Genomic DNA, 62,244 nt, shown 5'->3' with positions numbered 1-62,244 from the left:
TTGAATTATTCTTTTTACTTTGGGGCATACTTTTGCACTCCATTTTGAAGTTGTGGTGCATTTCATTGACGCAGAGCAATTTGAAGTGCAGTTTCAGACAATCAACACATAAACTCAGTACAATGTGGTATCACACACAATTTTGCACCACACTTTTAAAATTGTATCGTAACAGACAAATTTTAGGGTGCAAATTGCACTGCGATAGTGCATATTTTTGAACACTGGCAGCAAATCACACAGGCAAACTTAATCAAATGCATGGGGAGGGGGTTCTTAGGGGAAAGGCGGATTGGGGTTTTGGCTGAGAAGGTTAGTATTTATAGGCCTTATAGCAATAAAGCTTCCAACTATCTCCCTATCTCTAATGTTCACTAATCACTATCTTTAAGGTTGGCTATCTCTAAGGTTTTCTATCTCTAATTTAAAAAAGCTTATATATCTAAGGGTCGATATCACTAATCTAGAGTAAGGTCTTCAGTACTAAGGATTGATATACCGAAAACGTTCGCCTAATGGTGCTATGGGCTCCATTGACATGAATGGAATTTTAGACACAAACTAAAGTGCCCTCCCATAAAAATCCCACCGGCACCAGCAAATAAGGGCATGTACCCTTATTAATTCTTGTTGAGATTTTTAGAGGAGGGAGCTCTCTTTCTGTACATGCAATTTACAGGCATGGGACTACGCATTTATGAAAAAGTCTGGAAAAGCTGGAAAAGCGGACAAAAACACCTGAAAATAGGCTGAAAATAAATAAAACTGCGGGAATTTTGACATCAAAAAAGACTGGTTCCAGTGTTTCCACTGGAAAATCCCATGCCTGAATTTACCCTAAGGCAAAGGAGCCCAGGTGCGCCATTAGGCGAACATTTACGGTAGTACTGTATAATTGGTTACTTTCACATATATATTTTGGTGATTTCAACACAGAAGATATTTTTGAGAAAATAAAACTATCACAAAATTGCCACTTATACAGTAAGGTTATTCTTGGTTGATTTTTGTCTTCTTTAGAAGCTATCTTTTTTTAACAATCCTCATGATCCCAGAACCTACCTCTTCATCCAGGATACTCCTCTTGATCTTCTTGGACGGTGTTACCGATGACTTTGGACGGGGATTCTTCTGTTCTTTCTCTATCTCCTTCTCCAGTTTAACGAGACCAGGAGGCTCAATACCATAACGACCTGCTATTCTGGCTAACTCATAGATGCACACTAATACATTCTTGGGGTCTTTCTTTAAAACTGTACAATGAGAGACAAAAAAATTCTATTAGATGACAGAAAAAAACCAGCATGTTCAATGGTTGGACACTGGACACAGGGGCGGATCCAGGAATTTTCAAGGGTATAGCCCAAATTTGTTTGGCGGCTCGGTGCCCACACAAAGTCAGGCGCCGCTCTGCAAAAATTAGGGGGGCACAACGCCACTCTGCAAAAAATTAGGGGCACCCCCCAATCTGCCCCTGCATGCACCCCCAATCTGCCCCTGCATGGTTTTAATTTTTTTAATTCGTAAATATCTGACATGACCTTAAAAAATCACTAGCCATGCTTTGCTTAGTCTGTGCTACAGACCGTGTACCTATATTACCCATAGGGAGATAATTAAACTACTGGGAACTACACTCTTGGAAACCATAGTCTCTCTGCTCACTGCTCGTTTGTGGCGGGACGAAATTTTGATAGATCTTTTAAATTGTAGCTCTGTGACTGTTTATTTTATGGATTCTTCATGTTCTTAATATAAACAAGTAAGTTACAGACTACATTAACACGCAAAAAAAATAGTCCAAAGAATCAACATGTTGCCACGGTAACACAAATTCATCGATGTGGCGGGACGGAATGATAAACTTCATGTATTTGTGAACACAGTACATCTGTTGAATTTTTATCAAAAGTACTGGGATAAAACATTTGTTTCTAACATTGGTAATTAACTTCAACTATCCTTCTTTTTGTTATGAAAGGAATTATAAAATTCACCCCCTCTTTATAGCACGCTCATTAATTTTTTAAATCATGTCATTGTGGCGGGGACGGAATGTGGCGGGACGGAATTTTGTCCACCATGTCAAAATCAAGAAAAAAAGCAATTGATTCACTTTAAAACTGACAAAATTATCTTTTCTTTCACTTCCAATGAAAAATTATTGCAAAATATAAACTGAGAAAGAAAATTTTCATCCCTTCCTGAACTTAAAAAAATCATCTCAAAATGTGGCAGGGCCATGTTTTACACCACAGACCCTGAAAATAGCCTTATTGCTGGCATCCTACCACAAAAGGCCTGAAAAAGACAAAGTTAAAATGGCTCTGAGTCTAGCAAAGTTGATGAATTCAATTTTTGTGTACTCAGGAATGTTTATTACCATAATAGTTGATATTTTGGAAAGTTTTGACTAAAATTTTTTTTTTCGTCCCTTCCGGAAACGTAAAAAAATCACCTAAAAATGTGGCGGGACGGAATTTTACACATATTTTAATTTATTTCTTTATTTTTGCAAAGTCCACTGACATTTTTTTTAGTGCTGAAATTGTCTATACAGAAGACCTTTATAATACCATAAACAAAAAAATCCTATCTTTTTAAAAAAAATATGTAGTAACATCAAATTTAACAATTCCGTCCCGCCACACCGAGAGGGCGCTACATGTGTATTTAATTGCTTGCAGTCCGAAATTGACGGGCAAATTTTACTTTTTTTTGCTGATTCATAATCTTTGGTTAATAGTCTATCAAACCAGAGGAGAAATTCACTCCTGTGACAATTTCTAAATTTTAGGTTGAGTGATGACCATTTTTGGCTCTGGCCCTACACTCTTGGAAACCATAGTCTCTCTGCTCACTGCTCGCTATTTGTGGGGCATCACCATTTGCGACTCGTAGCCCGCGTCCCCCTCAATTGGAGTTCAGTCTTTGACAAAGACTATACTTTGCTAGTCCTTAAATTTATATGGGTCAGTCCTTCCTGATGTTTTTATGCTTACACAGAAATACTGTATGTCAAGTTTGTAAACCTATTAATAATAATGTAATAATTTCCTTATGTAACTGTTTCCTACTCAACCTTCCTGAATACCTTTAATTGCTTCCTGTTTCAATCAAACAAAATTAATTTCAGAATGTGAAACAAAAATTGTCACAAATCACTGTTCAAATTCTGATTTGCTTCGTACTAAATTTGTAGCATACATGATATAAATCCTGAAGGTCGGAGGGAAATCTCAAGCTGTCATCAGGTTTAAGGAAATTTTTAAGCAAATACTGAAAGATTTCCATCCTTCCAAGGAGCTTGTGGTTGATTTGATCCATCAAATTTGGGCTATTCTAATTGAAATCCATACACCCCAATGGAAGACATGACCTTAATTACCTGCACATGGAGTGTGAATTTGAAATTAACTTGAATGCACCCCCTGTTTGGGAGATTAAGGTCATATCTTCTATAGATAGGTGTATAGCCAAAGTTTATTATAATATCAGTTCCATGATAAGACCTACTTTCATAAATCAGAACTGGAGATCCCTACCTAGCCCAGCACATGCAAATCCAAAAGAAAGCCCGTAAGTTTAGGAGGAGGTGGGGTGAATTCATACACTTCAATTTCAAATAAAAAAACAAAAACAAAACAAAAACAAAACTGAAAATCATTTATTTTTTATTAGTACATGTTTCAGATTGAATTCTCTATGTTCATATCTTGTAGGATTTTTACACTTATAGAATGTTCAATGATGTATAATATCAATAAATAAAAATGTCAGGCAGCCCACTCAAATTGAAAGGGCAGCCAATCCATGGGAATTTGACAAAAATTGAAAAGGGCATCAAGGCAATTACATGCTTTTCAATTGCTTGAAAGCAGAAAAAAATTTAGGGCACCAAGGCAACACTATATAGGGCATCAAAGGCAATTGCATTTCGGGCTCTTCAAATCATATGCAGAATTAGCCCACATGTAGTGTCAAAACTTCATTCAGGGATTATAATATGTACAGCTTTATTCCAAAAGCTCTATAATCCCTCAGAAAGTTGTGGCACTAGAATTACATGAGGATCTACTCTATTTTGCCTTAAATTTAATACACAGGGGACCCGGGGGTGCCAGTTGAACCGTCAATGAAGTCATCACCGACCAAAATTTAGCGGTAAAAGGGTATCTTTTAAAGCACTGGGCACGTCCAGAGCGAGACGCGAAAAGTGTCTCAATTTTGGTGTTTTCTGGAAAAAAGGGTACCTTTTTACAATAGATATGTCGGCGTTTTGGGTTCATGAAAATCAAAGTCCAGCATTTGACGTCAGCCGCTGTTTTCGTTCCTGATTGTAAACAACTTCTTACTTCCGGGTCTGTAAGTGTAATATATTAGTCTTGTGCCCGGTCTTGTACCATGATTAAAACTCGGTGATGTTTGTGCATGCTGCCGAAGCGGGCTGCGAGAGACGGGCGAGAGACTACGAATTTTGTACAAGGTACAGATACTGTGTAATCGGAATGGATTACGGCATACGTTTGACTGCTGAACCAACAGGAACCATGCCTTTTGGAAATCGTGAAGTGACATTTGCCATCGCTGTTTGTCACCCGCAAAACCGGTTAAACGGGGAAAAAAGTGCTTTATATTTCAGATTTCAGAGCTTAGCGCGGATCATGGATTCGCCGGATTCAGCACTGAAATCAAAGGTAAATAGCTACGCTTATTAAGAAAATGCAATCACGTTTTTCATCGCTTTTGCTGATGTTTCTTGCTTTCTACTCCCGGTTTCTACTTCCGATTGTGTGCATGGGTTGTGTACCATTCAAAAACACACCAGTCCAGAGGGTGCAAAATTCGCACACACATGACCAATTGATAAGCTTAAAGTTGGTAAGCTTCACTGCTTAGACGATGCATTTCTCACACCAACTAAGTCATGACATGGTGAAATAAATATTACATTTTACATGAATCTGTATTAATTTATTGGATAATTTATGACCTTAGAAAGTGCAGACAGAATAGGAAATAAAACTTTTCCACTACAAATAACCTGTTGGTGTATGATCTTCCCAGGATGTACTTGTACTAATTGGATACCAATGAAATGATTGCAGCTTGTTTGTTGTGTATGACCACAATTTTGTGTTAAGGATGATATTCCAGGCTATTTCATATTATAACAGAAATTGTATGTAAAGGGATTGGAAATACACTAGGTAAATATTGCTTTCTACCTTCGTCAGTGAAAAGGGTCATTGGGACATGTAAGGTCAGTGATATGGGTACCTTTGTTTGCACCATGGCTGTGGTCAGTGATTTGGGTATCCTTTTTTCATAGCAGGTCAGTGGTAAGGGTTACCTTTCAGCCCTTGGGCATGTCAGTGTTTTGGGTGAAAAATAAAAGTGTCTGGTCAGTGATGACAACATGCAATGGTATATGAGTGGCACCCCCGGGACAGGGGAAGTTAAATGCAGCAGTTTGTATCATAAAGAGTTATTTAGTCCTCTTGTTCCACTTGAGTGAGTTGGTATCAATACACACACATTTACCATTATTTTATGAAGGCTAGTTTGCTGCAGCTGCAAGCAAACTACAATATTTTATTTGAGCAATGAAATAAAGGCAGCTCATAGCTCACTGCAATAGTATGATTTTTGTTTGCAAAATGGTCTGTATTGTGTCAAAACATCCATTTTATAAATTTATATAATTTCCATGATGCATGGAAGTAATGTTTCAAAGGTATTGCCATCTATAAAAATTAAATTTTTTGGTCAAAACTACACAAAAATCACCAATATAATGGCATTTTCACCCTTAAATGAAATGTATTGGGCCAAATGATGTATTCTGCACACCAAATATGATGTTTCTATGTATATAAAATTTGAAAGAGATATAGCTAAAATATGACCATTTTGGGTAAAAAATGACAAAAATTCTTTTAAAAGTAGCATGACTGTTGCCATGGAAATGGAATTGAACATGCAGGTGATAACATGGCAGGAAAGATACTCCAGATCTTTCTGAACATTTTGATATATGATTTGAAACACGTGTCAAATGAAACGAAAATTTCTTGGGGTTAGCCCCTCTACTGGCAGGTATTTAACCAGTAAGAGATTTCACTTTATAATGTTTTCTATATAAATAAAAGGAAGATTGCCCATCTTGTGCGCAAGTGTTCTCCGAATTGCCTTGACTTTCGACTTTGATTTAGTGGTTTATTGATCGGGTACATATTGCCATTATTTCATCGGACATTCGTTTTTGCACAAATTGATGGAAACTAAGAGAATAACATAAAAAATTGCTGTGTTGCTATGCAAAATCGCATACAGTGGCATTGTGGGTAATAAGGACAGTGTGAATCGCGTAGTATAAATATTTACGCAGAGCAACATTGCCCCGTTTTCTGCCAACTGCGAGGTGGCCAAGAAATGATTCAGGCTATCTAGATGCGCAACAACGCATAATTTATTAATGATCTTACGAGCTTTTCGCCCCTACGCAGAGCTACAAGCCCCATTTTCCGCCATTGCATCGAGGTTGGCAGCCAAGAGATTAAGGCTACGACGCGTGAATCAGGAGACCCGAGGTGGAGGCAGTCAGTGTACAATTTCATTATTTATTCTAGGCCTATGAAACGTCGTTTAGTTTTACAGCCAAATTCATACGGAGATTGAGGAATATATACGGAAATGCATTTGGTTGAAAACGGTCAAGAAATATGGTTAAAACCAGGTGTGTTTTTTTCCCGGGCTTTTTTATTGTCGAAACTCAGTGGTAGCACGTACCGTAACTGGCAGTGCGTTGGCATTAGCGCGTTGGCGTACAAGGGATGTGACGCGCACGCACGCAACTTTCCGTGCCAGAGAAAAATAATTCATGAAAAAAGGAAGCTAAAATAATGAAAACATAATTAAATGCAAATGGGAAATCACACGCTAAGCAGGAAATATGAAAACTGGGAACAAAATATGTAGAAAAAAAGCCAAAGCTAAAAGGACAAACGTAAGAAAGGGTAGATTTATGAAATAATAAATAATAATAAATAACATCAATAAATAAATAACATGGAAACGGAAAATAACAGCATATATTTATTGGAACAATAAGGTTACAGTAACTAAATGAAACGGGAGCAAAATAAAGAAGGAAAGAAAGAAACTAATCAGCAAACGTAAGAAAAAAAAAGCTAAAATTAGATTAAAATTAATCAGGAAACATAAGAAAAAAGAAGCTAAAATAATGAGAACAGAATTAAATAAATAACATGGAAACGGGAAATCACAAGCTAATCAGCATAAAAAAAGAAGCTAAAAGGGAAACGTAAGAAAGGACAGATTTGGAACATAATGGGAATGCGGTTAGGCCTAAATAAATAAATAACATGGAAACGGAAAATCACAAACTAAATAGCAATTTTTTAAATGGGAACAAACTAGGCCCATGTAGAAGAAACTGATAAGAAAGAAAGAAGCTAAATGCAACTGCCAGAAGGGACAGGTTTAGAAAATAATCAATAATTCTACTTTTCAGTAATTCCTCCTGTTTTAGTGATCGCTCCCATTTACTCATCTAGCGGGGACCCGCGCGAAGCGCGGGTATCCCGCTAGTTTAAAAAAAAGCAAGAAAAAGAAAAGCTAATCAACCGACCGACCTTTTTAAGCTGATTAAAAGTTCTATCATTCAAAGATCTGAAAATAAAATGATAAGACTTACCTAATCCTTCTGTTTCAAATAGACATGTGTCTTCTAAGCCTATAGTGCGACACCATTGTAGGAAGTTAGCTACATTATCTCTGGCAAAGAAAGACTCTGCTGATGCATTCTCTTTACATCGGATCTTTCTCTGAGGAAGTTCCTGCAATGACAAACAAATAAATTGATTGAATGGATGGATTGAATGGATGGATGTAGAAAGAAGAAGAAGCAAGTAAGCAAGCAAGCAAGCCCAAAGACGAGCAAGAAAATGAAAGAAAGCTAGGAAGAAAGACAACAAGCAAAAGACAAAAGATAGAATGAATGAATAAATGAACAAAAGAAAGACATGGACTCATGGAAACAAATTTATTTCAGTTGAGTTTTTCCTATTGACTTTTTTTTTGTTTTTTTTGCATGTCATAGCAAATTACATTTTCAGTGACAAAATGGGGTTTATAGGCGAATAGACCTTTCTCAAGTAGGGTCGGTCAGTTTATTTGTTTTTTTTAAAAATAACTTTTCAAAGCAGGTTCAAGTTAAACATTTTAATTACTGTTGCTTCTATTGACCAACCAGGGACACATTGAATTAGTATGCATTGCTAGCTGTTAAATAGAAGCATAGTAATTAAAATGTATAACTTACCCAGCTTGGACAAAAACTTTCTCCGCTTTCCAACATTGAATAGCAATAATAGTTTAGGGTAGACCTAACTTCTTAATTTTTTAAAATATTGGATCAGATCGGATATCTGCCGATATGTAGGAAAATCATCGGATATCGGATCGGTAGACAAAAGTCATTTCACTTCAGCTCTACTTCAAAAGGCACCAAACTAAGAGGGCGGTCAAAAAGTTTGTAGAACAAGGTGTGCTACTTTGTCACACAGTATTGAATTTGGTCTCATTTGAAAGCTTGTTCCTTCAAAACATTAACGCCAAAATATTAGATTTTTGCATCATTGTTTATGGACAGGACACTCTTCAGAGGAAGCCTACCTCCTTGAATTCACAGGTATGCAGTGACTATGTTCAAGAGTGAGATAGAAAGAATTTAGCTAGTTGTCTTCCGGGGTACTCAAGTTTGGTTTTGGTAGGGACGTGCCGCTGAGATTTTGGAAGTGGACCCATATACCAATTTTTTTTTTTTTTTGGACCCATTTATATACCAAAAGTCAAAATTTTCGGCCAAATTTAACCAAAATTGTCATAGTTTTTACACATTTTCCCAAAATTTTGGGAAATTTTGGCTAGATTATGGAAAAATTGGGCTGTTTTCCGAAAAAATTGAGAAAATGTTGAAAAAAGGACCCATTCATATACCAAAATAGGCTTTGAAAAAGGGGTCATTGATATACCAGAAGGCTGAAAATGCTACCATGTTTTCGGCACGTCCCCATATGGTCATTTGTACTGAGTACCCCCCCGGGGTTGTCTTTCAAGTACTTTGTTTTATGAACTTATTATACAGCCAAAAAAAAAATCAGCAAAATGAAAATCTGTGAGTCACTTGGGTCAGGTAGACTAGAACAGGTTATTCTAGATCTGAGAATAATAAAATTATATAAGGCCCTTCACAATTAATTCTTAGTTTCCTGTTTCATGGTTGAACACCAGGGATGAGGCGACTTTTAATTATTAATTATTAATTATCTTTTATTTTCTTTAAAAAATAAGTGGTCGCAACCTACATCAAGCCATTTTGACAAGGAGCATGCATTTAATTATTTTACTTCTATGTTTGATTTTATACATAAGTAATGGTACAATTAAGTTCTATGTTTATTCATCATTATAGATGATATGATCAAAGTCAGAAAGTAGCAAATGGTAGTCATTAAAAGTTATTTTTAAAGAGAAAATCCAAAATATAAATAAAATAATTAAATATTTTGCAATTCTCTACTTTGGACGCGGGCGGTAAACAGGAAACTAAGAATCAATTGTAATTGGCCTAAAGGTGCTTATCTGGAATACTATCTCAGTCAGTATCCACAAAATAGACTATTCTAGTTGAAATCCATACACCCCCTGTGGATGATATGACCTTAATCTTCCACACAGGAGCTGTATAGATTTCAATGGAATCGAACATTCAGATAACACCAAATTCACTGGAAGATTAAGGCCCGGGGATTAAGGCCATGTCTTCCATAGTGGGTGTATGGATTTCAACCAGAATAGCCAAATACATCCTGCCTTGCAATACTGTAAAAGTGCAAATTTTCGTGGTACATTAATTTTCACGCTTTTCAAGTGCAACACAGCTAGGACCACGAAAATAAAAACACGAATATGTTCTTTTAATGTATAGGTCTATGTAAGAAAACTCAAAATCGCGAAATTAAAAACGAGCAATGTAGTTCAAAAATCGGCAAAGCGCGAATTACTACTTTTACAGTACCATTCATGTGGTAGTACAAGGCCCGGGGGGGGCACTCACATGTTAAGGTGGTACGGGTATGTGCGGCGCTCAAGGGTCCCTTTTTCAGGCTCTCCGGCAGTTCCTTAAGCCCCACATTTGGATCTGCTCCAGTTCTTTGAGCCTCAAACTCTGCCAATTGTAGCTCTTTAAGCTCAAATTTGGAAATAATTTAGAAATTTTAGCTCAACAGCCTATAATTTGGCCCTAATTTCAGTTCTTCAAGCTCCTATTTTGCCCGAAAATCAGTTCTTAGTTCCCAAAGTTCGGCGCTCCGCGCCGCACACCCCTACCAAAATTTAAGTTGAGTGCCCCCCCGGGGTACAAGGATTACATGGATCTGAAACTGATGGAATTAAATTCATCCATGGCAAACCAAGCCTTACAATACATGACCTTGCATAGATCATCAAAATCATCAAAATTCTAGTATTAGATTTAATATTTGTCTAGACAAAACAGCGATAAAATTCTGGTAAAAATGACAAATTTAATTCAAGAAATTTATCTGGGTGTAGTATTTGTGCTATGTTTCTCTCTCAATAGTAATGATTAGAATATTACGGTACTTGAACTTTTTCAATGAAATGCAAAATAATGTGGTACCTAATTCCCTGCAAACTTATGAAACATTTAAAAAATGGGTCTATATTTTTGGTTTTGGTAAAAACAAAAATACCAAAATACACTACAACAACATTTTTAAAAATTTGTCAAAATTTTATTGTTAAATATTTTTTGCAAACATTTTTTGCAAACATTTTTTGCCAAATATTTTTCAATACTTTTAACCTTATGTTAGAGTATTTTGTGGTAAGTTTAAAGGTATGAAAATATTTTACACCCTTTATATAAAACATAACATAAAATATTTTATGGCAACCTTTTCTAACCTTTTGCGAACAATGTTGAAAAGTTAAGACCCCTCACTGGAAACGACTTACTTAATTCTTCAAAGCACTAAATACAGTAATTTTTCATGTATAAAATACAGATGAGTTGAACAAAAAAGGTTTAGGAAAAAAGAAAAAGGTTTGTCTCAGATAATGCAATTTACATGTACTTTGTTGAAGTGGGCAGATATTTGAAGACACTTACCGTGACAGCTGTGCCAGCTCTTTGGCACTCCACCGCTTTGTCTTGTATAAGTTGAGCTAATTTGCATGCTAACACACCATTGGCTAGGGAATCTATGAATTTTTCGGCAGGAATTTTGACATCTGCAAATTAAGTATGAATGATTACAATTAGTTGGCATTTTTTTGAAATTTTATATCTTTAAAAAATCCACTGTCCCAGCAAACACAAAAGTATTTTGAAAACATTTTAAAAATGTTTATAAAAAAACAACAACATTTTAAGAACAATGTTAAACCATAGACTTCCTTTCTAGGGTCTATGGTTAAACAAGGCGGTTCTCGAACCACGAGTCTCACCTGCTTTCCCGACAGCTTGCTTTTGTAATTGCCTGCTTATGCGATGAACCTTGTAATGGAAGTGTTATTGGCAATATGGAAAAAAGTGAATGTTAATTATAATTATTTGGAATTCCTGCATCAAGTGCCCATACAACAGTTTTTACTAATTTGATCTCAGATGACCTCTGGTGACCCTGAAATGACCTTCTAAAAATTTGGCTTTAGATGTTGATTGTACCCACCAAGTTTCATGGCCATACAACAGTTTTTACTAATTTGACCTCAGATGACCTCTGGTGACCTTAAAATGACCTTCAAAAAAATTGGCTTTAAAATGTTGACTGTACCCTCCCAAGTTTCATGCCCATACGAGTTTTTACTAATTTGACCTCAGATGACCCCTGGTGACCTTGAAATGACCTTCCAAAAATTTGGCTTTAAATCTTGACTGCACCCACCAAGTTTCATGGCCATACGACAGTTTTTACTAATTTGACCTCAGATGACCCCTAGATGAGCTCAGTGACCTTGACCCACTAACCAATATAAACCGGTTCTGTCACGGGTCAAGATGCACCCACCCACCAAGTTTGAGGAACGTGCGACTCCTAATCTCCGAGAAAATAGGCGGAAGGCAAACTTCAACCAAAACTTTAACCAAATTTGTCACATACATTGTACACACACCCCCCCCCACATACGGAAAAGTGATTATATAGTCTCCTGCCTTATCAGGCGAGACAAAAATGTTGAGGGGTGGCCAAGTCTAAGGGCCAACGGAGGCCATTTAGAGCCTCTGTGAATTTCAAGGTCTGTCTAAATGAGTAAAATCATCTCCAGATAATAATGTGTTATGTGGCCCAATTCCGGAGGGGGCACTCAACTTAAATTTTGGTAGGGGGCACCAAACTTTGGGAACTAAAAACTGATTTTCAGGAAAAACAGAGGCTTGATGAAGTGAAATTGCTAAATTACGGGAGCACGGTGGCCGAGCGCCACGGGCTAGGACTCATAATGTGAAGGTTGCAGGTTTGAGCCCGGCGACGCCATCGTGTTGTGCCCTTGAGTAAGGCACTTTATCTCGATTACTCCTCTCCACCCAGGTGTGAAATGGGGAGCTGTTATGAATACTGTCCATTGAGCGCCGCCCAAAGGTATGAGCATGCCTTGGGCATTGTATGGCAGCTGACATATTCTAATGACGGCGGAATAAATGTAAAGCGCTTTGGTACATGTTCACATGTGAAAGGCGCTGTATAAATACCAACATTTATTTAAATTGGGGCCAAATTATAGGCTGTGGAGCTAAAAAAAAATCCAAATTTCTTTCCAAATTTGAGCTTAGAGCTATGTAATTATCAGAATTTGAGACTCAGCAGATCCAAATCAGGCGGCGGATGACATGATCGAGCCGGCAACTCGTGAAACCGCCCGGCCGTATGGCATTTTCCATATACTCGGTTAGTTTTGTGGGGTTCATTATCGAACCCCAACGGTTTTAGCTTGTATTTATATTATTTATCAACATAGGCCTATTTGTTCAAGTGATATTTCAAGCGTTTTAAAATTTCAAAATAATCCCATTCAATTACACGGTTGACGATGAAAATTAACTGAATTTAGGGACTGCACGTCATACACCACCTGATCCAAATGTGAGTCTTATGAAACTGCCGGAGAGCCTGAAAAGGACTCTTAACCAGTGTTCGAATTTAGGAAAAATAAATGGTTGTCCCACGGACAACCAGATTACAATTTCTGGTTGTCCGTCTAAGTTTTTGGTTGTCCGTAGGCCTACAAATGTGACTTTTGGCTAGATTTATGGTTGTCCGGCGGACAACCGAATCAGTATTTTTGGTTGTCCTGCGACTTTTTTAGTTGTCCCGGGCAACCGGACAACCAAAATTTCGAACGCTGCTCTTAACCGCTGCACATACCTGTACCAGGTACCACCTTATGTGTGAGTGCCCCTGGCCCCAATACCTACCTAAAACTCTACTAATCCAATCTGCTAAGTCTTCTTGCAATGGGTTGAGACTGGCTTCTGCTGACCGTGAGATTTCTTGAGAGAATTCTAGCGATTCATCCCTCACAGCACTACCGATCTTGGCCATATTGTAACCATTTGAAGGTCACCCTGAAACAGAGAAAGTACACTCTAGTTGTAACTTGCTTTTGGCTATTCATCAATTACCATCTTGCTGAGTAGAGTCCAGTAGCTTGTAGTTGAGTCATCAACATCCGAGTCCAAGTCATCAGCTTCCGAGTGAGTCTGAGTCGTCAGCTTTCCGAGTTTGACAGCTTTTTGAGTCCGAGACCCTGTTTCTTTAGTTTGAATCAGTAAATTTTAAACATGGTAGTGCAATTTCACCAATCATAACATATAAACTTTCCAGTGCCTACATTACCAACCTCTTTATTCAGTTAATTTACGCTTCCAATGCTTTTTCATGATAAAAATAAATCACCACCACATTTACTCTAGACCTGAATATTCCCACATATTTTATCAGTTGGCCAGCCACACAAGCTCTGACTTTTGACTCCTTTTTGGCTGTTCATTTTTATACTACAAGTTTTCAAGCTTTAAAATAAGCAGGCACCCAGGAGCCATTTACCCACTGGTCATAACATTTTGGCTCCTGCATGGTCCACACCAAAATCTTATGAACCAGGCTCTACATTTTCTTTTTCAAATAGAGCCCAGAAGTTAAAGCTGGTTTTGTATTTAATGTGTACAATTGAAATTTAAATGACTCAAAGCCCTTTAAAAATGGCTCCTGGTCAGGATTGTAGCTAGGATAGTTTTTGTGGTGGGCGGCATTTAATGAAAATCTTGCACATTTGGCAATTTTATGGACCAAATTCTTGGCTAATCCAATAAAATTGTGCAATTTTGGCCTCTGAGTGGTGGGCTCCAGTGCTAAAATTGCATTTAAGTGGTGGGCTCCAAAACCGAGTGGTGGGCTATTTTGCCCACCATCGCCCACTGTAGCTACATCCCTGCTCCTGGTTCACTAGATAATCACAGGACCAGGAGCTGTTTTTCCCAAATGTAGCTCCTGGTCCAGATCTGCTTATTTGAGGCTTGACTACACTACAGTAACACTGTATGACATGTCAACTTGGAACTGCTTGCATGCATAGAATAGATTCTCAATTTAACCTGCATTTTAATGTATACCATCACTTTTATTGGAAAGTTTCTGCATTTCTGTCTAGAGGTAAACTGTTGTAAGTATAGTAGTACTGGGTTATACAACCATGTTTCAGATTCCTTAGGGCTCCAGCTTATTTGATGCAGCTGCAGGATGATCCTGAGCATTTCGACACCTTTTTTTATTGTATTCGGCCAAAAAATGAGAAGTTGCCACTTGCCAGCCTAAAACTTATTCGGACAGGATGGTCTGAAAATTGTCATTTTGTAAATTGCATCAAAAATATATTCTATATGCCTTATTCTTGGTGTTGTTTTCCTGCATCCCTAAAGAATCTGAAACATCACCCCATTTTTACCCCTCTATCCGACCCCTTGTTGTAAGCAACTCGCACCCCTTACAATAATTTAAATTGTGCCTGATGTTTCTTTCCCTTCGATGTTGTGAATAATCTGTGGTTCATGTAGGCCTACCGGTACGCAAATTGTATCACCCCTGATGGCCGATATTAGGTGCCTATTATTGTTCAAATATACAGATTTTTAATATTTAGGGCAAAATGATCTAGATAAAATAACAAACAATAGGGATTGTCCAGATGATGATAGTATTTTATAGCTGATCAGGGGCTATTTTAACATGCCTCCTAACCACAAAATTAAAGCAGTTCCCCAGCAAACACTGTACACAAAACACAAAGCCACTCTGCGAGTCTGCCCCAGCCACTGTATTTATGCGCACCCTTGGATTATGCACCCTCAGTTGAGTTGTTTTTAGACATTTGTGATGCCACCAGAATCTGGATGTCGATACCAATTGGTCCTGTCCAGTATTTCTTTAGATGAAATGAAAAAAATTTCATGTTTTACGGAAAGGGCAGGTTATAAAGCAGGTATAAAACATTCTAATAACATTCATAAAACATTTTTGAAAACATGATGCAAAACATTCTAATTACCGGTACCGTAATATAAATTATAATGTTATTAAAGGAGTCTTTTCATGGCATTTTTCAATATCCACGAAAAAAGTTTTTAAATTCCTAAAATTTCAGTTGATTCCGATTTTGCGTAACGTGTTATCATGATTATGTGTATTACACTGCTCCATAGACAATGTGTTGTAATTTCGTTCATGTATACCTGAACAAAATTCAAATTTCACGATATCTTTGCTAAACGAATTAATCTGCAAGAGATTTTTTGTAAAACATTATGTAGCCAGAGGTTTCCAGTGATATAAAAATCTCAACTTTTTTTGAGACAAGTGGGAGGATGAGGCTGTGGATCACAAAATGCCCTTTTAAATGTCGACAAAATATTTACAAAAATGTTTGCTAAAATATATTTCACAGTAACATCACAACAACATTTTACTTGGCCTACAAAAAACACAAATGGCCTAACTAACTCGCAAAGCTTACAGTGGAATCAGTGGAAATTCGGAATCAACTGAAATTTTGGGAATCTAGCATTTTTTGTGGATCTGCTGAAAAATGTCATGAATATAATTGAACAGGATAGGGTCACGAAATATTCCTTTAACTATGTGCAAAGCTTTTGGTGTTTTGATATTTTGGGACATGTGAGGGTTCTGAAAGAATGGCCCATCAATGAATGCCTGTATTCAGCTAGGATTTTTTATGTTTAATTCCTTCAACAGATCATTGTACGGTAATGGCCTTTTATATGTTTGAAGGCCTATGGTTGGACAGATAGTAAGGGCAACGTACAAGGGGCTGTGCAATAATTATGAGCCCTGGGGAGGGTAAAATTGGGGGGGGCAAGAAATGTTGGCGAGCCGAAGGGGGGAGCAGGAATTTTGGCAAGCCAAGAGGGGGGGGGGGGCAAGCAATATTTGGCACACATTCTTGGGGCGCCTTTTAAATAAAAGGGCCAGAGCCAAAAATGGTCATCAGTCATCACTCAACCTAAAATTTAGAAATTGTCACAGGAGTGAATTTCTCTGCTCTGGTTTAATAGACTACTTACCAAAAGGCCTTAGGAAAACTGTACGGAAACGCTTAAATATGCAAATTTTCCTGCTCACTGCGCTCACAACATGTATTGACCATTTAATGTTTGGAAATTGGGATCCCAAAAATTTGGCATGTGCAAGGGGCAAAGATTTTTTTGGTGGGCCGAGGGGGCAAGCGATTTTTGGCGAGCCGTTTGGAAATTTTACCTTAGTACGAGGAACCCATACCGTACTTAGCTCTGCTAGTACGGTATGGGAAGATCTGTACGCAGAAAGCTAACGCAACGTAATTTCAATTAGAGCAATTACAAAAAAACATACAAGGCTCCAGAAGCTTAAAATATCTCCATGTTTGTCATAATATTAATATTAATTACACGGGTTGTTGTAAGTACTTCTTACCTAAACGTTCATGTTTGAAATTGTAATTAATAACTCCATTATGAATCCAGAAAAAAATAAGTTTTCCAGAGCACACAATTCCAATGCAACTTCAACTTTTAGTGCCGTAAATATGAAATATCACATGATCAGGTGTCACATGGTACATTCAGCTCTGTGGCAAAGCGATGGTCCGTCACTCTGTTTAGGCTGCTTTATGACTTTGATTTTTAGTGCCGTAAGCTTGCACGTACCAAATTTTTTAGATGCGTTTTTCATCTTTTTTGGTGATTGTACATACAATAGGTATGCCAGGTGAATTCAAATTTGCCATCAAACTGCATCATTTTATATATCAAATTAAAGCCCTTGAGTAAAGAAAGCCAACACTGAAAACCTTTTTGTCATAGCACTTTCCGTAGCAAAGTTACATCTTGTCAAAGATTGACTTTCATCAAAAAGATTCTGCTGGCAAAATTCCCCAAAACAGCATTACGGGGGTGTTTCTAGATCTTAGTCTCATGACGATAGCACCTTTTTTTAATGGAACTGCTATCAAAATCTCTCTGAAATTCCATGTGCGAGTAAAAAAAAAAAAAAAAAAATCATATATTTGGGTCAAGTGAAGTATAGACAACATATTTAGGAAGGTTTCCTTCTTTAAATAGCTTCTTTTAAATTTCAATGTAAATTTGTAAATTGTATTGCCGGTTTAGGCCATTTTGACTGACTAGCAAATGTGTTAACTGAGGTTTCCCTGTCATACCTACATACAATGCGGATTGCAGCATATGGTTCTTTTTATAAGGAACGCAGGATTAGTTTGATGAACAATTTAGAGTGAGTATATGTGCAATTTACTGACAATCGACGCACTAAAACTGAGATGCCTCTTCTGTGCAAACTTAAAATAGGGCAGCATCAATAACGAAAATGTCATACCGATAGTGTCTGTTTTGCCCGGTTTTTTAAGTTTGCCTTGCGAACTAATTTTACCCCCGGGGGGGGGGGGAGGGGCTCATAATTATTGCACAGTCTCTAAGTTCATACAAAATGTAGTTGTACTATAATGTGATATTCGAAGAAAAAAACTCACCTGTTTGACTAGTCCAAATTGTTGCGATTGGATTCATTTAGGAAGATCATCATCAGCAAACCATTTTATGAAGTGCAAACGATGCAGTATCCACGACACATGCACAACTAGGCTTCAGATCCGCCTAAATACGGTAGATTAGAGCAAGCTAAAGTTATTTATGAGGTAAAAAGACCCGTTTTGTTTTGACATTTACATGTCAGTTGTCACCCACAGCCCACACACACTACGTCGGAGTGACTTGTTGCCAAAATGCATCAGTCGTTGTTGCCTAATTTGACCAACAAATACCGTTCAATATATGTTCATTAACTTGTCAATCGCCGTGGACAAGTATAGATGTGATCTTCATCGAACGTGCGGTGCAATTTATTGATGCCAAAAGGTGTTTCTAGAAAGTAAGTTGCAATTAGCAAAGCTACCGTACGGGGTTGACATTCCCTAATATCAAGGCCAATAACGTTCAGGACTGATTAAAAACGTAAATACTAAGTAGTAGGCCTACAGGACGCTATGGGTTTGGGATTTTCCCCGGGGGATCACTCCCATTGTGACCTGTACACCATCCGCGATAATCAACGTTTGCAAAGCACCATAAACAAGGATTTAACCATTGGCTAAAACGATACCCTTTTCACACCCTAAACAGGGATTTTATTCCTTGTATCAAATTTCATACCCTAAATTTCATTTCCGCGTAGGCCTATTAGCAATTGCAATTTTGAGCTATTTTGCTACCATTTTTTTTCCAATTCTTCATGTTTTTGACACTGACCCTAAACCCTAAACCGATCCTCGGGGTGTGTGTGTATGTGTATCCTGCACGCCATGTACGTACTGTGCATCGACTAATATTTCCATCGTAATAATAAAACGCCGGTTCCATCGTTTTATTCAAAATCTCGGATTTTGACAAAACTACAGCACCCAACGTCTTGATTTTTGCAGAGTATCTTTATTGACTAAAGTACATTACAATCGTGTAAAAAAACAAAAAAAAAAAAATTTATGAGAGCGTTCTCCTCAGCAAATGTTATAATATGGCTTTAAGTTTAGCTTCAATATGACAGACTTTTGCGCGCGCTTCGAGCGCATTTGCACCATACCATTATTCTGTTGCCAAAAGGTGCTGGATTCACTCCTTTCAAGATTTTTTTTTTCCAAACTCATCTCCCCCCAATGTCAAAAAGAAATCTACGCCACTGCAATTTACTCTGTTTGTTAATAAATTTTATGACAATTGACAATGTCAATGAGAGGAACAAGGTATATACAACATGATAGAATAACTTTTATATTTTGGACCCCATTATGGCCTTTGATCCCTCGTTGGAAGCATAATAATAAAAAAAAAAAATTAAACAGACCCTAGTTTTATCATTTGAGGTGTAAGAATGCCAAAAATAATTGGTGCCACTAATGTAGCAAGAAAAATGCTAACTCAAATATCCTCACATAGCGATCTGTACTATAAGCTGTTGCCCTTATAGGATAAAATCCCCCAATATTTTGCCAGGGGGGTGGTCCATACAATCATCCCCCAATGTTGACGCCTGTATGTGGGTTTCTGACCAAATTAACCTCATATTTGGCCAGTTTAGCCCCAAAAGTGCACATTTTCGCGCTTCAAAATGGCAAAATCACGGAAATCGTCCAATTTGTAACACGGATTTTAAATTTTGTGACACGCACGCAGAAATCATGGCTTTAATGTAAACGTCACAAAAGTATCAGTTTATTCATTCAATTAGGCCTACCATGACAACAGCCATTTACAGACGTTTTGGGTATTTTAAATTGTATAGGAGTATAGGACTATCCATCAAATTCGAAAATTGGAAAAATTTAAAATGGAAAATAAATGCTATTTCACAGTAATTGGTATTGATGAAGAGCTATACTACTGCTGATATTGGTATTGATGAAGTAGCCACTGATCTACTGCTGATATTGGTATTGATGAAGTAGCCATCTACTGCTAATATTGGTATTGAAGAAGTAGCTATCTACTGCTAGTATTATATTATTGTCAATGGCGGCACCAGGAATTTTTTCGGGGGGCATGGGGGGGAAGTGAAAAAAAGTGGAAATTTACGTAATTTGGGGGGCTTGCCTCAAAAGTGTGGGGGCAGGGGGGGGCAAGAACAATATTGGGGGGAGGGGGGCAATGCCCCCCCTTAGGATCTCACACAAGATCCAGGCCCTTTCTCCGGCTTCTTGCTGTTGGTAGTGTGCATGTCGTTTGCCTATCTACTGCTGATATTGTTATTGATGAAGTAGCTATCTATTAGCAGTAGATGCACTTCCCCCCCCCCCCCATGCCCCCCGAAAAAATTCCTGGTGCCGCCATTGACAATTATATAGACTTCCAACAAAATTTAAAACAGCCCACAGCTTTAAAAGTACAAAACGTACAATATCAGCAGTAGATAGTTACTTCATCAAAACTGATATACCTCATTAATACCGATATCAGTAGTATATAGCTATTTCATCAATACCAATATCAGCAGTAGACAGCTACTTGATCAATATCAATATCAGCAGTAGATAGCTACTCATCAGCAGTATAGATAACTACTTCATCAATACTGATATCAGCAGTAGACAGCTACTTGATCAATATCAATATCAGCAGTATAGATAACTACTTCATCAATACTGATATCAGCAGTAGACAGCTACTTGATCAATATCAATATCAGCAGTAGATAGCTACTTCATCAATACCAATATCAGCAGTAGATAGCTACTTGATCAATACCAATATCAGCAGTAGATAGCTACTCATCAGCAGTATAGATAACTACTTCATCAATACTGATATCAGCAGTAGATAGCTACTTCATCAATACCAATATCAGCAGTAGATCAGTGGCTACTTCATCAACATGCTCAATACCAATATCAGCAGTAGATCAGTGGCTACTTCATCAACATGCTCAATATGATCAGTGGCTACTTTATCAATACCAATATCAGCAGTAGATAGCTACTTCAGCAATATCAATATCAGAAGTAGATAGCTACTTCATCAGCAGTATAGATAACTACTTCATCAATGCTAATATCCGCAGCAGTAGTTGGCTACTTCATCAATACCAATATCAGTGCCAGTAGATACGTCATCAATACCAATATCAGCAGTAGATAGCTACTCATCAGCAGTATAGATAACTACTTCATCAATACTGATATCAGCAGTAGATAGCTACTTGATCAATATCAATATCAGCAGTAGATAGCTACTCATCAGCAGTATATAGATAACTACTTCATCAATACTGATATCAGCAGTAGATAGCTACTTCATCAATACCAATATCAGCAGTAGATCAGTGGCTACTTCATCAACATGCTCAATACCAATATCAGCAGTAGATCAGTGGCTACTTCATCAACATGCTCAATATGATCAGTGGCTACTTTATCAATACCAATATCAGCAGTAGATAGCTACTTCAGCAATATCAATATCAGAAGTAGATAGCTACTTCATCAGCAGTATAGATAACTACTTCATCAATGCTGATATCAGCAGCAGTAGTTGGCTACTTCATCAATACCAATATCAGTGCCAGTAGATACGTCATCAATACCAATATCAGCAGTAGATAGCTACTCATCAGCAGTATAGATAACTACTTCATCAATACTGATATCAGCAGTAGATAGCTACTTCATCAATACCAATATCAGCAGTAGATCAGTGGCTACTTCATCAACATGCTCAATACCAATATCAGCAGTAGATCAGTGGCTACTTCTTCAACATGCTCAATATGATCAGTGGCTACTTTATCAATACCAATATCAGCAGTAGATAGCTACTTCAGCAATATCAATATCAGAAGTAGATAGCTACTTCATCAGCAGTATAGATAACTACTTCATCAATGCTGATATCAGCAGCAGTAGTTGGCTACTTCATCAATACCAATATCAGTGCCAGTAGATACGTCATCTGATATCAGCAGTAGATAGCTACTTGATCAATATCAATATCAGCAGTAGATAGCTACTCATCAGCAGTATATAGATAACTACTTCATCAATACTGATATCAGCAGTAGATAGCTACTTCATCAATACCAATATCAGCAGTAGATCAGTGGCTACTTCATCAACATGCTCAATACCAATATCAGCAGTAGATCAGTGGCTACTTCATCAACATGCTCAATATGATCAGTGGCTACTTTATCAATACCAATATCAGCAGTAGATAGCTACTTCAGCAATATCAATATCAGAAGTAGATAGCTACTTCATCAGCTGATATCAGCAGCAGTAGTTGGCTACTTCATCAATACCAATATCAGTGCCAGTAGATACGTCATCAATACCAATATCAGCAGTAGATAGCTACTTGATCAATATCAATATCAGCAGTAGATAGCTACTTCATCAATATCAATATCAGTAGTAGATAGCTACTTTATCAGCAGTATAGATAGCTACTTCATCAATATTGATATCAGCAGGTGATAACTACTTCATCAATACCAATATCAGCAGCAGATCAGTTGCTACGTCATCAATACCAATATCAGCAGTACTATAGCTACTTCATCAATACCAATATTAGCAGTAAATAGCTACTTCTTCAATACCAATATTAGCAGTAGATGGCTACTTCATCAATACCAATATCAGCAGTAGATCAGTGACTACTTCATCAATACCAATATCAGCAGTAGTATAGCTCTTCATCAATACCAATATTAGCAGTAGATGCATGCTTCCTCAGCAAACACAAAAACGTTTTTTAAAACGTTTTAAATAAGTTATATTTTGGGGTTTGGTTTAGGTAAAACGTTTTAATAACATTAAAATGTCGGGTTATATAAAAGTCATGAAATCGTTTTAAAACGTTTTGTATGAAAACAGACTACAACAATATTTTTAAAATGTTTTCGAAATGTCATTGTAAACTATTTTTGCAAACATTTTTGGCCAAATATTTTGTCAACACTTAAATAACATTATGTTAAAATATTTGCACCCAGCAAACACAGAAATGTTCTTAAAATGTTTTTTTACCAAAGGTTTTAATAACATTTAAATGTCGGGTTATATAAAGGTCGTGAAAACATTATAAAAACGTTATTGTAAATATTTTGGGCAAACAATGTTTTGCAAAATATTTTGTCAACACCAAAATAACATTCTGTTTAGAATGATTTGTACCAAGTTTTCAAAAATGTTTTTGTAATGTTATTTAAACGTTTTTATACCCTTTATATAACCCGACATTTAAATGTTTTCTGTAAAACATTTGTGTTTGCTGTGCAGTAAATTACCAACAAATGTTATTCAATGTTATGAAAACGTTTTATACCATTAATGTACACTTTATATAACCCGACATTTAAACCTTTTGCGAATGATGTCGAAAACGTTTTATGTTTGCTGGGTTCTTCATCAATACCAATATCAGCAGTAGATCAGTGGCTACTATATCAATACCAATATCAGCAGTAGATAGCTACTTCATCAATATCAATATCAGAAGTAGATAGCTACTTCATCAGCAGTATAGATAACTACTTCATCAATGCTGATATCAGCAGGAGTAGATAGCTACTTCATCAATACCAATATCAGCAGTAGATCAGTGGCTACTTCATCAATACCAATATCAGTGCCAGTAGATACGTCATCGATACCAATATAATTGAAAATACCTTCTCATTTGCCTCTGGCACTCTCCAGCACCTACTTAGCACAGTAACGGACTTCGCTCGTACCGGACAATCGCTCGATAAATGATAATTTGTTATGTCTACTCTCAGTTATACTATTGAAATTACTACAAAGTTCAAGAGTAGCCAATTTGGATTTAAACGAATGAGTAACCCTGGCAAAAGAAGAAATAAAACAAATAAACAACACATGTGTGAGATACTTTCTATGGAAAAAAAGGAGTCAAAAAGTCATGATTTTACTCATTTTTCACTCTAACAAGGTCGGAACTTGACAAAGAAATGGGGGTATTGACCCGGTTCGGCAATTCATCAATAACAATATCAGCACTAGATAGCTACTTCATCAATAACAATATCAGCAGTAGGCCTATAGCTACTTCATCAATTCCAATATCAGCATTAGATAGCTACTTCATCAAAACAATATCAGCAGTAGATAGCTATATATTCATCAATAACAATATCAGCAGTAGATGGCTACTTCATCAATAACAATATCAGCAGTATATAGCTACTTCATCAATAACAATATCAGCAGTAGATAGCTACTTCATCAATACCAATATCAGCATTAGATGGCTACTTCATCAATAACAATATCAGCAGTAGATTGCTTCTTCATCAATAACAATATCAGCAGTAGATAGCTACTTCATCAATACCAATATCAGCAATAGATAGCTTCTTCATCAATAACAATATCAGCAGTAGATTGCTTCTTCATCAATAACAATATCAGCAGTAGATAGCTACTTCATCAATACCAATATCAGCATTAGATAGCTACTTCATCAATAACAATATCAGCAGTAGATTGCTTCTTCATCAATAACAATATCAGCAGTAGATAGCTACTTCATCAATAACAATATCAGCAATAGATAGCTACTTCATCAATAACAATTAGCATTTATAGATAGCTACTTCATCAATAACAATATTAGCAGTAGATAGCTACTTCATCAATAACAATTAGCATTTATAGATAGCTACTTCATCAATAACAATATTAGCAGTAGATAGCTACTTCATCAATAACAATATCAGCAATAGATAGCTACTTCATCAATAACAATTAGCATTTATAGATAGCTACTTCATCAATAACAATATTAGCAGTAGATAGCTACTTCATCAATAACAATATCAGCAGTAGATAGCTACTTCATCAATACCAAATATCAGCAGTATAGATAGCTACTTCATCAATAACAATATCAGCAGTATAGATAGCTACTTCATCAATAACAATATCAGCAGTAGATTGCTTCTTCATCAATAACAATATCAGCAGTAGATAGCTACTTCATCAATACCAATATCAGCATTAGATAGCTACTTCATCAATAACAATATCAGCAGTAGATTGCTTCTTCATCAATAACAATATCAGCAGTAGATAGCTACTTCATCAATAACAATATCAGCAATAGATAGCTACTTCATCAATAACAATTAGCATTTATAGATAGCTACTTCATCAATAACAATATTAGCAGTAGATAGCTACTTCATCAACAACAATATCAGCAGTAGATAGCTACTTCATCAATAACAATATCAGCATTAGATAGCTACTTCATCAATACCAATATCAGCAGTATAGATAGCTACTTCATCAATAACAATATCAGCAGTAGATAGCTACTTCATCAATACCAATATCAGCATTAGATAGCTACTTCATCAATAACAATATCAGCAGTAGATTGCTTCTTCATCAATAACAATATCAGCAGTAGATAGCTACTTCATCAATAACAATATCAGCAATAGATAGCTACTTCATCAATAACAATAAGCATTAGATATAGCTACTTCATCAATAACAATTAGCATTTATAGATAGCTACTTCATCAATAACAATATTAGCAGTAGATAGCTACTTCATCAATAACAATATCAGCAGTAGATAGCTACTTCATCAATAACAATATCAGCAGTATATAGCTACTTCATCAATAACAATATGAGCAGTAGATAGCTACTTCATCAATACCAATATCAGCATTAGATAGCTACTTCATCAATAACAATATCAGCAGTAGATAGCTACTTCATCAATAACAATATCAGCATTAGATAGCTACTTCATCAATAACAATATCAGCAATAGATAGCTACTTCATCAATAACAATATCAGCAGTAGATGGCTACTTCATCAATAACAATATGAGCAGTAGATGGCTACTTCATCAATACCAATATCAGCATTAGATAGCTACTTCATCAATAACAATATCAGCAGTAGATTGCTTCTTCATCAATAACAATATCAGCATTAGATAGTTACTTCATCAATACCAATATCAGCATTAGATAGCTACTTCATCAATAATAATATCAGCAGTAGATAGCTACTTCATCAATAACAATATCAGCATTAGATAGCTACTTCATCAATAACAATATCAGCAACAGATAGCTACTTCATCAATAACAATATCAGCAGTAGATGGCTACTTCATCAATAACAATATGAGCAGTAGATAGCTACTTCATCAATACCAATATCAGCATTAGATAGCTACTTCATCAATAACAATATCAGCAGTAGATTGCTTCTTCATCAATAACAATATCAGCATTAGATAGTTACTTCATCAATACCAATATCAGCATTAGATAGCTACTTCATCAATACCAATATCAGCATTAGATAGCTACTTCATCAATAACAATATCAGCAGTATATAGCTACTTCATCAATAACAATAAGCATTAGATATAGCTACTTCATTAATAACAATTAGCATTTATAGATAGCTACTTCATCAATAACAAATATATTAGCAGTATAGACTAGCGATCGGATAGCGACGTTTGCACAGTATTTTTTGTAGGACCAAATTGCATTCTAGAATACGAGGAATGTTCAATGTTTTGAAGTTCGTGATGTATTAGGCCTAATACAAATTTTATGGCGGGGGTGGGGGCGTAGGGAGACGCCGCTAAAAATTCTAATAGATTGAAAAACATAAGTGCATCTTCTTTTTATCCCGAAAAGTATAATAAAATAGTGGAGCGCTCAATGGCACATAGAAAAACTCTTCTTCATTTTGGGCTAAAATAACCTTTTGCAAAATTAATGTTCCGAGCTCTCCTGGGACTATAGGCCTAAATATATGCTTGTCCCCATTGCTTCCGCCGCCGCCATGGATTTATTATAATTTATTGCAAAGTAACTTTTCTGACAAATATAATGTTTTGTGGTAGAAAAGTTTATTTCTTTTCATATTTTTATGGCAAATCATAGGTTGTCCCAAGCGCCTGAAGTAATGTTAACCTTCTGTAAGTGCTGTTATCGCAAGTAAAATATTAAATAAAATAAATTAAGGAATTTTCATCTCCATTAATTTTGTTGAATTTGCTGTACAAATGCATAAATAAGACTGCAACTTAATAATTACCTAAATAAATGTAACTTACAGTATTATTATCATTTTATATTATTTGCAAAGAAAGAATAGAGTAACTCATTTGGAGAGAAATTATAGGGAAATGTTTAGACATGCGCTACTAATCAATACCTATGTTTGATGTAACGTGTGGTACTGTATAATAATTGCTGCACAATTTTGATACCAGTGCGATACCGGAAATCCTTCTCTGTTCATCCTGAATCATCCATCCAGGCACTTTCAGGAAATTACGTCGAACTGCGTCGCTTGAAATCAGCATAAATAGTGTCAGCTGAACCGAAATACTCATTATGACCGAATCAAAGAAACTAAAAATGGCGTCAGCATTAGATCAGCTCAAAGAAGTAAGCACGGTAGTGGCTGACACGGGTGATTTTGAGGGTAAGTTGTCGATCAAACTTTTTAAGCTTACATTGGTTTTACACGTGGGGACAATGTGGGGACTGATCCGGGCCATTCATTGTTTGTGTGGAATTTTGGGTCACTTTTTATCGATCTCTCCGTGCTTTCCATTTCGGGGATTTAACTTCCGTGTTCTGGGCAACTCCCACTTCCATTGATGAAGTGTTTGCTGAGAGGCTAAATGTGGAGAGTACAAGACTAACAAGTGAGTTTTTAGTGACTGACTGGCAAACATGACAAAGCAGTTTCTTGTTTTTAAAAATCAAAATCTAACTTCCCATTTCATGATTTAATGGCAAACCAAATTGCAGTACATTGCAGATGTCAATAATCAATCAATTTCAATGACTTGTTCTGTTCCAAGACTTGTAGTGAGATTATTTTTATTTTTTAAAATAAAATTAATTTGCCAATCAATGATATATGAATTCTTGAGATAAATTGATTTTACCTCAAAATAGTTGAGCTCAGATCAGAAATGAAAGGGAATTGAAAATATTAAAGAAAATTCTCAAATAATTTTTGAGAATATGTTAAATGGGCATTTCGTGATCCACAGCCTCATCCCCCCACTTTTCCCAAAAAAAGTTGAGATTTTTACACCACTGGATACAGTGTCCGATTTACAATTTTTTTCCTACCTGCACTGGTGCATGTAGCCCAAAATTTCTACATGCACAGCAAAAAGTGTGCATGCACCAAAATTAAAGCAAACATAAAATCACATTGAATCACGATCATTGTCAGTTAAGCTTGTAATAATATTTCCGGCTCCCCTGTCAGTGTCATTTTTATGCCGATCACTCACCCCTTCACTCGCCGATTTCTCAGCCAAAACACTGGATGCTGTGGCTTCATCTGTTCTAGAACTAGTCGCCGACGAGGTGCACGATTTCCAGAATGATGCAAGTGTTTTTTGAGCTATTTCCTTTTTTGCTGGACATTATTATGATTATTTTCCGTACGTAGACAAATATTTCCCACGGTTTAAATTCGGTTCTTTTTTTTTTCAATGAAATGAAAATGACACTCTTCTACATGTCGAGAGTATTGGGAATTGGTGGCATATGATGTCACATTACGCTAGCCCCTCTAAGGGAAGTCATAGTCTTGGACCAGACTGTATGTGGCTATCGCGAATGTTCGTTAGGATGGACGAGTATCAGACCAATGCAAACTGGCTGTGTAGAAGACAAGGGAAGTCAATGAAAAAAGTGACAGTTCTCACGTGATAGGGGTATCGGGAATTGTCAATTGTGCGATTTGTGCCAGCCCTTCTCGTAAATGAAGTCAGAAGATGTTGCGCTAAAAATAGATTGGGTTTTTCCCAATCGGACTGACTGCTTGCTTACTTTTGTATATTGGCCTTGTCATATCGCTAGCGCTAAAATCGTACATGCACATGTGCAGGCAGGTAGTGAAAAGCTGCATGCACAGAGGGAATGTTACATGCACTGGTGCAGGTATGCAGGTGGTAAATCGAACACTGACTGGATACCTCTGGCTACTTTCCCCCAAATAGCATGAAATAGCTACTCTATTTGCGGTCCGCGCGGACCGTGACCATTGGACCGTGACTAGTCTATGCATGAAAAAAGTACCCTTTCCTGTGGATTTCTGCTCAGTGATGACAACATATGTATTGAGTGGCCAAGGCCTTCATTTTTGAAAATTGCAGGAGCTTTGTTAATCACTCATTCACTCTCCTGAGTTTACTCCTGAGTCAACAAGGAGCTCAATCTTTTAATATCTGTATTAAAAGCATGTAGGGATTCAAGTAGTGAGGAGCTCAGTAAATCATGCTCCTGAAATGTTGTTCAGGAGAGCTGTAGGAGCTCTGGTGCAATTGAGCTCCTCAAAAATGAAGGTCTGTGTGGCCCCCGGGCATTTTGCCAGTCTGTCATAAAGTACGGAACATTTTCACTGGTATGCTGATGATATGTTAGATATTAACTTGTGAGGTTTTAAGTTGACATTCATCTAATAAGAGATAATACTGTAGTGTATGTCAGTTTGTAAAATGACAGTGCGATAATTTTGTTGATATTAGATTAATATTTGATTAGACAATCTACATGATTGTAGAGGATGTGTGCTTTGACTGATGTCAGCTTATTTTTAATTTTAACTTTTTGTTGTTGTTAATATTATTATCTGTAGCCTTGCTCGAGAACTCTAGCCAAGAATTTGCTCACCGATAGCTTCACATTCTAGGCTAGAGACCTTTGCATTCAAAATCTAGTCGGATTTGCTGAAGCATGACACCGTGTAAAGCAATGGAAGTTCAGAAGTAAACACGGCCCGATCACGACAGGCGATTGCATCAAAAATGTTGCTAAAATTACACTTCAGCAAAATTTTAAACTGTCCAAAATACGCACATGTTGCTCAAAAGATACAGTTGACTCATCGAAATAACTTTCATCCAAATTTCAACATTAACAGAATAAATAACCTCCGGTGTCAAAAATTGCACCGCTGTCCGACCGAAAAACCATAGTAAAGTACTCTAGCATCGAATGCGTAACTATCGTGTGCAAATTCGAAGCTAGAGTTCTCGAGCAACTGTAGCCATGTATAAATTGGGTGTGGTTGGGTCATTAAAGCAGGGACCAAATAATTTTATTTGAAGGGGCAATAGAATTTGGATTGAACCCATAAAAAGAGGATGACACTTGCAATTTTTGTTAATGAAACCTGAGAAATTTGGTAGGGGGAGTTAACACATAGAACACTGGAGGAGGGAAACATTTTAATACCACCAATTATGAATTCCCTCCTTCAAATTGCCACATTTGTGTTGTACATGTTTGCAATTTTTGTTCTTGAGCTCATGATTCCTCGGTTCCATGCATGGTGTAAAACTTGCAAACGGTGCAGTAATTTGTCTTTTGTTGATTGATTTTCAGCCATCCAGAAGTACAAGCCAACCGATGCCACCACAAACCCTTCACTCATCCTGGCTGCGGCCAAGATGCCGCAGTATGCTCACCTTATAGATAAAGCACTGGAATATGGCAAAGCTAATGGAGGGTAAGTAACAGTGTGAAAATTGATACCATAGTATGCTCACCTTATAGATAAAGCACTGGAATATGGCAAAGCTAATGGAGGGTATGTAACAGAGTAAAAATGTGATTGTGATACCACAGTATGCACATCTTAGGCTATAGATAGGCCTATGTAAAGCACTGGATTATGGTAAAGCAAACGGAAGGTAGTAGACTAAATCCATTAGTCGTCTACACTATGCATGTACTTGTGTTATGCATCGTAATGACAACTGAATAACTTGACGGACTCATAAAAATATTCACTCACAACTTTTGATATGTGCCATAGCGCAACTGACTGCACATTTACCGTTCCATTGTGACAAGATTGCACTCTAAAGTTCTAAAAACAACAAACTTGGTCAAAAGTTCCAATTTGTATGCAAAGCGCAGTCTCAGTGCAACCAGAATCTGGTTGTAACTTGGGACTGATACTTTTTTTCCAACCAGTTTTCTCAGTCGTCAGCCAAGACAGTTGATGAATGAGGGGAGGGCAGCAGTCTAGATATGTAACAGTGTGAAAATGTGCATCCTGTTGATAAATAAATATTTGCAGATGTTCGCTGATGATTCATTTTTTAGACAGTTTTATATTTTATCTGTACTGTCTGGAGTTTAGAGATAACTACTTATGCATCCTTGTATACAGAAAATTAATGGGGCAATTAAATGAGAGAGTGGTAAAAATAATCAAGAGGGGTTTGGGTTTGATTCTCAGTCTTAAGAATATAGTGAGCAATTGTTTTATTCTTGGGAGTATGTGGGGGTGGGTGGGGGTGTGTGTGTGGGGGTGTTCTGACAACTGATGGCAAATGAAAAAGTACCTGTAGATTGTAATTAAATTTAATTTCTAACCATATTCTCGCTCTGTTTACATTGTACACAAATAATTTGCAGCTATATGTGTAGCAAAATTTTCTTAAAATTTTCTTATGTTCATTTCCTTGTGTAGGCCACTCAGTGAGCAAATTACAAGAACAATGGACAAGTTATTTGTATTGTTTGGTTGTGAAATTCTCAAGATTGTCCCAGGCAGGGTCTCTACAGAAGTCGATGCAAGGTAAGAAATCAATAGTTAATGTACCTGAATTTACTTACCAGCCGTGAGTAATGCGATGTAAGACGTTGATGGTGCTTGGCGTAAAAGTATGTACACGCACCAAGTAACGCTAAGCTAATGCAGAACATGCCTCAAAGCTAGTGCCTGTGGCTGGAGGTATATTATATACAGTTATGCCTATAATACTCAAAAATTTTAAATTGGCATATAACTAAACCATTTCATTGAGTCTTTCACATACGGGCATGCTCCATTAAAAAAAAAAAATGCAGGCTACATGACTTGGAAAACTTAACCTTAAAAGATTTGAGTCTAGCATGCAAGAAAGTTTCTTGTGGCAGTCTGACCTCACACAAGTTCTCCGCAAAGTGCATTTTTTACTCAGCATGGTCTTGTGCATTCAACTAATCTTGCTTAAAATTGCACTTTTTGTTTTAAAAATATTGTTTTTGTCGACAACCTGAAATAAGTGAATTTAAAATCAAATTAAATTAGTCAGCCTAGAGGGCACATTATGGATCTGGTTTAAATACCTTCTCTGTCTCTGACCCGAGGGAATGGAACAAACTCCCTAAAGCCATCAGGGAGTCTCCATCAATTCCAGTTTTCAGAAAGAAACTGAAAACTCACCTTTTCAGTTAGCTTCTTTCTTGTTCCTTCTGTGTTTCTTTTTTATTCCATCCTTTCTCTCCTTGTTCAGCGCTTTGATAAATTTTAAAGGCGCTTTATAAATATCTTTATGTATGTATGTATGTATGTATTGGCATGGAAGAAGAATAGAACACGAAGTGCGATGGAATTGCAACTCCGTTCGTCGATGTGAGGTCAGCGATCGTCACGCTTGCAACATGTGGACGTAGATGGCAGCAGCATTTTTCTTTAATTAGCACAAGTCTCCACAGCACTGCGCATTTTCCAATATGGCGCCGCCCATGAATCAATTTGGTGCCTGTTGGCGACGCCATCGGACGCCATTTAAGCGCAGAGTAATACATAGGGAAAGCCGACGCTATCGCCACCTTTTTGTATTGCGCTAGTATATGAGTTGCAACGGCCTGGTATTGGAAGTTAGACAAAACATATAAAATACTATGATTGATTATATTACATTTGATGTTTTTTCTAACATCTCTATAGGTTATCTTATGATTTGGATGGACAGATTGCCAAAGCCAAACAGTTAATTGCCTTGTATAAGGAAGCTGGTATTGACAAGGAACGCATTCTCATCAAACTCAGCTCTACCTGGGAAGGTATTCAAGCTGCAAAGTAAGTATTAGAGATAGGTGTGGGGTGGGGGAAATGAAGGAGAGGTCAAGTAAGTTTTCAACTTCAAGAGGAATGGGTACAGGTGGTTGGTATCAGCAAGGAATATCCTTGATCAAACTACCTAGGAAGAGTGCGGTTAGATTGTAGGGTTATGATTTGGTGCCTTGTATGAGGAAGCTGGTATTAGCAAGGAAGATATCCTGATCAAGCTCAGCTTTACCTGGAAGGCATTCAGGCGAGAAGTATATATTAGAAGTGGTGGGAGGGGAGGGTTGGTGGGTGGTATTAAATAAGGAATGATCAAAGTCAGTGTTCTAGCTGAGAAGACATTCAAGCAGCATAGTCAAAGAAAATGGTAGCTGAATCAGTTAATTGCCTCTTTCAGTATATTTTGTTTGTTTGTTTGTTTAGCCTTGTTAATGTTGGTCAGTGAGGGACACATGCTAATCCATGGGAAATCCATGGACCGTTCAAAGCTCATACTATAAAAATGCACAAGCCTGGATAGCCAGTGTAGGCTAATAAAGATGCATGCTGGCCCAGATAGCTTTAATAAACAAAGCAAAGAATTAAAGAAAATAGCAAGGAAAAGGAGGAAAGAGAAAAGGCCACTCCCAAATTGTACAATTTTACTCTCAGCCCTTACTTCATGAGAAAGGAACCTGGAATTCCAATCTAAAGCCCCGATGCAATTGAGAACTTATATATGTGAGAGGCATTTGCACAGTACACATAGAAGATATTGTACCCTTCCTCAACAAATGACACCCCTTACTTTATACAGGTTCCATTTGTTTTCATTTTGAGAATAGACTGGTTAAATATGGGTTGATAAGTCAAGAAATAAACAGTTTGCAAGATCTGGATGTGCTCTGTTTATACAAATGTAGCTGTCAATATCAACAATGTTGTACTATATAGCAGATCAGTACAAGAAATTGAAATGGGAGAACTGCATTATGGGAAGTGTGCTATATCTTCTTTGCACCTTGAATAGTACTCACTCAAGCATGAAATTTGTGTGATTATATTTTAAAACTGTAAGCAAGATAAAACACAAATATTGTATAATTCCAGCAAACATATTGAATACCTTGAAACCAAGCTAGACTAACCCATTCCTGGGCAAAGGTCATCTTTCAATTGATATATTTATGCATGGTTAATTATGAATAGAAATTAACAATTTCTGACCTTTTAAAAAGATTCTTCATTGGACCAAAATCCCTCAGTGCATAAGTAATGTGAAATTTTGTTTGGTTTGTGTAATAAGGAAGTTTGTAGATTGTAAATTGTGTTTTACAAGTCCAATAATTTACTCATATTTTAGATATTTCATCTTCCAATTGGAAGACTTCATCATTAATGCGATGAACCAGTAAATGTCCAACGTGAGTAAATTATTGGACTTGTAAAACATTATTTACCTATACTATGATATCTAACACAACAGACCTGATGAACTTATTCAAGGATTTTATTTTTATTTTGTTGGCTTGTTTGTTTGTTTATTTATTATCACTACAAATTTGATTTTAAAATGGAATAAAATTAAAAGGCAAAATTGATAAAAACATCAACACACTCGAAATAATGTTATGTGCAGCATGCAGGAAACAAACATGTAGGAGGTTACACTTTGTTTTACTCCTTGAAAAACATGGGTGGAAATGGATGGAGAATGTTGAAAAATAATAACATCAACATCATTAATTTTGTCAAATTTATTCAAATATACCGGTAATTATTGATCAGTGTTACTGACTTTGTGCATCATTTCAATGTGGTCAGGTACAAATTGGCTCTGTATAACAATAATTTACATGTGACGCAAGCTTGCTCTTAATTGCATGGTGTCTGACAGCTGTTTTGTTCAGTCATTTATAGTGTGAAATTAATGGACCAGATTTATTTTTAACCTGAACTTTTTGGCTTATATTAATTTTAATAATTAACTTGGGTTTTGACCTTTTCAGAAAAGTTCAGTTCAATTTACTTGTTCTCATTGCATATTCACTACAAAGTTTACAGTGAACGAATTACAAAAATAGATGATTAAAGCATATTAACAAAATTAACCTTGGAAATTGAAAATTTTGTCATCTGGAGACCTGTTTTTCAAGAAAGAGATTATGTGTCATGAAGTGGCACAAGTATCATTTGATGGTTATTCCTTTATCAAAGTTTAGGGACCTCAACTTCATTCATTTCTTCCTTTGGTTTCTGGAGTAAATTTGACTTTTGCTATAAGCTTGGCTGCAGTTTGTGTGTCAATATTATGGTGAAGGGAGCCATTTGTTCTTAAAAATATGGTCATGCCTACTTATGACATAGAGTAACTTTTTATGTCTTTTATTTTAACTTCCTCAGGAAATTGGAAGCAGAATTTGGCATCCATTGTAATCTCACTTTACTCTTCTCCTTTGCACAGGTTAGTATAATATGAATCTAATATAATCACAAAACTCTTCTGCAAAATGTTGATTATTATGGCACTAACACTGATGGTCATCAAGATTATGGTGTATTCAGTCCGGCCATCAACGCCTGTGGTGACTAGCGTTTTGCAGAAAAAGGCAAATCACTTGGAGTTGACGTCCAAGTTGCGACATCTGTCACAGGCCAGTGAGCAAAGAGCCATTGATTGCTTGGTGACTGCTGCTTGCAAAAAAATGCACCATTAAACGAATCTTTATGGTATGTGTACATCCAAATCTAAAGGATGCACTTGTCAGCTGCTACATGTGTCTCTTTTAACATAAAAGCTAGGAATAAATACCAGACTCCATCTCAAGTGATTTAGATCATGTTAAGTAACATGGTTTAGAAATACAGAGACCATTCCTAAACCATGTGACTTGGAATGATTTGAAATGACTTCTACTTGAGTATAAAAACACATGAAGCAGCCGATATAGCATCCATTTGATATGGAAATATTGGATATACACATATACAGTCATTTTGGCAGCAAAATAGATTGTTGCTTTTTGTACAAAAAGCTCAATAAGTTCAGTTCAAGGTGACTGGTGAACAGGTGTGATGGTAGCACTGTAGTGAATGCATGACAGAATAAACAGCACACATGTTATTTATTCAATCACTTTCTAGTTGAAGTCAGTTGCCCAGTCAGATTTTAAAATCATCATTTAACTTGGTTCAAACTTACCTATGCTCTATTGTGCTATAAATAGAATATGAAGAAAGTTTGACGTCAGATTCAGTTAGGTTTTTAAAATCAAAACTTTCACTTTCTGTCAAAAATAAAGATTTTAATCTTTATTTTTGACAGAAAGTGAAAGTTTAAAAACCCAAAATAACTACTCATTTGGATTTATTTCTATTATTTCTACATTTCAAAAAGCATTCAACAGAAAAGATTTGTTGGCGTGCATCATCAGCAGACTCATAGCATCAATGACACCGATTTCATACTTGTAGTTGACTTCATGCTTGAATGAGCACACATTAAATGAAATAAACTGAGCTCCAAAAGAAACTTATAATTTTTCACAAGGTTATATCTTAAAATCCTGTCCATCAAAATGAACCAAAATTACGCACAGGTTTACTTCAATACTCTACTCTAAACACATGTCAGTAACCAGGCAGTTATCCAACTGACACAACAGCAAAATGTACTGACATGGAATAGCTTTCTAGACTACATTCACAGCCCAATAATTGGCCCCCAGCACAAGAAATCTGTGAGAATGATTACAAGATCCTTGTACAGGTGATAATTCCCAAAGAGTAAGTGCAATAGTACGGAACAAGACCGGTTTCTGGAAGAAAGTGTGTGAAAAGCAGAACGCAGCACCTTTATATCATCTATGCAAGGATCTTGTATGCATTCTTACAGATTTCTTGTGCTGGGTGCCAAATATTGGGCTGTGAAAGGGGTCCAGCGAGCTGTTCCGTATCAGTGCATTTTGCTGTTGTGTCAGTTGGACAACTGTTGGACAACTGCTTGGTTACTGAATGTGTTTTGAGTGGAGTATTGAAGTAATCCTGTGTGTAATTTTCGTTTATTTTGATGGACAGGATTTTAAGATATGACCCTGTGATTCACAAGATGTGAAAAATTATAAGTTTCTTTTTGAGCTCAGTTTAGTTCACTAATTCAAAAGTTGCAAACAGTTAATATCAAGTACTCGATTATAATGCACGTTTTCCTGATACAGGGTGCTCAAGTGAACTTGCTAATAATGGTTGCCTGATTATAATGCAAGGTTTCCTGTAGTGCTCGATTGCAGTTGCTTAAGGATTAGGGTTTATAACTAAGTTACTGGATTTTCATATTAATGACCAAAACTTTGTCTCACCTGATATTACCTGTTTGCTGCTGATAGCAATCTGGACAGAATATCCCCTGTACTATATCCTGTATCCTTCAGTGGACAACCACAACCAGTATTTCTTGCCAACATTTGAGAAATGTAATTAAGGAGGTTTTTGGTGAGGGAGCGGAACGACCGAGCCTGCATCGGGTTGTGTCCAGGGCCCCCCGTGTGGTGTTAGTCAAGCCCCAAAGCGCTTGGATTTTAGCTTGTTAATGCTCTTTAGAGAGGCCCATTTGAGGTACTTGAATAGGCAGTAACAGTGTACTTAAAATCAGGACATTATAGGCATATATTGTGTAAGAAAAGTTAAAACACAAAATCAGATTTCTTGCCCCCTGTTTTCTCCCCATAAAAACTCAAAATTTCCCCACATTTTACCCCCCTCCCAAAACTCACTTCCCCCAATACCCCCCACACCCCCCAAAAAATCATGGCTATCATGTTTTTGCTCACAAGATCTAAACGGAACACATGTTGGGCCTCATATTATGGGATTGATAAGGCCTCAAGTGAATTGTCTCACCTTGTATTACCTATGTTTACGGCTGATAGGTATCTTGACATGTTACTATATCCTGTATTATTTCCTGTGCAGGCTGTGGCATGTGCGAGGCCAAAGTGACGCTTATCTCACCATTTGTTGGTCGTATCCTGGATTGGTACAAAGCTAGCACTGGTAAATCTGGCTACCCAGCAGAAGAAGACCCTGGTAAGTCTGCAATACCTAACATAGGACATTTCACTTGCCATTTCTAATGAGAATTGTTCATGACACTGCAATTTTGATTATTGCATAAGTTTGATATTGTTATGGGCTGATCCAAAAAGGCAGAAGTTGATAAAAATTCTTTTAGAAAGGATATCAACAGAGAATACATTGATCTTCTTGAAATATTGAGTGGCAATAACAAATTGACATTCCTCATGAAATAATCATGTGAATTAGACATTTGTTTTCATTGTTGAAAGGGATTCAATCATGTTTCACCGCTGTTCACCACCGTTTAACAACTCTTGTCCGGCGTGTCTGTGTGGTTTACTTTACCATGCAGACGACATGGATGTATTATGGTAGAACATGATTGAATTCCAAATTATAAACTACTCAACTCATAATCCAATGCTGTAAAATTCCAAGTCAGTTAATTAAAATTTATTATTTTTTGTGCAGGTGTACAGAGTGTGACTCGCATCTACAACTACTACAAGAAATTTGATTATAAAACAGTGGTGATGGGTGCATCATTCCGTAACATGGGAGAGATTACAGAGCTGGCTGGTGTAGATTTCATCACAATCAGGTAAGTATTCATGTAGTCCTCTTGGGCATTTTAAAAATAACTGCATTGTTTCTATAATAAATACCTCCATAATTTTCCCCATTGAAAAAGTGATTGAAATGCAGAAGTTTCCACGCCATATCATGTGAGTAAGCTTAATTGCATGGTAGGAGAATTTCACAAAGCAAATCACATTCGGTCATAAAAGTGCACTTATAGATGTAATTTCATGGTATTTACCAATAATAGGCTACTTGCATCGGCGCCACCATCTTGGATATGAGTCATACTTTGCGATTTCAACCAAACGTGAAAATTTGCTTCTAGTAAACACTCCCTTTTGAAAAACATGGTAAGATTTATCCTAATTTTTGTGTCATTCTCTTTACAGTCCAAAGCTGCTGGAGGAATTAGCCAACTCCCAAGTAGAAGTATCACAGAAGCTATCTGCGGCAACTGGTAAGTCAGATAACCCAATGAGAACTCCCTGCCGATTGGTCAAAAAGAAGTTTTCATTATCAATTGGACCAATCAGCAACATTGTTAGAATAATTTCACCATGCAAAAAAATTGGGGTGAATTATTTGCAAAGCTCCATTCTGATTGGTGATTAAACTAAAGATATCATGTAATTGACCAATTAGAGGCAATGTTAGATCAGCAGGTAGTGCTCAGGAGGTTATTGTGTACTAGGTATGGGCATATTTGTTAAGCTTATCTAAAGATGGGTGACCTGATTCACAGCCTCATCCCCTACTTTTTCCTATGAAAAAGCTCATATTCTTCTCATAATCCCGGTGAAATATTAGGCCTAAAATATATTCGGTTTAAATGCTATGAACGAAAAAGCAATAACCTCATCCCAAATTGTGGTATACCACGTACCATTCTATGGGCTGATGTGAAACACGTTTTTACTTCTAATATCAAAATGGCTAGTGCAATTTACCTCAAAAATTGGGAATTGGATAATTTGGGTTCAGTCCTCAATGTGAGGTACAAAACACATTACAAAAATATCTGACTACCTACCTTTAATATTACAATCTGGATCAGATTTATTTTGGATTGATTCCTACTTCGTTGCTGAAGGTACAATGTACAGTGTACATATAGGATCCATGTTGGCATACCTAATTCAATTGAAACTTTTCAACGACATACCCCGAAAGCCTCTGCGATATAATTCCAATATGTTACATTCTTAGTCAGTGGGAGTGGTCTAGTTCGTAGACACATTTCTGATTGGACAATCGCATGATTTTGGGTGCCATCTATCAGGCCGTAGACGACTCCACGTCATCATGCGTCTTGATAATCCGTAACACGCGTCAGAGGTGCGAGTATGTATCGCGCTGGATGCGTGAACTAGTGCGGAATCGCGAGCAGCGCTAGCAGTACGCGCAACAGAATACGTAAAGTTGTAAACAAGTTTCGTTCATTTTATAATGAGGGAGTTTTTATGACGGTAACTTAGAAAAAAAAAAAAAAAAATTGTTTACAGTTATTAAAATAATATTTAACTGACTAAGAATGAGAATAAGCGATAGGAATTTTTATTTTGCCTATCCTCTACCTATGATAGAGCGATAGGCAGGTCCAATATTTTTATCGTAGTGGATACCGGCTGCGCCGGCATCCACTACTCAAAATATTGGACCTGCCTAAATCTATCACACGGTAGAGGATAGGCAAAATAAAAATTCTATCGTTATTCTCGAACTGAATACACATTTTTAGCAATCATCATTACTGCGTATGTTTGACTTTGCAGTCAGCATGACATAGGCATAGGCTTTGCCAATTCTTGTAAATATCGCAGAGTAACTGAAAATTGACAAAGTACCGCGATACTCACAATATCTGCCTTCAAATTGCCCACCTCCCTGTCAAAACACTTGCTACCAGATGCCCCCGTGTAAAAACCCAAAATTACGAAAATTTCCAATAACTATTTGTTGCAAGTTTGTGCAACATTTTGTTGATTTTTGCACCCCCCAAATTCACATCCCCCCCCCCCCATTTCCCACCTAATATTCATTTGTGACACTTTTGATTGATGTTCTTTACAATTTCCAGCCAAGAAACAAGATTTTGAGCAAGTGTCCTTGGATGAGAAATCTTTCCGCTACCAACATAATCAAGACCAGATGGGTGTGGAGAAACTCTCAGATGGAATCAGGAAGTTTGCTGCAGATGCTATCAAATTGGAAAACATGATCAAAGAAAGATTGGCATAAACTGGACTCAAAAAGAATAAACAGTAAAAAGTTGAATGAACATGGTTGAGTGAAGATGGTTGCTTTGCAACAACATCCAGGTTGAGAAAGGTGGAAATGTTTTTGTCGGTGAAGTCAATGCGTACATTTCATTGAGGTGCAAGTTCAAGTTGCGAATGTTTTCTAATAGCGCTTGTGTTTTCTAATAGCGCTTGTGTGTACAAGTAGGTTCTGCATAGATGTGCGTGAAGCAGTTACCTCAACATGTTGATATCACTGACTGCATTAGGCAGTGGGCTATTCCAGTTAAAATGCATATTCCTTTAGGAAGACATGACCTTAAAACTTAAAAATACAGGGTGTGTGAATTTCAAATGGGGTTGCCTGAATGGTGACCCCATTTGAAATTCACTCTCTGTGTGGGAGATTAAGGTCATGTCTTCCATAAGGGTGTATGAATTTCACCTGGAACAGCCCAAGACAAGCACCATGATACTTAGTAAACAATAACCTGAACCTGAGATTGACGTGACATGTTGAACTCTGGCCTTCTCTACAGTACAAAATAAAGATTTTAACAATAAATTGACCCTGGTCAGCTTGACTGTGTCAAGTATCTACATAATTTTCTTGTAGACAGGCAAGGTTAAATCCTGTACCTCCAATGTTCGATTTCCAGTATTTGATTATATACCTATATATATTATATACCTATTCTAGTTGACATCCATACACCCCCTATGGAAGACATGACTGTAATCTCCCACACAGGGGGTATAGATTTCAAATGGAGTCGCCCATTCTGGTAATCCCATTTGAGCACACTCAGTGTGTGGAAGATTAAGGTCCTGTCTCCCACAGGGGGGTGTATGGATTTCAAAATAGGCCATTATTATCGTTTACTGGATGACTAATCTACAGTAAGATAATTTTCCAGTAGGTGTCCCATTATTTTGACATCCATGTGAATCAGTATTGTGGTGTTAGGACTATATGAAAATCCATGTAACTTACTTTTATGAATTATACAAAGTACTATAATCAAAAATATGCAACTATTGGCCAGTTTTGTGGACTAGATGAGGTCAAGATATTGGTTGAGGAGTTCAAGATATTGGTTGAGGAGTTCAAGATATTGGTTGAGGAGTTCAAGATATTGGTTTGAAAGTAAAATGTTGGGTAATAGAAGACTTGGTTTGGGGTTGCGATTGTGGGTAATTGGATAGCGCTGTTTTAAGTAAATCTTTGAAACAAATTGCTTTGATTTGCTGTGATCAATATAACCTGTGCTCAATTTGAGTTAACTGTGCATGTTCAATTCCACTTTGTATTTCCTGATGAGATATTAATCCAAATAATCCAGATCCATCAAATCACCTTTTTATGTATGCATCTGATACTTGATAATCAGTTAGATACTGCTGACGGTTTCTTATAATTATCATAAATTTGCGCTTTCTCTTGTATTGTGGCATTCATACTATTAGTATTGCATGTTACAGTGCCAGTTCAACAATGTTCATTATCTCCCAAGGATTATGACAATACCTGTTCTTGGGCAGTACTTGCCAGAATACAATAAGTAAAAGATCTTAGAAAAAGTTCAAGGAAAAATATAAGACAAATGGATGCATAAGACATGACTTCAAATCTTCAATTTTCAATCCAAGATATTTTATTAAAAGCAATAAATCTTCCAGTTTTTACATATCTTGTGCATTTCAACTCTGCATTACAAAAACACTGCCTTGTAACATATTCTACCAACTATCCATGTAAATTTTGTTTTAGATGGGGTATTGTAGTTGCGGTAAACAAATCTTACGACAATCACTGTGAAATTCAACTTCAACAACCACTACTCAAAAGAATTATAATTGAAGACCAAAATAAAAAGACTAGTTTGCGTATGACGTCCTGTCAACCAGACCAAAAATGCTGTACTGCTCAGGTCAGCAACCAATCACATTGCGTCCAATATCAGGCCAAAGGTGCAAACTAGTCTTTTTAATTCGGTCTTCAATTATATCATTTTTTTGCATATAATTATGCATAAATTCATATTCTCACACAAGTTACCGTATATATTTCTTTTTATTTTCAAAAACATTACGTTATATCTTCTTTTCAGTACATTTGAAAAAATTAATTATCAGTACCAATTATTTTTAAAACATGAGATGTTTATTTACTTAAGAGTTTAACAAAATAATGTGTTCTATATTGTGACAACATAACATGGTGTATTATGCAGAAAATAAAATACTTTTTTGATAAAATTACACAAGATATTGTATTGCTTTTCTATTTACTGTGTCCCGGGGGGACTACTCAAGTTTCATAGTGTACAATGGGTGACCAGAGACTTTCAAAACATACCCTAAACAAGATTTGCCCTTTTGACTAAAAAACACCCTTGAACACAAATGTAGTGTGGTTTCACAAATTTACCACCTAAACAGCATTGTATCTGAAATTTACAGGATTTATCTGAAAGGTACCACCTTTACTTTTATCAATTAAAACTGATGGGTACCAAGCATTTTGATACAGCTTTTACGTCGATGTACAAAAATAACCTCAAAATCACAAATTAAAAAACAACCTAGTTCATAATTGACAAGATGCAAACAAGTGCAACATTGACCGCTTTTACAGTACCACATTTATTCCATTTACCGTCCATGAGTAGAAATAATAAGCGCCCACCCAAGGACTTTCCTACATGTGATTCCCCCATGTGCAGCTACACATGAAACATGGAATCATCTAGCCATCTATACAATTAAAATCAATATTTTGGGACATTGTTACATTTGCAATTATGTAAACAATTGATGTCAAAAATAAGAGACCATCCAAAATGTTGTTAAGCACCCTGGGCAGTTAATGGAATGAATACAGTACTTCTTTTTTCTACAATGGACTATCCAGTTTAAATCCATACACCACCTATGGAAGACATGACCTTAATCTTCACACAGGAGGTGTGAATTTCAAATGGGGGTTACTTGTATGGGTGACTCCATTTGAAATCTACACCCTGTATGTGAGGTTACAGACATGTCTTCCACAGGGTGTACGGATTTCAACAGGAATAGCCCAATAAGATGTCACAATTGGCTGGTGTAGTAGTGTAGTACATGTTAGAATATGACCGTTACTAGGTCTACTGGCTCATGCTTTTTTTTGTTACGAACCACTGATTAAAATGATCACAACACAAAGCCTATGGCATATCAAAATTCAGAACATGTGTATGAGCCCAGTCTTGAACCAGTAACCAATGGTTACTAACATGCACTACAGAAGCGAATTGAGGTGGGTGTGTGGAGTGAAGTGTTATCATGCCCGTATCAAAGTGCAGTTGCTGTAATCCATATTTACAAGCAAGTTAATCCTAACTCCATAGTATCTACAGCAGCTGTATTCTGCACATGACATCCACTTTCAACTCCTCATAAACAAGTAGTGACCGGTAGTAATTCATACACTCTTAGATAGCGAGAACGAATACTGAGATGTTGATGCATCTATTGCACTAGCCCCGAAGGGGGAAGGGGGAGTGCATTAGACGCATCAACATCTCAGTACAATTGCATTATGTTGTACAATTTCTCGAGCAACAAGTGATACACATTTTATCAACCTATTTCATATAATGAAAAAAAATTTCATGATTTTTGCTATTTTTATAACAAAATTGCCACTAAAAGTGTTGGAAAATACAAGCAAATAAAAATGCATCAACCCGCAAGAAAAATGAATGCGTCCAAAAGCACTGCTCGTAGTATGCGGAATGCAGTCCTGTTTTCTCTTCTTTTTGGTATGCATTGCTTGTTGTTGTTTTAAGAACAAAGTTAAGAAATATTGTATTGGTGTGCAGACGTAGACGCAGTTACTTTAACAATCACCCGGGTCTTCCATCGGCCAAAACGTAACCCGCCATTGCCGCTCGGGGAGTTAGCAAACCCCGTTTTGCCAAAATACAATAAATGATAGCCCCTTGCAAAAGCTCAAGTTGGAAGTAAAATAATGCATGTAACTTTTCTATTAAATGACCAATCAGATATCAGAATACCACTCTGTGGGAAATATGGAATGCTTACAGGGATTGCATGGAAATGCAACTTGCTTTTTATTCATCAGCTAGCTTTCATAGACATTGTATGGTTGTGCCAATATCAGTATGCCCAAAACACTGAAAACAACAACTGATTTCATTGATATATATAGAGAACTAAGATATTTTATACTGTTCAGACAAAGGATCATAAGGATAAGGACAAGAGGATCAAGCAATTGAGAGAATAGGACTTAAAATTGGGTTGAATGCTATCCAATCCAACCCCTCTAACTCAATAATAATGAAATGTACTAGTGTTGTGAGACCCAATATATCTTGCCTTTCTCTGCGCTACACACCCAAAGACTAAGAAAAATCACGTGTTTGCAGTAACAGGTCTAGGTTATAATGACAAACTATTGGAATTTAACCCTTTGGTTTGCAATTTTTTAAAGAGAAAATCAAAGTGCGTTCCTGCACAAAGTTTCTTAGGCAAGTATGTCACATATGTGACCATCCTCCACAACTGAGCCCGGATGTCGCCAGTGCCCCTATTGAGATATGCTCCATTGAACTTAACAATAAACCATAGGAAACAAAGGATTTATTGACTGCTTTATTGCTTTTTCACTACTTAAATGTCAAGTACTATAGACATGATATACATCATTTTAAAGCTAATTTCAAGCAGAATATTTTAGTTGAATATCTCAAAAATGATAATTGGCGACTTCAGGGCTCAGTTGTGCTGAGGGGTCACATATAGGTCAGAGGAGTTGTGCATTAAAGTTGTCTGTGTGTGACTTGAATATCTTGAGAAATATATTCCTTGCAACCAAATGATAAACGACCGAGGTATCACAAAGCCATCAGCATTTGAACTTCGTAAAGGCAACCCTGCACTCCTAGGTGACAGGAAAACATTGACAGGAATGGCAGCCGATATAGTGAACAGTGATGGGTACAACTACATCAGAACCAAGTCCTGGTCAGCAAAATATGATAATCAAGTATCAGTGCCCAAGAGGCCCTGTCTGTCGACCCAGTTGCGCACTGAAAAGATAGAGGAATTGGAAGAAGATATGAAAGAATTGGAGTTACAAATTAGTTTTACTGACCTGCAGAGGGATAAGTATGTCAATGCTAAGGACTACGCTAAAGCAATTGAATCAACAAACTACTAACCATGGCTGGGTTAATTTGTGTGTGAGGTTTGTACAAAGAATGGAGAACAGTATTCAAAGTGCTCTTTGGAACAACTAGTGCATGGTTTACACAGAAAAATGAGGGACATGAATCCAGAAATGAACTTTCTTGAAAATCCAGGCTATAGTAACTTCCAAAAAATCTTAGATGACTGTTTGAAGCAACTGACATTTGGTGTTCACCAAAAACAAGCACAATCTATTTCGGAAGAGGATGAAGAAGAAGAAGAATTATGGTAAATAACTGAACATGTAAACTAAGTCTTGTGTTGAATGACAGCTCAAATCTACTTGGCTAATGGATGGAAACTTATTAACAAATACTTGTCATAAGAGCTTGCTTGCATCAGAGAGTGGATATGAGAAGAGGATCAAACAGCACAAAAAACAAAGGCAGCAAGAAAATCAGTTACCTAATGTGGTTCTGCCAAAATGACAAGTGCATAACGTCATGAACTTTAATATAGTGCATGCAAAATTATAACTGGTTTAGACTATAGTTTTTTTGTAGTATATAGTTAATGTACGACAAGAGTATAAATTAAAGTATAAAAAATGTTGGTTTCCAAAATTTTACGATTTAAAACCTGGGGCTATAGTGATCAGGCTACACAAGAAGACGGATCGTTGCTTTGCATGTGGCACAATGTGCCACTGAAGCAAAATCATGTAAACATGTTACTATAACACAAGATGCATATGTCAATTGGGTGAGGAAAAGAAAACCACTGAAGACGAATCTTCAAAACATGGTTGTCTTGGTTTCTTGGAGATAACAGTGTCATTTTAATGGATAGATACAGAAGAATGATACCAGGGGCTTACCGAAACCTGGCTATGCCACTGGAAGAAATTGCATGTTATATCATGGTAGGTATTATAGAAGGAGGTTCCACAGAAAAATCCTAATCCTCTCAATAGGGTTAAGCCGATTACGCTATTCAACGCGAGTCATCACTTGAATGGATTTAATCAGTGCAGTCCCTCAAACACGGCCTTTGATGTTTATGATCGTTATGCGACAATATCGATCATCTATTTTAAAATTTAATTTAAACAGACCCCCCAGGTGACCCGTACTGGAAATGGATGGTATTAGTGCCCTTTTGCATCGGTCACATGATCTTCGATTGCGTCATTGTGTTTCCGAGTTCAAGTTGATTTACTAGCAAAACCCTGATCGAATTCCCTCATTTCCTTCCAAAGTTACGATGAATTTATGTATTTTTTCTGATCATGATTAGTAATACTGGCGGGTGTCTGCGGGACTTTTAAACAAGTGGAAATGATTTGGAAATGTTTTCCAAGTTTGGCAATGTTGTTTCTATGATCCGCCAAGTTTGGCCATAAGAAATATTGGCGTTATAAAATTACCGGAAGTAATTTATTTTCCTTTGTTTATAGTCACGGCCACAATGCTTTGTGGGTAAAAATGACGTCATTCTGCTTAGAAGTCGCAATAACGGTGGTTCATAACCGGCCAAGCTCAATAGATAAGAAGCTTAGCAAATCGATAGTGCACCATTCATACCTGATTGCTCAGTAATTATCGACTCATAACGATCATAGTACAAAGGGAACTGGGTTCGTGAATTCTCCTTCTATAATACCTACCATGGTTATATGATGGTTCTCAGATAATCTGATTTTCCGCCACCAATCCATCAAGTTATTAGGTTTACCATGAAATTTGACAAAGAACTGTTGTTGATAGATTGCATCACCAGTGCCAATTGCATGCAAAGGTTGCATAAGTAAAGAAGCTTATGCTTCAACAATCTGGGTTAATATAGACAATGAGCCATTTGAAAATGGTGGCATGAGAGAGGCATTCAAGATGCATGTTGTGAAAGGAAGCGGGGACATAAAAAGTGGTGGTGCGTATGTTGCTAAGCGTTCCCTAGAAGGAATTGAGGGCAATGCCTATAATATAGATTATTGATTGTGTTGCAGCTTCATAGAAAAGGTAGACGCGTGGGTCTTATCAGGTCAAAGACAGTTGGCAGCAGTGGGATACCTCCATGAAAAGGAAGCAGTCTCTTTTAAATGCTTTTGACCAAACACAAAAAAGGAAAAAACAACAACGCAGAGTCTGCTAAGTAGAATAGAAGACCAACTGCTGGAAGATATGGCATCTGATTGGGATGGAAGTGTGCATTCCAGAATGTTATATGATTATTTAGTAATGGTTCTCAGATAATCTGATTTTCCGCCATCAATCCATCAAGTTATTAGGTTTACCATGAAATTTGACAAAGAACTGTTGTTGATAGATTGCATCACCAGTGCCAATTGCATGCAAAGGTTGCATAAGTAAGGAAGCATGACTTTGCCACCCGCAAAAGAGCATTGATGAGAATCCCAAAGCGGTGAACAAAGCTACAAAAGGACACTATTGCTCCATGCACCTGCAAGCACCTGCTCCCCCTGGAATATAATCTGGTCAATTACATATCACCTTCATTTTGACAATGACATCCATCTTTCCCAGAGTCAAAAATATAATTCCCGCTTGTAGTTCTGAGCATTTTACATGTTTTTTGTCATGTCCACTTTGTCAAGACATTGCAACTGGTACCCAACAAATGCAAGCTAGAGTACTGCTGAAGTGTAAGTATAATGACACTGACACAAAAAAAGCCCTCCTTTCTTTTCATCCAATCTCACCAAAATATTAAATGAGCCAGTACAGATGGAAACCCTGGAGAATTTGAACAAACAAATTGCTGTCAAGCTTCCGATATACTTCAGCTCTGGCATACATGACAACATTCCTTCCAATATCACAGTGAAAAGACCTGCTCAACCATAGACATTGAAAACCTGTTCTTCATGTGTAACATAACTTCAGCTTTTTCATATTGATTAGTGTTCACAGTTGTAAAATGTCAAAGTGCATAATGTAGCTTTTTTTATACACGTATAAAACATGTATATAAATTATAATGTACTCAGACATTACTGTTACTTTTATTGATAATATAACCAATAATGTTCTTGTTAAAAGCGTTCTTTATATTTACTTGATTTAGCACAGCAGCCTACATTACTGATTTAGTTCAAGTGTGAGTGTAATGACACAGAAAAATTCATGACTTTTTTTGGTTCAAACTTGCCGAGATATTAAATGAGCCAGTACAGATGGAAACCCAGGAGAAGTTAAACAAACAAATTGCTCTTAAGGGATGGGGTATGAACGTTTGGACAGTATTTATTGTGGGACATTAAAGCACATCAGACATATTGAATTGCATTCTGAATACGAAGAATGTCCTTCTGATATCAAATAATTTTGATTTTTGAAATTAGCAATGTAATACACATTTTATGGCAAATGATTAAAATTGATATTTTTGATATTTAACAGTACTTACTCGAAGTAAACTTTATAAATCTGATGATATGTACTTAAAGTGTATGTAGGTGGGATGAAAAGCCGACGATCAATTGAAAATTTTGACCTTTCGTATTGAAGATATGGATTTTTTTCCCAAAACCCCCCAAAATTAGGTCTTTTGGAGGGAAAAATCCATATCTTCAATATGAAAGGTCAAAATTTTCAATTGATCATCGGCTTTATCATTAGATTTATAAAATTTACTTTGAGGACTGTTATATATAAATATGTGAAAAAATATCAAATTTTAATAATTTGTCATAAAATTTGTATTATATTGTGAATTTCAAAAATTATTTGATATCAGAAAGACATTCTCCGTATTCAGAATGCAATTTGATATGTCTGATGTGCTCTCATGTCCCACAAAAAAATACTGTCGAAATGCTCATTCCAGATCCCTTAAGCGGGAACAAACCTCAATGAAATGTCCACTTTGTCAAGACATTGCAACTGGTAACCAACAAATGCAAGCTAGAGTACTGCTGTAAGTGTAATGACACTGACACAAAAAAGTCCTGACTTTCTTTTCATCCAATCTCACCAAAATATTAAATGAGCCAGTACAGATGGAAACCCTGGAGAATTTGAACAAACAAATTGCTCTCAAGCTTCTGATATACTTCAGCTCTGGCATACATGACAACATTCCTTCCAATATCACAGTGAAAAGACCTGCTTAACCAGACATAGACATGAAAACCTGTTTTCAAGTGTAACATAACTTCAGCTTTTACTTCTACTACATGGTTGTCTTGGTTTCTTGGAGATAAGTGTCATTTTAATGGACAGATACAGAAGAATGATACCAGGGGCTTAGGGACCGTTCACAAACACTTGTAAGGGGGGGGGGGCTGATGCAAAAGGGGGGCCCTGAAAATTGTTGACCCTCCTAAGGGGGGGCCCTGAAAAAAATGACCACAAATTATCCTGGGAAAATTGAGTTCATATGCTTTTCTATGGGGTTGACCCATAATTTTCATGTCAAAAAAGGGGGGCCCTGAAATTTTTGAGGTCTGTGAAGGGGGGCCCCGAAATTTTTTTGCATTATTCCCCCCTTACAAGTGTTTGTGAACGGTCCCTTACCGAAACCTGGCTACGCCACTGGAAGAAATTGCATGTTATATGATTAATCAGTAATGGTTCTCAGATAATCTGATTTTCCACCATCAATCCATCAAGTTATTAGGTTTACCATGAAATTTGACAAAGAACTGTTGTCGACGTTGATGGAATGCATCACCAGTGCCAATTGCATGCAAAGGTTGCATAAGTAAAGAAGCTTATGCTTCAACAATCTGGGTTAATATAGACAATGAGCCATTTGAAAAAGGTGGCATGAGGGAGGCATTTAAGATGCATGACGTTAAAGGAAGCGGGGACATAAAAAGTGGTGGTGCGTATGTTGCTAAGCATTCCTTAGAAGGAATTGAGGGCAATGCCTATAATATAGATTATTGATTGTGTTGCAGCTTCATAGAAAAGGTAGACGCGTGAGTCTTATCAGGTCAAATAGATTGCATCACCAGTGCCAATTGCATGCAAAGGTTGCATAAGTAAGGAAGCATGACTTTGCCACCCGCAAAAGAGCATTGATGAGAATCCCAAAGCAGTGAACAAAGCTACAAAAACAACACTATTGCTCCATGAAGGGGAGGGGGGGGGGTTATTACACACAATAATTTGAAGTGTGATTACAATACCTCATCCTTGAAGCATTTGATCAACTGAGGACATCATCAAAGAATGCAAGCACCTGCTCCCCCTGGAATATAATCTGGTCAATTACGTATCACCTTCATTTTGACAATGACATTCATCTTGAAAACCAAAAAGCGATAACACAGCTTAATTTCCCAGAGTCAAAAATATAATTCCCACTTGTAGTTCTGAGCATTTTACATGTTTTTTGTCATGTCCACTTTGTCAAGACATTGCAACTGGTAACCAACAAATGCAAGCTAGAGTACTGCTGAAGTGTAAGTGTAATGACACTGACACAAAAAAGTCCTGACTTTCTTTTCATCCAATCTCACCAAAATATTAAATGAGCCAGTACAGATGGAAACCCTGGAGAATTTGAACAAACAAATTGCTCTCAAGCTTCCGATATACTTCAGCTCTGGCATACATGACAACATTCCTTCCAATATCACAGTGAAAAGACCTGCTCAACCATAGACATTGAAAACCTGTTCTTCAAGTGTAACATAACTTCAGCTTTTTCATAGTGATTAGTGTTCAGAGTTGTAAAATGTCAAAGTGCATAATGCAGCTTTTTTTTATACATGTATAAAACATATTCGTTCAACTCTTTATAAATTATAATGTACTCAGACATTACTGTTACTTTTATTGATAATATAACCAATAATGTTCTTGTTAAAAGCGTTCTTTATATTTACTTGATTTAGCACAGCAGCCTACATTACTGATTTAGTTCAAGTGTAAGTGTAATGACACTGATACAAAAAGTCCTGACTTTCTTTTCATCCAATCTCACCAAAATATTAAATGAGCCAGTACAGATGGAAACCCTGGAGAATTTGAACAAACAAATTGCTCTCAAGCTTCCGATATGTTTCTTGTATTACAAGTGATGAATTCACTTGTTATTATTGAAAAAAAGAAAAGCACATCTAAAGATATTGCCTGGCATTACCAGTCAGGCATACAGACAGGTTCTGATGCCAAGCCCAAACCAGCCATGCATTACAACCTAAAGCAAGACCACATGACCATGCCACTCTCCACAAATTGTTGCAATTTTGCGTATTCGGCACTCTGCCGTGTTCATAACAATTAGAAAGCCCTGGAACGTCAGGTGTGCTGTTGCAAAAAAGTTGCTGGTTACTGACTGGCAGGAAGACTGGTATCCAGGGCATAGTACTAAAGATCTACAAAGTCAGAGGTAATAATGTAGCCAAAGTGGAATACATGGTCAAGTTATTAGGTTTACTAACCACAAAGTTTGACGAAGAACTATTGTTGACAATTATTACATCACCTAGTGCCAATGCCAAGCAAAGGTTGAATGTAAGTAAGGAAGAATGCTTGCAAAACAGCATTGATGAGAACTCAAAAGCAGTGAACGAAGCTACAAAAAAGACACTATTGTTCCATGAAGGGGGGAGGGTTATGAGGCACAATAATGGAAATTATAGAAGGTCATTTTAAAGGAAATATGGTATTTTAAGAGCTACAAAACCCAAATGTTTCTTTCCTTAGAAAGAAATAACTGTTTGAAGTTCTCATGCTTATTTACTTTTCTTCATATTTTTACTCTATATATTTATGTTTTTCCTCCTTTTTCTTTTCTTATTTGTTGACAGATCTTTCCTGAACTGGTACATAAAATCTCCAGGTGAGTACACAGACCTAGAAGATGGCAATGCCCATATTTGAAAGCATGATTGACGGCCGGGCAAGTCCCACCACGAAAGAGCTGCTCCAGCTAAGTCCTACATCAGTATCTTCATCATCATCATCTGACACAGGCAATTCATCAGCATCAACATCTTGTTCAACTTCATCAACCCCTTTGTCAGCTCCTTCATCACCCACAGGGCAACCATCAGGGTTGTCAGTGACAAGAAAAGGCCTGTTTAAAAAGAAGATATAGTCACTAGTGGAAGAGGAGGTCCTGCATCAGAGAGCTTTGGCCTGCAGAAGATCGAGGCGGAAGCAGCATCTAATGAAGAGGATGAAGTAGCCACAAGCAGTTGATCAGTGCTGCGACCAGGACGTGTTCCTGGTGGTCATCAACAGGGATGACAAGAAGGGGTATTTTACAGGTAGTCCAAATTTTTTAACCTCAACTGTGTGCAACGCACATCATCAGTAATCATCCTTCGTATAATGACCCTACACAGGGAGGCACACAACAAGTATGATGCAATGGCTGTATTGGTAAAAGCACCAACACCTCAAGATGTTCCAAGCAACCTTCTATATAGATGTGTAGACCAGGGACTGGAGCTCTGGTTCCGGACACCAGACTGTTAGAATGGTAGTGGGGAAAGATATAGGGAGGGTGCCCGCAAAACTGTGTCGCACGGTACATGTAGTAGTAGCCAAAAGAGATGACCTGGTGGGTGACCATGTAGGTGGATCCGAGAAAAAGAAAAGTAAAGCAATATAAGATGCCAGTGGGGTGTACTCATTGTAGATGGGGGTGTACACTTTACTTAGGAAGGGTAATGATTTTGGGTTGGAAGTAATCACCACACTGATGAGGTATATGAAAATCACAGGAAATCCTCCAGCAACTACCAGCATTTATAAATGGACCGTCCGCCATAGTATTTCTTGGCTATAAAAGACCTGATGAAGGAATTCTTTAAGCCAACAAGGGTCTAGAAAGGCGCATTGATTACATGTTTCGCCTGATGGCAACTGTTTCTACTACTGCGTTGTTGACCAGCTCAAATGCTTGGGTGTTGCTACTGCAGCTACATCTGCAGTTCAACTGAGAAAAGATTTTGTTTCTTACATTCGTAAACTGTAAAAACAGGGAAAATCTGTTCCAACTGACCAGCGGGGAACCAAAGGATGGATCCAAAAGGATACAGCAGTGTCACACTAGCAATGGATATAATTAAAAACAGGGAAAATATGACACAACATCCAATGGGGAGTAACATAAGACATATAAACAAAGTTAAAAACCGGCGTTTGAAAAGACAAAACTTTTCTTTCTCAAGGGATAAAAAAAGACCTGCTCTCAGTATAGTGGAGACCAGCTGGAGACCACTATACTGATGTTACTGTTATCCATTGGATGTTGTGTCATATTTTTATTGTTTTTAATAAATAAACTGGTAAGTCTACACTCTAATTTCGTACTATTTTATTAAACAAGCCCTGTAATCATTCAAGTAAGAGATATAACCCTACATATTGGCAAATGAAATTGGCAGTCGACAGCACGCTTACTCTTGACAAAGACAAGATCAACAACAGCATGGAGAATATTGCAGCCATCCTTGTAACAGGAACGCTGCTCTTGAACGAGATGTGGCATATAAGGTAGTTGGTTTCCTGGCCAAATATTTGAATTATCTGAAGTTTATAGGACATTTTCTTTGGTAAATGGCATTTTTACCCAGCAGCTGCACTTCACACTTACAGCCTGCTGATGTGTTGTGGAACAGACAGTTCAAGGCACAGATGCAAGATGTATAATGATGAGTGGCTATTCAGCGGACCGGTTGAGAAAACAAGTTTGGGAATCGCAAAGCTCCACCAAAACCACTCTTACTACAATGGATTAAGTGTTACAACATCATTCATTGCACCTGAGGAGTGTGGGTCTCCCACACGAAACAGTTCTGTAGTGCACAAACATGGAATAACCAGGTTTACTTTGGTGTAATTCCACTGTAGTAGTAACCCAATTAAGGTTGGTCTGAACCCTGGAATTATGGAAACTTTCGGGCCTCATAACTTCTAAATTGTTGGTCTAAAGTATATAAAAGTATACATATTTAGAATGGCGAATAAAAGTATACATTAGAATGGCGAAGAAAAGATAAGTGAGGTCACATCATATTTTGATCTAGTTTTTAAAAATTAATAAAAAAACATTTTGGCCCAAGAATTTTTTGTTAGGATGCACGAAAAGAAGTGGGCCAAAAACCGTTATTTTTGGGATTTTGGGCCAAAAATGGCATTTTGGCCCAAATTTGACCTCACAGATGAACTTATCAAGTCTTCACCATTCTAAATATGTATACTTTTATATACTTTAGACCAACAATTTAGAAGTTATGAGGCCCGAAAGTTTCTGGAAAAGATGTCCTAGTATTTTAAATACTAAAAAGTATATTGGTTGGAGTATGACCACTCATAGTTAGGAACGTTTGAAAAGTTAATTTGGGTGCTGACTGCTGATATGAATTTAGCCTAAATGTATCAGACCACCAATTCATTCAACTGGAAATATATCTTGGTATCACTGCTGATGAAAGCTGTACTTAATTTTGCTCTAAATCGTCTGATATGATTATGAGGGATGACATTTGTGCTGAAGAAGAAATATGCTCAAATAACTCAATACTGGAATTTTCCTGTGATGATTTTGAATGCTAGAGGTACTGGGTATGCAGTAAATATACCTCGGCAATTCCAAGGTACATAGGTCTGGAGGGGTGTTCACCAGTGGCATAGCCAGTGGGGAGAAAAAGCTCATCAGTCGGGGGGCACTCAAATATGACAGTGTACACATGTGTGACCAAATTTTTTCAAACACCCTCTAAACGAGTTTTACCCTACCAGCAAATTTAGCCCCTTAATAAGGTTATTTAATATAGAATTTACCCCCTAACAAGTTTTTGAGCTTTTTTTTGGCTAGTGAAAATGCAACAAATGTCAAATGTACCCTTTTGGACTCGTAATTTACCAAAAATTTGAAATGGTACCCTAAACAAGTTGTTCAGATTCAGAAAACTACCCTTATTCTTAGGGAATACTGATGTGTCAACACATTTTGGCTCTGGACACACCCAGTAGCTAAAATGTGTAAGTCCATGTGATTTTCAGTATACTGCCTTGGCTGAATATGCCATTTAAAAGTAGATGCACAGCCAGTGAGCGTCTTTCTGTACGCCTTGGTAGTTGGAGACAGGAGTTGCTGATAATTATTAAAAACTTAGCATGGCATGATTTAGCAAGAAGTGATATTGGAAACACCTCGTACATGTAGTCTTGGGCTAAAACAGGCTGCGACCTGATTTTGAATGCCCTCTTGAATAAAATAGCTATGGAGTGGTGAGAAATTATAAGACTGATTGTGTGTCTGTGATGTAATCCTATCTATCACTGAACCCAAGAAGGGTATGTAGGCCCATCCGCGTCAGAACCGTACATCTGATAATAAGAATCCTATAGTATTGTGTGGACATCACTTGTTTGAAGGAATCATGGTGTAACAATCGGGAAAATTGACCCCTCCCCTAAATTTTTTTATTATATCTAATGTGGCAAGCATGCCAGGCCTACAAAAGTTTCTATGTTTCTTTAATCTATCTGATGAGTCATAAAGTCATCTAAAAGCTTTGGTTTTAGAAACTTTCTGGCAACTTCACAAGTTTGTGAAATGACTTATTGTCAGTTTCATCTCAAAGTTCTTGGAGAGAAGATCATCAATACTTTGTCTCTACCAAAATTCATCACAAATTTGTATTATTATATGTAGAAGATAAAGACGAAAGCACTCGACTAATCGCCACACAAATAGTCGTGACTACAACTATTGGCAACTATCAAAGGATCAAGCTTACTTTTTTTGTTCAGAATACACTTAAAAACATACACTCTTTGTGCAGTAAACTGTCGGCTGATTACAGGACACATATACACAGGAAGGAGTAATAGGTAAAGTTATAACTAACTTTCTCGAAGATTTTCATGGTGGTAGCACAAGTTCTACAGACAATTTTGAGCACTTTAAGAACCTGTTTTACTTCAATTTTGTTGCTTGTTGAACTTTCAGGAAAAGTCGCCAATTGGCAATCATTATGTATAGTTATTTCTTTCATTATCGATTATGTGTCATTTTCAAGGTTCAGCTGATCAGTGATCCAAAGAACCCCGAAAGATTTCAGAATGTGCTTGTGGATGGTAAAAAGAAAGGTCGGATACAGCAAAGAGCCTTCAGCTGTAACCACTAGAAAGTATTTGTGTTCTTCTGGTTTTTGCCACAGTTGCCAGAGTTTTGCCTGTTTTGTACCTCATCGTGATCATCGAAAGCACATCGTGATCCTACTTTACGCTGAATCTACAAAAGTTGGCCAACTGCAATGAGTTCATCTGTATATCTTGTCTTCGAGCAACTCCTGTGATAAGGAACTTTATGAACTTTGAGAACTGTCCACCAACTTGTCGTCAACCATCAGTCATAATATATTTTATTATCTTGTCTTGTTCAACATGTTCAATTGTTTTGTTTCATGACAACATTGTATTAAAACTTATTCATTTAGAATAAAATAGAAGTGTAAGGCGAATAATTCCATGGCTCAACAGCATGTTAATAAATTCATTGTCGATACTTAGGTTTAGTATTGTTAGCCCCATTTATTTTATTTTCCCCTTTGTCACCGGTATCATACCGGTTACAATAGTCCCCTCCAGGTGTGTTCAGGGGAAAGCATTTGTACAACTTCTGCTCTAAGACATTAGCAAGTAGTTCATGTGTCAGCGTGCATCTGTTGTAAAACTTCTTCTTGATAAACCCGGTCGCTGACCATGTATCCGAGAAAAAGACAAAGAATGCATTGATACAAGATGCCAGTGGGGGTGTACTCATTGTAGATGAGGTTTATACACTACTGAGAAAGAGTAACGATTTTGGGGTGAAGTAATTGTAACGCTGATGAGATACATGAAGATATCAGGTAATCCACCAGCAGCAACCAACATTAATGGGCCAGCTGCAATGATCTTTCTAGCCACTAAGACCTAATTCGAGATTTCTTTAAGGCCAACAAGGAAAAATTGGTGGGCACTTATGGAAAGTTGTGCCCAGGTAAATGTTTTTGAACACACATATAAAATACCCATTATTAATTTGTATTTTAATTGCATTTATTTGGCCTACAGAATATTTTCATCAGTACTGCACAACCACTCCCGCAGGAACCTTTATTTCCATTGGAAAGACACAAAGTCCCTTCTACAGATATCTGTGTGTCAGTAGATTCTATTATTGGCTAGCTTGATGACCAACATGTTACAGGGGTTATTATTACGGATCAGGGCCCTCAATGGGACATAAAGGTAAGGTTACCATTGAACTTACTTGCTGACAAGCATGACATGGTGAGGCAAGATAGGCTGAAGCTTAATGCTTTGCAAGTGTCTATATTTAAAAAGCATTTTGGTAATTTACAGAAGGGTCCCTCCACTTTTTGCAAGGAGGAGAGGGAAACACAACTTGGTATGTTTCTCAAACAGCAAGTAAAGGCATGCTTTTTAAGTAAGAACCTTAAGGGCCATGCAACCATAAAATTGACCCAGAAATATTTAATTTCGATCTACTAAAACATCTACTCCAAACTCTACATATCCATTTAATGTTTGAACTCTTTTCAGATTTTGCACTATAGCTGCATTAAACAAAAAAATGTCTGTACTTTGTACCGACACATCTGGGGTTGTTCATGACTATGTTGTGGCATTTTTGGACAACATAGAAAAAGAGAAAGACACAGGTAAGTGTTTCTGTTGTGAACGCATCTCTATGTTACAGAAAAAATGCCATGTGGGAACTCATCTCAAAGTTAAAGAAAGAGGAGTCAATATCCAGAGCCACTCATGCACTGGTGCAAGCAGGACAAAGAATGGGGAAATATGAGCAGCTGCAAAGGAGACTAGACACAATACGATATGACAATGGTGTCTTTAACAGGGTGGAGTTGAACATGGCAAACCCACAGGTGTTTTGAACAATTATGAGTATTCGGGCATTTTTCAAAAAGACAGTGCCACTTGGGATATTTTACCAGTATTTCTGTACTTAATTAATTAAGAGACAGGATGTTGTGAGGTTGATAAAGGTTTCTTTGTGACTGAAAGTTTCACCAGTTGGAATTCTGATTGCATTTATGTCAAGTGCTTGGTCCAATAACATTCAAATATGACATTCTAAAATGCTATCTTGTAACATATGTCCAATCAGGCAATACAGTTAACACAAGCAATCTTCTATAAATTATTGCCTCAATCTTCTTAATCTAGGGGCGTTTCCGTCCTTGAGTTCAACCTGGGTGCACAAACAGGGAGAAAGCTGGAAGCAAGTGATGTGCGGAGTGATATGCAGAGAGCGAAAGATGACAGGGGGTTAAATTATTCAGGCCTAGCTGAATATATGACGGAACAACAAATCATCGACTTTTTCTCCAGGGGAGCATCAAGACGTCGATATAAATGTCTTGTTAAGGATGAAAAAGTGGGCAAGTCCCTTGTACTATGCAATGACAAGGTTACATGTATGTACAATGCCAAAACACATCGACAAACTCTCCCGAGGTGAAGGATTGTCTGACTTTGTTACAATTGGCCAGGCTTGTCCTGAATGCAAGTGTTATAGACCAAATTTAAGGTCGATGATCAGTGGGAAAAAAAACCCTGGAAAGCTGATGAACTGGACAACACATCTGCAGCGAGCAGTGTATCATTTACTTCTCTTAGCAGTAGTGCACTGCAAGAGAGATACAGAAATCTTGCCAAGGCTAAGAAAACTCTGCAACAGAGAGTGCGTCGCCTAAGAGGACAACTAAAAAAAAGCAACAGAAAAGGATGGAATTGATTTGGGAAGCACAACTAGCCTTTGCTTTGAGTCCATCATGGAAGAAGAACATATAAATGTTGAAGCAATGTATCCGGAAGGCTCCTTTGGGAGGTTGTTTCGGAAGCAGCAGAAAGACGCATCTAAATGCTGGAGCTCTAAAGGACACCGTTGCCACTCCTAATAGAAGACCTGTTTCATGCCATTGTGGCTTCTATTCACCTTAACCATCAGAAAAGGCACTGAAAATGCTAAAAATTCTCTTGACTATGCCAACCTGGCATTAGTAATGGTAACATGTATTTTACAGAAAGACCATACAATAAATATGCCGCTAGCATAAGATGGACGGTGGAAAGATTTAAAGGTGAGTGGTGCACATATATGGCATCAAGTGGTAGACTACAAAACATACCTTTGACAGATCAGAATACATAAATTCATCATACATGTCTGGAGCCGAGTCAACCCCAGAAATCTGGTGCAACACACAGATATCAATATTTTGGAACATGAGTATAGTATTGTGAGGGCTTTAGGCTTGAAGTAAAACACAGGAGACATTCAGTTGTGTTACTCAGTATATGTGTATGGTTTATTAAGAGCATGTGTTCTTACAGTCAGACTAGTCAAGTCAAGAGTGATCTAAGTTGGTCATTTCTGGTCCTTATATACACTCAGTTGTTTACATTCTTACATTAGGAACAATAGACATAAGCATTTGCTTGCCTAGACAATACAAGTAATATTTGTGGTGGGCAAGATTAGCTAAGCAAGCCTTGCCAGGCAAGAGAGGATAACATTGCTTGCCTACACAATACAAGCAAGGATTGTGGTAGGCAAGATTAGCTAAGCAAGCCTTGCCAATCATGGAATCCATCTGACGAACTCAAACAGGGAAAAGTTAGAAAAGCAAATGTAACAGTTTACCTACTCATAGAATTAGTCTTTCCAACTAGCATGTTGGCTAGCCTGTCTACCACCACCACCACCATCACAGGCAGGTGCTTTAATTCAACAACTTCAACAAGACAATTCACCAAAATTATATCATGATGAATTTAGACTGACTGGTTGCAACATGAGGGAGAGTTTCCAAAATGTCCTGAAAAGTGTAAGGGATTATATGCTGAAGAAAATCCCAGTCACAGTACGGGTCGAACCTGAACCCACAAATATACTGGACAGAAATGCGATTGCATTTCAAGTGCAGCTTCCAAATAGACTTTCATGGCAATCAGTCGCATATGTTTCTGTTGAAAAAATCCCTAAAATGAAGTCTACATCAGAAAATGATGAAATCACAAATGATCAGGGTCCTCAATGGGACATAAAAGGTAAGGTTACCATTTAACTTACTTGCTGACAAGTATAACATGACATTACCTCAAGAGGCAAGATAGGCTGAAGCTTATTGCTTTGCAAGTGTCTATTTTTAAAAAGCATTTTGGTAATTTACAGAAGGGTCCCTCCACTTTTTGCAAGAAGGAAACACAGCTTGGTAAGTTCTCAAACAGGAAGTAAAGGCATGCTTTTTAAGTACAAACCTGAAAAGTCAAACATGTATAATCCTAGGGGCATGCTTTGCAATGTCTATGTTTAAAAAGCATGTAGGCAATTTTCAGAATGGTCCCTCCACTTTTCAATAGAAATAGAAGGCAACACAATTTGGTATGTTTCTCAAGCAGGAAATAAAGGCATACTTTTCAAGTAAGAATCTGAAAAGACATATAATCCTAGGGCTATACAACTATGAAACTGACCCAAAAATAGTAATTAAAATATACAGAAAGATAGACTGGTGGAGTTCAGTCACAGTAAAGGAAATTTGAGCATGTCAGATATAGTTAGTGCTTGACTCAATCACACTGAGGCATGTGTTTTGTCATTTCAGCAGGAGATGCTAACCCATACTCTCAACACTGTTCCACTCCCACTTGCTCATGAAAAGGGAGGAATTGACAAGACTAAGAAAGCCATATTGACGAGGCATCTCAAGTTGAAGACTGAAACCTCACAAATCCTAGAATCCATTCCATAACAAACAATTTGGATTGTTGAATGGAATGGCATTTGAGCTTAATGCCAATATGGTGTGCAACATGAAATTTTGTGATTTGGCAAACTATATCCTTCATAGACTGGTCAATATGGCAACTGACTTGTACACTGACAGCATTCACTTTGGAACTGATACATATTACCCTGCTATCACTTTAAGGCAATTTGTGTACATTTTTTTACTTTCGCTGGGATCACAGAATAAGCCTTTAAGTGTTTGAATTGAGTATGTGTCTTTTGCATATTCTGTTATGAAAATTCAATTTGTAGGTGTGATCAGACTCTATCAAAGGGCATCGGAGATTGAAAGATTGAA

At 37.1% G+C, this 62,244-nt stretch overlaps 2 protein-coding genes across 3 annotated transcripts in view; one reads left to right on the top strand and one right to left on the bottom strand.

Moving 5' to 3' along the window:
* LOC140166416 (growth arrest-specific protein 2-like) overlaps positions 1-13,675 on the bottom strand; it is a 21,919-nt gene extending 8,244 nt beyond the window's left edge. For both annotated transcript variants that reach the window (XM_072189872.1, XM_072189873.1), the window contains exons 1-4: positions 13,529-13,675; positions 11,222-11,343; positions 7,721-7,862; positions 1,063-1,253 (exon numbers count right to left, since the gene is read on the bottom strand). In XM_072189872.1, the coding sequence (XP_072045973.1) occupies positions 1,063-1,253; positions 7,721-7,862; positions 11,222-11,343; positions 13,529-13,655 (582 nt within the window). In that variant the 5' untranslated portion in view covers positions 13,656-13,675. The remainder of the gene's footprint in view (positions 1-1,062; positions 1,254-7,720; positions 7,863-11,221; positions 11,344-13,528) is intronic.
* A 13,810-nt stretch (positions 13,676-27,485) lies between these two features.
* LOC140166415 (transaldolase-like) lies at positions 27,486-43,200 on the top strand. Its single transcript, XM_072189871.1, has 10 exons — positions 27,486-27,666; positions 30,597-30,720; positions 31,693-31,800; positions 32,938-33,069; positions 35,440-35,504; positions 38,008-38,121; positions 38,584-38,713; positions 39,084-39,151; positions 40,772-41,995; positions 42,038-43,200. The coding sequence occupies exons 1-9, from the start codon at positions 27,576-27,578 to the stop codon at positions 40,930-40,932; spliced, it is 993 nt and encodes a 330-aa protein (XP_072045972.1). The 5' UTR covers positions 27,486-27,575; the 3' UTR covers positions 40,933-41,995; positions 42,038-43,200.
* Positions 43,201-62,244: the final 19,044 nt, after the last annotated feature.

Source organism: Amphiura filiformis, chromosome 12 (assembly GCF_039555335.1).
Source record: "Amphiura filiformis chromosome 12, Afil_fr2py, whole genome shotgun sequence".
Lineage (NCBI taxonomy): Eukaryota > Metazoa > Echinodermata > Ophiuroidea > Amphilepidida > Amphiuridae > Amphiura > Amphiura filiformis.
This window is presented reverse-complemented; position numbering and strand designations above follow the sequence as displayed.

Excerpts from the sequence above, each read along its gene's own strand:
- LOC140166415 (XM_072189871.1), top strand. The coding sequence starts at position 27,576 with ATGACCGAATCAAAGAAACTAAAAATGGCGTCAGCATTAGATCAGCTC. Across the intron at positions 30,721-31,692 it reads TATGGCAAAGCTAATGGAGG|GCCACTCAGTGAGCAAATTA; the intron begins GTAAGTAACAGT and ends TTCCTTGTGTAG. Across the intron at positions 33,070-35,439 it reads GAAGGTATTCAAGCTGCAAA|GAAATTGGAAGCAGAATTTG; the intron begins GTAAGTATTAGA and ends TAACTTCCTCAG.